The sequence below is a fragment of the Bufo bufo genome, chromosome 1, assembly GCF_905171765.1.
Source record: "Bufo bufo chromosome 1, aBufBuf1.1, whole genome shotgun sequence".
In the NCBI taxonomy this organism is placed as follows: Eukaryota; Metazoa; Chordata; class Amphibia; order Anura; family Bufonidae; genus Bufo; species Bufo bufo.
The window spans coordinates 50,317,664-50,389,752 of record NC_053389.1 but is presented as its reverse complement, the minus strand read 5'-3'; the positions used below and the strand labels follow the sequence as shown (position 1 = coordinate 50,389,752).

Sequence of the window (72,089 nt, the reverse complement as noted above, 5' to 3'; positions counted from 1 at the left end):
AATATGCTTGATAAGTGTTTAAGTGGGTCTGCTGTAGATCCCATTCCCCTGGCTGAGACTGAAAATGTGCAAACAGTAGGGGTGACCCAGAGTGAAACCGAGAATTTTCCCTTAGCAGTGCTTGCAGGTGATACTGATGATGTCCCGGAAATTGGTCTCCCTGACTTGCCAGTCTCCAATGATAACTTTGGGACAGCTCAACTCAGGGACCCTACATTAATCCACGCATGGCAAAATGTGAAAGTGGTCAATGGGGTACCTCAAGATACTGGGGTAGAGAAAATATTTCCCCATTTTTCTATAGAGAATGAACTCTTATATCGAGTGGATGAGCTGATTGATAGGCTTGGTAATGCTAGGTTCTTTACCACATTAGATCTTACAAAAGGTTACTGGCAAGTACCGTTGACTGAGGGGGCCAAAGAAAAAACTGCTTTTAGTGTCCCTGATGGCCATTTTCAGTATGTAGTCCTTCCCTTTGGTTTGCATGGGGCCCCGGCCACATTTCAGAGGATGATGGACAAAATTTTAAGACCACATTGTAGATACGCAGCTGCCTATTTAGACGATGTGATAATCCATAGCACGGATTGGGAAAGTCATCTACCCAGGGTAGAAGCCGTCCTGAATTCTATTAGGGAAGCAGGGTTGACAGCGAATCCCAAAAAATGTGCCATTGGGCAAGAAGAGGCAAAGTACTTGGGGTACATGATTGGGCGAGGAGTTATAAAACCTCAAATAAACAAAGTGGAAGCCATCCAGAGCTGGCCAAGGCCTTTGAACAAAAAACAAGTCAGAGCATTCCTAGGTTTAACTGGTTATTATAGGCGTTTTATTGAAAATTTTGCCAGCATTGCGAGCCCTTTAACAGACCTTCAAAAGGGAAGGATTCAACCATGGTCAAATGGACCACGGAAGCGGAACAGGCCTTTCAGAACCTGAAGCAGGCTCTATGTGCCCACCCAGTGTTAGTCACACCAGATTTTAAAAAGGAGTTCATTGTGCAAACAGATGCCTCGGATGTTGGTATAGGGGCTGTGTTGTCGCAAGTAAGGGCTGGGGAAGAGCATCCTGTAGTGTACTTGAGTAAAAAGTTAAATGAACATGAAAAGAAATTCTCCATTGTAGAAAAGGAGTGTTTGGCAGTTAAGTGGGCGATAGAAGCTCTCAGGTATTATTTGGTAGGGAGAACATTCAAACTGGTAACTGACCATGCCCCCCTTAAATGGATGTGCCAAAACCGTGAGAAAAACAGGCGAGTGACCCGATGGTTCATGTCTCTTCAAGATTATAGTTTTACAGTTGAACATAGGCCCGGGCGTCAGCTTGGAAACGCTGATGCCCTGTCCAGGATGTACTTGTTAAGGGCACAGAGTGTTCCTACCCCAAGGTCGAAACAGGGGGGGAGGATATGTGACAGGACCAGGGGGAAAGTGGTAGAAGGAGTCTACATTTCACCTAGGTTCCTGTCCTATACGTTCTAAAAAAGCAGCCAGGGAATTGACAGCAAGGAAAACTAGGTTTTCTCTTTGCAAGGGTTTTGTTATAAAACCTGGTTAGAAGGGCCTGGCTGCTTGGAGCAGGGAGAGTTGGGTGGGTCCCTGCTCCAATTAGCCACTCCAGGTATTCAGGGTAACTGTGGCTAATCACCTTGGAACCTGAGTGTGCTATAAAAGGGCAAACAGCTCACTAGCTGATCTCTCTGCTCCTGGGAAGAACCCTGCTGGGTGAGTGAAAAACTACAGTGTGTTTTGTTGATGGAGCTGGGCACAAGGCTCAGTTTCATGTAGTTAGGGACTACTACCTGTCTAGAAGTAGTGGCCAGACGGCCAGGTATTTCATTTGTTTTGAACTGTTTTGTTTAATTCTTTTTCTGCAAAAATCAATAAAACTGGCAGAGGCCAGTTGCACCATACTTGCTTGGACTGGACTGTGTTTTATGTGCCTATAGCGCCCGTCTATCCCAGGAGACGGCGGTCCTGTGAGCTAATCCCGCTACACCACAATAACAGCGACATCTACAGTACCCCGCCCCTTCAACGGTGACCTCCACAGCGGCCTGCCCCCTTAACAGTAACATACACAGCGCCCTCCCCTTTAACAGTGACCTCCCCAGCAGCCACCCCTTTATTAGTGACCTCCACAGTACCCCGTCTCGTTAACAGTGGTTTCCACATTAACCCGCCCCCTTAACAGTGATCTCTATAGAGCTCTGTTCCCTTAAAATGTGACCTCCACAGCACCCCGCCCCCTTAACAGTGAACCTCCATAGAGGACTGCCCCCTTAACTGTGACCTCCACAGTTCCCTGTCCCCTTAACAGAGACCTCCAACGCGCTCGCCCCTTTAACAGTTACCTTCACAGCATCCCACCCCCTTATCAGTGACCTCCACAGCATCCTGCCCCCTTAACAGTGATCTTCACAGCAGCCCACCCCTTTAACAGTGACCACCACAAAGGCCGCCCCTTTATTAGTGAACTCCACAGTACCCCATTCCCTTAACAGTGGCCTCTACAGCAATCTGCCCCTTAACACTGACCTCCATAGCTGACCTTCTCCTTAACTGTGACCTCCACAGCAGCCTGCCCCTAGGGTGGCCAGAGGTCCGGTTTTAGGCAGGACAGTCCAGCTTTTAGACTCCCTATCCACCGTCCGGCGCAGGACCTGGACGGACACAGGGATGTTCTTTTGAACAGCTCACTCTTAGGCCTCATGCACATGACCGTTGTGTGCATCAGCGGCCGTTGTTCCGTTTTCCGTTTTTTTTTTCGCAGACCCATTGACTTTCAATAGGTCCATGGAAAAATCGGAAAATGCACCGTTTTGCATCCGCATCCGTGATCCGTGTTTCCTGTCCGTCAAAAAATACGACCTGTCCTATTTTTTTGACGGACAACGGTTCACGGACCCATTCAAGGGAAAGTGAAAAAACACGGATGCACACAAGATTGCCATCCGCGTCCGTCATCCTTGTCCGTAGGCTACTTTCACACAGACGGATCCGCTGATCCGTCTGCATAAAAGCTTTTTAGATCTGATTTTTCACTTCGTGAAAACTCAGATCCGACAGTATATTCTAACACAGAGGCGTTCCCATGGTGATGGGGACGCTTCAGGTTAGAATATACTAAAAGAACTGTGTACATGACTGCCCCCTGCTGCCTCGCAGGTGCTGCCAGGCAGCAGGGGGCAGACCCCCCCCCCCCCCCCCCCCCCTGTATTTAACTCATTGGTGGCCAGTGCGGCCCCCCCTCCCTCCCCTGTATTTAACTTATTGGTGGCCAGTGCGGCCGGCCCCCCCTCCCTCCCTTGTATTTAACACATTGGTGGCCAGTGCGGCCGCCCCCCTTCCCCCTAATTAAATTGACCGACCCCCCATCATTGGTGGCAGCAGAGAGTTCCGATCGGAGTCCCAGTTTAATCGCTGGGGGTCCGATCGGTTACCATGGCAGCCAAGACGCTACTGCAGTCCTGGCTGCCATGGTTACTTAGCAATTTTAGAAGCATTATACTTACCTGCGATGTCTGTGACCGGCCGGGCGCTCCTCCTACTGGTAAGTGAAAGGTCTGTGCGGCGCATTGCTTATCATGTACACAGTCATGTACACAGTTCTTTTAGTATATTCTAACCTGAAGCGTCCCCATCACCATTCTTTGTTAGAATATACTGTCGGATCTGAGTTTCACGATCTAACTCAAATCCAATGGTATATTCTAACATAGAGGCGTTCCCATGGTGATGGGGACGCTTCAAGTTAAAATATACCATCGGATTGGAGAAAACTCCGATCTGATGGTATATTAATAGGGACTCCTGACTTTACATTGAAAGTCAATGGGGGACGGATCCGTTTGCAATTGCACCATATTGTGTCAACGTCAAACGGATCCGTCCCCATTGACTTGCATTGTAAGTCAGGACGGATCCGTTTGGCTCCGCACGGCCAGACGGACACCAAAACGACTTTTTTTTCATGTCAGTGGATCCTCCAAAAATCAAGGAAGACCCACGGAAGAAAAAACGGTCACGGATCACGGAACAACGGAAATCCGTTTTGCGGACCGCAAAATAAAATGGTCGTGTCCATGAGGCCTTAGACAGACGCACTGTGCTTTGTGAGCGTGAGCTGCAGGGAGAAAGTCACCCTCCCCCTCACCGATGCAGCTGACAGAAGTTGATTTTTACCTTAATTTGTTCAATCCCCGTCGGCTGCGGTGTGGGAGGGGGCGTGGCTTATGTGCTGTTCTTTTCAAATTTAATTCCTGCACTGCATTATTATCTCCTTTTACCATGTTGTTTCAATGTATTGTTCTCTGCTGCCATCTGCTGGCCGGAATTCGTATGCTGCACGCCTTGTTCTTTGTTAAATAAAGTTTTTCTCTCTGGGTGTGGTTTTAGCAGCCTTGGTCCTTGTCACTTCCTGTAGCCATTTTTCAGTGCTGCATTCCTTTGTGACTGGAGACACACACCTCGGCTTGTGAAGGCATCAGTTTTTGACCAGCAGTTAGCCTCAGGAAAGACATCCACATCACAGCATCTACTCTGCTACTGCATCACCGTATGTCACTGCTCTGGATCAAATAAACCCACGTTTGATTGCATCCTCATGTCTACATCTGGATCCATCTAACCTGAGCATCTGCCGGTCCGGTCTGCTCCACTGCTTGGATACGAAGGTAGGACAGTCACAAAGTTATTATCAGTTAGGGCCCTTTCACACTTGCGTTATTTTCTTCCGGCATAGAGTTCCGTCGTCGGGGCTCTATGCCGGAAGAATCCTGATCAGTTTTATCCTAATGCATTCTGAATGGAGAGAAATCCGTTCAGGATGCATCAGGATGTCTTCAGTTCCGGACCGGAACGTTTTTTGGCCGGAGAAAATACCGCAGCATGCTGCGCTTTTTGCTCCGGCCAAAAATCCTGAAGACTTGCCGCAAGGCCGGATCCGGAATTAATGCCCATTGAAAGGCATTAATCAGGTTCCGGCCTTAAGCTAAACGCCGTTTCGGCGCATTGCCGGATCCGACGTTTAGCTTTTTCTGAATGGTTACCTTGGCTGCCAAGACGCTAAAGTCCTGGCAGCCATGGTAAAGTGTAGTGGGGAGCGGGGGAGCAGTATACTTACCGTCCATGCGGCTCCCCGGGCGCTTCAGAGTGACGTCAGGGAGCCCCACACGCATGGATGACGTGATCGCATGGATCATGTGATCCATGCTCATGGGGCGCTCTGACGTCATTCTGGAGCGCCCCGGGAGCCGCACGGACTGTAAGTATACTGCTCCCCCCGCTCCCCACTACTACTATGGCAGCCAGGACTTTAATAGCGTCCTGGGTGCCATAGTAGCACTGAACGCATTTTGAAGACGGATCCGTCTTCAAATGCTTTCAGTTCACTTGCGTTTTTCCGGATCCGGCGGGCACCTCCGGCAAATGGAGTACACGCCGGATCCGGACAACGCAAGTGTGAAAGAGGCCTTACACCTTCATTCGCATTCATGTGGGGACAGAACAGTCAAAAACTGCCTTAAAGCCTTATACCCAGTCAATATCCGTCTGAATGTCCTATGCCGGCTACAGATTCCCTCAGAGCCCAGTACCACACTCAGGAACCTCCCCTGCAACAGGCCCACTCGCAGCAAATCTGCCCGGCAACAGTGCACGTCCCACAAGCCCAAGGGGAAGCACGGCGTGTCCGCAGTAGATATACTCTCGCCTGGAAGTCCTCCACTACTCGCCAAGCCACATTCTACATCCTATATTAACCCTTGCTCGCGTGGTATAAGAACTGTTCACGCACGCGGGGCCTCCCTTAAACCAAACCCCCCGCAATTCACTAAAAGACTTTAGGAACCTCATCGGGGTGCCTCATCCGAGCCGCACTGCAATTTTTAACCCCCAATTCAAAAGTTCGATTTCTTAAAGAGACAGCGCACCTTAAATCAAAATGGCCGAAAAGGACCTCGTACAGTTCCCCAGTGATGAAACAAAGCAAATGCAACCTGATATTGATCATTATGAAGAGCTGAAGGTAGAACCCACACTTCCAGCAGACCAAGTCACGCGACCAAGGCGCTCTCTCAAACCAACTATAAAGGTCACGGAAAACTATCACACCAGGAAAGATGAGATATGTGACAACCTGGAAGATCTATGGGAGCGAGTTTCCTCCCTCATATCAGGACTTAAGTCCTCCTCAGGCGATGCCACCAGTTTACAAGTTGCCGTCGGGCGGCTGAACGCAGCCCATGAAAGATACAAGAGACTGTCCACAAGGTATATAACCTTTCTAAAAGACTCTAATATTGAAGAAGCCCCGTCAGAATTGTGCAAGGCAGAATCAATAGACAGACAAAGACGCCATGGTGCTGGAAGCTAAAGATAAAGTGGAACTCCGCATCTCTCATTTGCAAGAAACTAGATCACACAGATCGCATTCATCCAAACATTCCTCGCGGTCCTACAGATCATCATGCTCTAGAACAGTGATGGTAAACCTGTTAGAGACCGGGTGCCCAAACTGCAGCCCAAAACCCACTTATTTATCGCAAAGTGCAGTGAATGTCCCATTCATAAAAAACCACACTCACTGAACAAATGCAGCGGATTTAGATCCAAAACCATACAGGAGCGCAAGAAGGTCCTCACCGAGCTTTGGGTGCGCTTCATTGGAGCACATGGCTAAGGACTGTAAATCCATGATCAAGTGTGAAGAGTGTCATAGTGAAAGACATGCCTCAGCTATGCACCCAACTCCACTCACAAGGGATTTACCGGCTGCTGTCACCCCCAGTCCTGCTCAAAGTCATGGCGGGGAGCCCCAGAACCACGTTAACACAGCCACTGCTGTTTCCTGCTCATGCTTGGACGTATGTGGGGAGGGCCAGAGTGAGAAATGTTGTGCCCGCATATGCCTAATCAAGGTCTACCCGGAGGGGCTACCAGAAAAGGCAGTAAAAATGTATGCCATCATTGACGACCAAAGCAACCGCTCCCTAGCAGGACCTAAATTCTTTGAAGCCTTTGGAATAAAGGGACCGTCAGAACCCTACATCTTAAACACCTGCTCGGGTCGCCTAGAGACTAGCGGCAGGAGGGCACAAGGATTCATTGCTTGTTCCGTCAGTGGAAATACGGAAATACCTCTACCGACGCTGATCGAATGCGATCAAATACCGAACCATAGGGATGAAATTCCTACCCCGGAAGCTGCATTTCACCATCCACACCTAAGGCACCTAGCCAACTTTATCCCACCTATGGACAACAACGCCGAGATTCTACTCCTGCTTGGCAGAGACAATCTAAGGGTACACAAGGTGCGTCAACAATGTAATGGTCTCGACTATGCACCATACGCCCAGAGACTGGACTTGGGATGAGTAGTCATAGGAAATGTATGCTTGGATCAACCAAAAATCCGCTCATTCAAAACGTACGTGCGTGGAGATGGATGCACAACTTGCATTAAGCCTTGCCCTCATCACTATGAGGTGAAAGAGAAGCCTCCAGACCTCATACAACCACCTGACGACATTCCTCCCTTTGCCGACAACTTGGGAAGATTAGTCTTTCATACCAGCAAGGACGATGATAAAGTAGCTTTGTCAGTAGAGGACAGAGAATTTATCAAGATAATGGACAAGGAGTTCCTTAAAGACGAAACCAATCACTGGGTTTCTCCATTACCCTTCCGAGCTACCAGGGTAAGACTCCCGAACAATACGGAACAAGCTCTGTCTAGATTTAACTCTCTTCAGCGTACCATGAACAGTAAGCCTGAGATGAGAGAACACATCGTTGCCTTTATCGACAAAATATTCCGCAACAACCATGCAGAACCAGCTCCATCCTTAGGGAAGAACGACGAGTGCTGGTACTTGCCTTCATTTGGAGTGTATCACCCACGGAAACCTAATCAAATTAGGGTTGTTTTCGACTCAAGCGCCAAACATCGAGGTGTATCTCTTGTATGATGTCCTTCTCACAGGTCCTAATCTGACGAATAATCTAGTTGGAGTGCTGATGAGGTTCAGAAAAGAGCTCGTTGCCATCACCGCCGACATTGAACAGATGTTCCACTGTTTCGTAGGGTTTTTAAGTCTGCAATGAGCAGGACACTGGGTCAGTGGGAATGCTATGCAGTGGGTCAGTTTATATGTGTATAAGTTCGTGACGCCAGTTGCAGCTTGCGCAGGGACTGTAGCGGGGCACTTTAAGATGTTATAACTCACGTACCAGGTGAGGAATGCCAGAGTGGTATAGTGTCTCTGTGTAGCAGTAGTAATAGTGTCAACGGTGTCTCCTACCTTGGTATGGCTGGACTCCGGGATCCTGGCTCACTTGCAATAAAATGAGTGTTGTTAGTAGGAGTAATTGAGGAATCATGGGATTCCACACAGATAATAGGGTCCAACTTGTCTTTACTTGGTGGTATGCAGCTTTGATCCATACAGTGTACAGCAATGGTCTAGGGTCCCAGCAGGTTTTGGCAATATGTGGCAGGAATTTATAAGTATTCTGCATCTGATCATATGCCTAGAGAATCTGGCAGGTATCTATCTTCTGCTCTGTCTTTAGTCTGCTTAGTTTGGGTCTGACTAGCTGGTGAGGTAATTATCTTTTCTTTGTCTTAGGATCTTTACTTACAGGACTGCTCGCAGGGAATGGTGGTGGCTTCCTGGAGATCTGGAGATCTGATAGTTCTGTAAAGGGCTGCTTTCTCTGTCCACCATCTGAGGTAAGGGACTCAGGCTGGGAAGGTTGATCTTGGGCCTCAGCCGAGGCTTGGATCCTTGGTTGGGGTCCCTGTTTCTGGGAGCTCCTACTAACACAGCCTACCCCAGCAGGGGGGTGGCTCACTCTGCCTAGAACTTTCCTTTCTCCCCCTGAAGTAGGATGTGGGAACATTCCACTCCTCCTCAGATAGGGGGAAGCTAGCCTGGAATGGTCTATTCCAGTCTAGATCTATTCACTAACCATGGTCTGCTTACATATTAATGCACAGTTATTTTACACTAGCTGACAATACATTCACACTTAACATTATTGTAGCAGGGTGACAGTTTTAGTGACATACTCTGGGATGTTACAAGTCCATCTTTTGAGGGTGGCCTGAATGACCACCCTACCTGCCCCTGAACTGTGACCTCCACAGCACTCCGCTCCCTTAACAGTGTCATCCACAGCACCCTGTCCCTTTAAAGCTGACCTGCAACAGTGAAGAAAAATGGCTGGGTTGTTATGGAAACCTGGTGTAAAACTGTGTGTATGTGGAGAGTAAGGGCCTGCGAGCTTCTATTGGCTGATAAGGGTCATGTGACCAGGCTTGTATTGGCTAATGCAGGTATTTTTTTTTTTTTAAATATCTCAGGAACGGTACATCCCAGAGAGCTGAGACCCCCACAAGATTTCCTTCCAGGTAGCAAGGGACGTGTATACAAAGTTTAGTTGAAATCGATGGTTGAGTGATGGCGGAACATACATACATACACACATACATATATACGTCCTTCTTTATATATATATATAGATTAAAGCGCCATTCATTCCATAGCGCTGTACATATGATAAGGGGGTATACATAATAATACAGACAAATGCAATAAGCATGAACAAGATGAGTTGCAAACTGATACAGAAGGAGACAGGACACAAATGTGCCCAATGTGTTACAGATGTTTGCGCAGCATGTGTCCAGTGTGTTACAGATGTGTGTGCAGCATGTGTCCAGTGTGTTAGTGATGTGTGCGCAGCATGTGTCCAGTGTGTTACAGGTGTGTGTGCAGCATGTGTCCAGTGTGTTACAGATGTATGTGCAGCATATGTCCAATGTGTTACAGGTGTGTGTGTGCAGCATATGTCCAGTGTGTTACAGATGTGTGTGCAGCATGTGTCCAGTGTGTTACAGATGTGTGTGCAGCATGTGTCCAGTGTGTTAGTGATGTGTGCGCAGCATGTGTCCAGTGTGTTACAGATGTGTGCGCAGCATGTGTCCAGTGTGTTACAGGTGTGTGCGCAGCATGTGTCCAGTGTGTTACAGGTGTGTGCGCAGCATGTGTCCAGTGTGTTACAGATGTATGTGCAGCATATGTCCAATGTGTTACAGGTGTGTGTGTGCAGCATGTGTCCAGTGTGTTACAGATGTGTGTGTGCAGCATGTGTCCAGTGTGTTACAGATGTGTGTGCAGCATGTGTCCAGTGTGTTACAGGTGTGTGTGCAGCATGTGTACAGTGTGTTACAGGTGTGTGTGCAGCATGTGTCCAGTGTGTTACAGATGTGTGCGCAGCATGTGTCCAATGTGTTAGTGATGTGTGCGCAGCATGTGTCCAGTGTGTTACAGGTGTGTGTGCAGCATGTGTCCAATGTGTTACAGATGTGTGTGCAGCATGTGTCCAATGTGTTACAGATGTGTGTGCAGCATGCGCCCAATGTGTTACAGATGTGTGTGCAGCATGCGTCCGGTGTGTTACAGATGTGTGTGCAGCATGAGTCCAGTGTGTTACAGATGTGTGTGCAGCATGTGTCCAGTGTGTTACAGGTGTGTGTGCAGCATGCGCCCAGTGTGTTACAGATGTGTGTGCAGCATGTGTCCAGTGTGTTACAGATGTGTGTGCAGCATGTGTCCAATGTGTTACAGATGTGTGTGCAGCATGTGTCCAGTGTGTTAGATGTGTGTAGCATGTGTCTAGTGTGTTAGTGATGCGTGTCAGTAGGTAGAGGATACAGAGCAATGTTTTGCAGATCGCTAGAGAGTCCAGTGGTGCAATAATCTGCAGATTTCTTCTCTCAGGTGATAAGATCTTGGATGCTGTTTGCTCCTGGTGTTGCTGTCATGTAGCAGAGCTCTTTCTTGCGTGGCTGTTGCTTCATTGTGTGCTTTGTTGTCACCTCACTTTTATTAAATGTTGTCACAACACAGGGACTTATTGCCAAAACAGCCGGGTAGGGGTGGGGATCAGGGGCAGGTAAGCCGAGGGGTGGTTGTTGTGTTTGAGAAGATTTAACGTTAATTGCCTCCATTGTCTGCGGATGCTCGGATAATGACAGCAATTAATCGTATATCTGCGGTTTCCACCCGGAGACGGGTTTCTGAAACTGCTCAGTGCGGTCGTCATCCGTGCGAGGCCCGAGAAGATTCATAGAGTAAGGAGTCAACCATAGGACTAAATAACAGAGACCTCCACCAAAATTGTCCTAGACCTCCCAAAAAATAATATACCAAGTACCCCAGAATAATGTGGGGGGACATTGCACCATAGTCTACTCCCAGACTAAGGGCTCATGCACACAACCGTTGTTTTTTTGCGGACCGCAAAACACAGATCCACATAAAAACCCGGATGACATCCGTGTGAGGTCCATGCCACATCCGTTTTTATGCGGATCTAGTGTATTAATGCCTGTCCTTGTCTGCAAAATGGACAAAAATAGGACATGTTCTATTTTCTTTGTGGAAAGGACTTGCGGGCACACACAGTCATTTTCATTTTTTTTTGTTGCCCCATTAAAACTAACGGTTCTGCATAGGGGCCGCAAAAAAACGGACATGGACAAAAAATAAGTTTGTGTGCATGAGCCCTAATGCGGAAGGTCAGCTCCGCCAATCTACGGCAAGAAGAACGTGTAAGGTCAGTAACCAGAATATCACAGAGGGGCACTTATCCCCAAACTGTCCTTCTCTGCTCATCTACCCCATGCCCACAGTCCTGGCTCTGCCAGTGCACCCCTTTATCTCCCTGGTGCACCCTCCTGCTCCTGGGATGAAGGTGACTGAGCTGGAATTCTCGCCTAGGGCCGGTTCTGCTTGACTTCTCAAGGACATTGTAATATTGTGTATAAACCTGGGAGGAGGAAGGGGAGGGGGGGGCACAGGGTTGAAGGCAGGTAGGTAGTGCCAGTCCCAGGAGGAGGAGGAGGCACCTGTAGAGAAGAACAGGATCCTGCAGTCCCTCAGAGGGCTGCGCCTTTCATCACCTGGACAGACCCGTGTGCCCGGTGAGTGCTGAGAATGTACCAACTGAGATAACAAGTGATGGGCTGTGATATCACCAGGCAGGAGTCTGGGAAAGCTGGGTGGTAACTTGTGTAAGAGCAATGATGGCGGCTATATGGGTGTAGAGAGGCTACAGATCATCGGTCATTGTTCACATGGAGCTGGAAGCAGATAGATAGTTTTCAGTCCATCATCAGACGTGAGGACTGCAGCTTTGGATGTGACTGGAGAATAAGACGTAACGATAAGCACGCTATTCTACTCAGCGTACAGCAGGGGGAGCCATGCCTCCTTCTTCACTGGAGGGGCAGATATTTGTGTCCATGTCTGAAGGTTCCTCTCTGGAAGTGTTTCCTCATTGGTCCTCGTTCCGTTATCGGAGTTCAGTGAATATTTATAGCAGCGAGAGAGGAACATGTCAGATTAATCGCAGAGCGGTGATAAAACAGGCGATGACGGAGAGCAGATCAGATACACAGACAGTGACACAAAGTCTGAGCCAGGCACCAAAGTGACCTTCACAAGTCACTGCATGTCCCACAGCTATTCCCAGCCTGTATATATGGACACTGCACAGTACCACTTCTCCTGTATACTGGGTGTAATCCTTAGTATCTGCTCTTATTCTGTATACAGTTGTGGCCAAAAGTTTTGAGAATTACATAAATATTGGAAATTGGAAAAGTTGCTGCTTAAGTTTTTATAATAGCAATTTGCATATACTCCAGAATGTTATGAAGAGTGATCAGATGAATTGCATTGTTCTTCTTTGCCATGAAAATGAACTTAATCCCCAAAAAAACTTTCCACTGCATTTCATTGCTGTCATTAAAGGACCGGCTGAGATCATTTCAGTAATCGTCTTGTTAACTCAGGTGAGAATGTTGACGAGCACAAGGCTGGAGATCATTATGTCAGGCTGATTGGGTTAAAATGGCAGACTTGACATGTTAAAAGGAGGACGATGCTTGAAATCATTGTTCTTCCATTGTTAACCATGGTGACCTGCAAAGAAACGCGTGCAGCCATTATTGCGTTGCATAAAAATGGCTTCACAGGCAAGGATATTGGGGCTACTAAGATTGCACCTCAATCAACAATTTATAGGATCATCAGGAACTTCAAGGAAAGAGGTTCAATTCTTGTTAAGAAGGCTTCAGGGCGTCCAAGAAAGTCCAGCAAGCGCCAGGATCGTCTCCTAAAGAGGATTCAGCTGCGGGATCGGAGTGCCACCAGTGCAGAGCTTGCTCAGGAATGGCAGCAGGCAGGTGTGAGCGCATCTGCACGCACAGTGAGGCGAAGACTTTTGGAAGATGGCCTGGTGTCAAGAAGGGCAGCAAAGAAGCCACTTCTCTCCAAAAAAAACATCAGGGACAGATTGATCTTCTGCAGAAAGTATGGTGAATGGACTGCTGAGGACTGGGGCAAAGTCATATTCTCCGATGAAGCCTCTTTCCGATTGTTTGGGGCATCTGGAAAAAGGCTTCACCGGAGAAGAAAAGGTGAGCGCTACCATCAGTCCTGTGTCATGCCAACAGTAAAGCATCCTGAGACCATTCATGTGTGGGGTTGCTTCTCATCCAAGGGAGTGGGCTCACTCACAATTTTGCCCAAAAACACAGCCATGAATAAAGAATGGTACCAAAACACCCTCCAACAGCAACTTCTTCCAACAATCCAACAACAGTTTGGTGAAGAACAATGTATTTTCCAGCACGATGGAGCACCGTGCCATAAGGCAAAAGTGATAACTAAGTGGCTCAGGGACCAAAACGTTGACATTTTGGGTCGATGGCCTGGAAACTCCCCAGATCTTAATCCCATTGAGAACTTGTGGTCAATCCTCAAGAGGCGGGTGGACAAACAAAAACCCACTAATTCTGACAAACTCCAAGAAGTGATTATGAAAGAATGGGTTGCTATCAGTCAGGAATTGGCACAGAAGTTGATTGAGAGCATGCCCAGTCGGATTGCAGAGGTCCTGAAAAAGAAGGGCCAACACTGCAAATACTGACTCTTTGCATAAATGTCATGTAATTGTCGATAAAAGCCTTTGAAACGTATGAAGTGCGTGTAATTATATTTCACTACATCACAGAAACAACTGAAACAAAGATCTAAAAGCAGTTTAGCAGCAAACTTTGTGAAAACTAATATTTGTGTCATTCTCAAAACTTTTGGCCACGACTGTACATACATTACTTCTCCTGTCCTGTATACTGGGTGTAATCCTCTGTAACTGCTCTTATTCTGTATATATATACACTGCACAGTACCACTTCTCCCGTCCTGTATACTGGGTGTAATCCTCAGTATCTGCTCTTATCCTGTATATATGGACACTGCACAGTACCACTTCTCCCGTCCTGTATACTGGGTGTAATCCTCAGTATCTGCTCTTATTCTGTATATATATACACTGCACAGTACCACTTCTCCCGTCCTGTATACTGGGAGTCTATGGCCTGCATAATGGATCCGTCCCGTTTCTGTTATGCAGGCCATAGACTTCTATTATGACAGAATGAATAACAGAATGCCTCTAAAGGTATTCCGTTATGTATTCCGTCATAGAATTGCGTTATGGTCCGTGGTAACGGAATCCATAACGAAATTCTGCTTTTACCACCAAACGAAGCGCAAACGAATTTCAAAATATGAAATTCGCTCACCTCTAATTCCCAGTATCATCCTCTTTTCTGCATGCCTGGATATTGTACAGTAATACCACTTCTGTGTAACATCTGTCCAAATGCAGCTCTTATTCTATACATTAGGTTGATGGTGGGAGATTTTGTTGTGTGTCTCCACCTGGTGTAGATATTAGTTATTACAGCTTCCATATTTTGATCTCTGCTGCAAGTAAATTTCTGTTGCTCCTGGATCTTGGCTGCAATGTAAACAATAGATTAAATTCTATTATATTAAATGAATGTATTTATTATGTAATGGTGTAAATCATGTTATACTACGTATATTGCCCTAATTGCAGTGATTAGCTGAATGTGAGGGGACATTATGGCTGTTGCCCCGTTTGCTCAGTTAATTTATTATTACTGCAATCATCCAAGTTATAAACAGGAAACAAGCTCCTGATCCAAAGAGCTGACAATTTACTATCAGGCGGACCCATCCTGTAACATTACACTGCATTATCTTGCTGCTGAGTCTCTTTTCTCATGTATTAGACACTCCTCTTCCACCCTGTGGCCCCTGGAAGCCTTTTGCAGGAGCCAGAACTATGGAGGGCCTGGTCATTGAACAGGGCGAAGCAGGGGATAGAATGCTGGCGCAGAAGGATGTCCTCAGGCCGTTCCCCAGAACGCGGAAGACGATGAAAGGTAGGGTAAAATGTTGGGTGATGACCACCAGGGGGCAGCGTGCTGTTATGACCTCTACATACACTTTGGTGGAAAGACCCTGAATTGGATGGGGGGGAGAACTCAGTGAAGGATCTTAAGTGGAGAGTTCCCCCTAACAAGCTATTCCTATTTTTTTGCAGCGTTCCTCCTGGGATTGAAAAGAATCCTTTTCCGTGTCGGTGATGACTGGTATTTCCTCTTTGCTCTTGGGGTCATCATGGCTCTGATCAGCTTCACCATGGACTTCACCGTCTCCAGAATGCTGAATGGTAAACATTTTATTACATAATGGTGGATGGCAGAGGAGTGCCCCTTTAAATTTCTCTCACCTTTCTTGTCTCCCCACAGCTCATCGGTGGCTCCAGCAGGAACTGGGGGACAACACTCTGCTCAGATACCTGTCCTGGATTGTCTACCCCATCGCCCTGATCGCCTTCTCCACCGGCTTTGCTCAGAGTATCACCCCACACTCTGGAGGTAAGATCGTAGGGCTGGCTCCATTACTCCACTCTCGGGGCAGGTTACTGGACTCTCCTCAGGGATAGATCCTTGAGATTATGAGGTCTAGGTGTAAATGATAGTTAATAGTTTTTGTTCGTGACGCCAATTGCAGCGTGCACAGGGTACAGTCTCAGGGCCCTTTAAGGTGTTGCAACTCACGTACCAGGTTAGGAATGCCAGAGTGGTGTAATTTCTCTGTATGGTAGTGGTAATAGTGTCAACGGTGTCTCCTACCAGGGTACGGCTGAACTCCTGGATCCTGGCTCACTTGCAATAAATGTGTTGCTAGTAGGAGTAATTGAGGAACTTGGTAGCAATGAATGAGATCCAGACTTGGAATATAATTCAAACTGGTCTTTACTGGATGCAGCATTAATCCATATGATATACAGCAATAGTCTGAAGTCCCAGCAGGTATTGGCAATGTATGGCAGGAATCTATCTTCTGCTTCTATCATGTGCCTGGAGCTCTCTTGCAGGATTAGTCGTCTGCTTGTGGCTCTGAAATGTGGCAGGAATTACTATCTTCTGCTCTGTCTATCTTCTGCTGTGTATGGGACTGACTAGCTGAGAGGAATTTGGCTTCTCCTGGTCTCTGGATGCTCACAGGGTATGGTTCTTCTTGGAGTTCTGGAGGTGCTGCTTGCTTTCCACAAGCTGAGGCTGAAGGGCTCAGACTGGGAATAATGATCTTTGGTCTCACCCGAAACACGATCCTGGGTTGGGATCCCTATAACTGGGAGCTCCTACCAGCACAGCCTTCCCCAAGCAGGGGTGGCTGGCACACTAACTCTAACTTCCTTTCCTCCCCATGAGGCAGGATGTGAGAACATTCCACACCTCCTCAAAGAGGGGGGAGCTAAACTGGAATGTACTATTCCAGTCTAGATATGCTAAACTGAACTAAGTCTCTGCTAAACACATTGCTGCCACCTGCTGGTGTACATGAAAATTACAGCAATTTACATTTAACAAGGGTTTCAATGCACATTAGTGAGGATGTGACGTTAAATTACACAGGATGACAATGCAGATACCCTTAACAGGTTGTAGCGGGGTAAAAGAGTTTCGTAACATAACTCTGGGATGTTACATTCCCCCTTACTTCGAGTTAAGCCGCCCTCTGCTTATGCTTAGGAGGGAGAGGAATCAGCTCTGGGGTACCCAATAAAGTACAAAGTGCTGCATGTATTACACATATGACATACATAGACAAACATAAAACGGCTATCCATAGGTTCCTTCCCACATGAGTAGGGTGTCCAACACACAGTTTCCCTCTCTCGGTATAACCAGTGAACCAAATACTGCACTAAGCAAACATTACTGACTGACTTTGAAATGTTCTGGCCCTAAAACACCAAAGAAAGCAGGGGGGTGTCTTTACTCTGTAGTCCCGCCATTATGTAATTGAATGCCCGCAAATGAAAGGGTGGCTTTATCCTGTATTCCCTTTCCTGCACCAAAGCCTGAGTAATTTGGCTTATAGCATGATCACTATGGTGACTAAGGGTAGCTAAATTGTGGCTCTAAGGTTTGAGGGCCCGTACCTTAGGCAAAGGCTCAGAAGGGGAGGTATTTAGCATCTCCATGCACTTCTGGCAATGTCACAGTAAGAGGACATAGTGATCCTATGGAACTCCTGGAAATAAAACACCTCAGGATGGGAGCAATCCTGAACATAAAACAAGCGGGAAGGAGGGGTACCTTATTCCCCTAGCCATTCCCAAAGCAGCAGGGTTACCCGTGTAGTTACTGGACCTGCCGGGACTTACCACTTGGTCCTACCCTGGGTACCCGGGATATATGAATCCAGGTGTAGGCCATTAGTATTAAGTGTCCGCATAAAGGCAGTCCGTATAAAGGAATGAGAGAACATGAGCTGTCAAATAAGGCATACAAGAGTAAGTTGCTACATTTTAGGTTAAGTGCAATTGTCACAAATAGTGCAGGAAGGTCACATTGCGGCACCTAGGAGAGAATACACACAATGGGCATGTTACTTGAATGTTGCATAACATGTAAACTGGTACAATTAGTGCAAAAATATTATGCAAATATCAGTGCAATAATACGCTCAAATATGGCTTGAGTCTTTTTCCTTGAAGTGCTTGACTGTGGACAGGAACAATAAGTCCATAAGTCACTTGTAATCCACAGGAAATAAACAAAAGTCACTTGTAATCCAATGGGCAACAATAGAGTTAATTGTAATCCACACAAGGTAGTGGGTAATTGCTACAGTGGGTAGTTTTCCTCACAGGAAAGTCTGGAAAACATCCTCCTGGATCCCATATTTGAGGACGCAAAAGTTCTTTAAACTGTATGCTCTCAGCAGCTGTAACTCTAGCAGGAACTTCATCTGTGATCTCCTGGTGGCTTTCTGTGGCAGAACTTGGAATTGCAGGATCATCTTTCTCAGGAAAATCCTCTGTAAGCCTTGGCTTTTTCCTTGTAGGTGACAGGTTTTCTGGACAGCAATAAAGGACGAACTCTTGGTCTTTCATAGCAAAGATCTCCGGATTCGGTGCTGGTTCTGATAGTCATATCAGGTGTGCTGTCTTTAGCAGGCGGCTGAAAAGAAGACTTGGAGGCTTCATCACTAAACATCCTCTGTATCTTTTTCCGTTCTTCCGTTCTTTTTAGAAAGTCCTGTAATTTACTCCACCTGCGGGCTTTCCATTGGGCAAGGTTATCATGCCAGGTGACCTCTTCATCACTGCCGGAACTGTTGAGGAACACAAGAGGGCGCTCCTGCATCTTGTAGTTCAAGCTGGCTGCTGTGATGGAGCTGCACTGACCTCTTGTGGAGGTTCCTGGTACTGTCTGGGTAGTGAGGCTGGTCAAAGCTACGGTGAGCTGCTGTACATCGGGAACTCCGGCCGGGGCAGAAGGACTCAGAACTCCTGGCTGTAGTGGCTTTGGCAACAGTATCGCCAGTGGTGGTGATGGCAGGGAAGGAGCGCTCTCTCTGGGCAGCGGAGTGGGAGCTTTGGCCGCCTCTGCCGTGCCAACCGGCGTGATGAGGGACACCTTACGGACCTCTCTGGGTAAGACGTGCCCTTGTACTCTGAGATTGAAAGTCATTACTAAGTTATTTATTTGCCCCACCTGTAGATTTGAGGCCGCAGGGAGTTTAGGGATCACTGTGAGGACCTCCGGGTTCAAGCGTCCCGCTCTCGCGGTATTGGTTCTGGGCGGCGGAGTGGAAGGACCAGTAGGTGTCCTTGGCGGAGCAGGCCTAGGCCTGTTTGGGGTATCGGGACCCTCAGGGAGCAGTGCAGGGGCAGGTACGGACCAAGCCTGGGCCTCAGGGAGCGCGGCTGCTCCTACCTGATGTCGCGGCCGGGCGAAAGGTTCCGGTGCCTCCTGGTGGTCATCGCGGGGTCCAATCGCCGTCTGCGGTGCAGGCTGGTCCGAAAAACCTGGGCAGCTACGCCAGTGGCATCCTCCGCGGGAGCAGGCTTAGCGTCGGCGGCCATCTTGGGGAACGTCTTGTCTTTGACGCTGGCAGCAGTAGTGGCGGAGGGATCCACTGCCTCCTAGGTCTGGACTGGAGTCGCGTCTTCTTCCGCAGGAGTGGCAACAGCGGCCCCCTCAGCTGGGCCAGCGGCGGGTGTCTCTTACCTGATTGCGGCAGGCGCTGGCTCTGGGGACACTCCAAATGTGCAGGGGCCCACCTTCTTGATAAGCTGCGAGACCCGGATCTCAGGTACGGTGGTCTCATATACAAGCTCTCCCTGGATCGCCATCTGATCCCATTTTGGAGGAGGGAGCGCCATCTTCCTTGGCTCCACTGTATGGGGTGCTTTCAGGAAGTGAGGGTGGAGCCCAGAGGGAGGAGTCTGCACTCCCCTGGCTCACAATGCAAAGTTCTTGGTGGGCAGGCTTTAGATTTCCCTCTTCTAGGGGGGCGTATTCGGCATCTTCGCGCTCTTGAGAGGGCGTTCTTGAGTTTTCCCGCTTCTGGGCATGAAGAAGCAGCGCCATTTTGCGAATATGGCGAATTAACCCTTTGAGTGCTGGAGCGCACGTTTTAGCGCTTTCTGGCACAGCAACAAGGCAATAAAGTCAATTTTCAGGGTTTTTGTACAATTCTTAGAACTTGCAGTACTGTGAAACATGCAATTGGATCCGGTTCTGTTGGCACACAGCTCGATCCTGTTCGTGACGCCAAAATATGCAGTAAGCCGGATTGGGGTTATGCACACTGACGCTATAATATGCAATGACTGGGTCAGGTGTAAATGATAGTTAATAGTTTTTGTTCGTGACGCCAATTGCAGCGTGCGCAGGGTACAGTCTCAGGGCCCTTTAAGGTGTTGCAACTCACATACCAGGTTAGGAATGCCAGAGTGGTGTAATGTCTCTGTGTAGTAGTGGGTATCGTGTCAGCGGTGTCTCCTACCTGGGTATGGCTGGACTCCTGGATCCTGGCTTACTTGCAATAAATGAGTATGTTGCTAGTAGGAGTAATTGAGGAACTTGGTAGCAATGAATGAGATCCAGACTTGGAATATAATTCAAACTGGTCTTTACTGGATACAGCATTAATCCATATGAGATACAGCAATAGTCTGAAGTCCCAGCAGGTATTGGCAATGTATGGCAGGAATCTATCTTCTGCTTCTATCATGTGCCTGGAGCTCTCTTGCAGGATAAGTCGTCTGCTTGTGGCTCTGAAATGTGTCAGGAATTACTATCTTCTGCTCTATCTTCTGCTGTGTATGGGACTGACTAGCTGAAGAGGAATTTGGCTTCTCCTGGTCTCTGGATGCTCACAGGGTATGGTTCTTCCTGGAGTTCTGGAGGTGGCTGCTTGCTTTCCACCAGCTGAGGCTGAAGGCTCAGACTGGGAATGATGATCTTTGGTCTCAGCCGAGACACGATCCTGGGTTGGGATCCCTAGAACTGGGAGCTCCTACCAGCACAGCCTTCCCCAAGCAGGGGTGGCTGGCACACTAACTCTAACTTCCTTTCCTCCCCATGAGGCAGGATGTAAGAACATTCCACACCTCCTCAAAAAGGAGGGAGCTAAACTGGAATGTACTATTCCAGTCTAGATATGCTAAACTGAACTAAGTCTCTGCTAAACACATTGCTGCCACCTGCTGATGTACATAAAAATTACAGCAATTTACATTTAAAGGGAATCTGTCACCTGCTTTTACCATTTTAAGCTGTCACCATCGCCATGTTCACTAAAGTACCTTATTTCCTGCAGTCTTCTTCTTACTTTATTTCGTTTTGTCCTTTTGATAAAAAAAACCCTTTTTATGATATGCTAATGAAGCTCCAAGGTGCCCAGAGGGGCATTTTTTTCCTCTCTGGAGCCCAGTGACGCCCCCCTGCAGTGCCCAGCCCGCCTTAATTTGAATCCCAAGAACGCCTCCTGATCCTCAAATAACCTCCCACAGCCCCGGCAAACGGTTCCGCCCCCTCCCCACGTCATCGTCTACCTTCTAGAAATGCCCCGTCCTTCTTCCTGTCGGCGGCCATAAATCTTGCGCAGGCGTAGTACTGCCTGCGGGCTGCGCCTGCGCGATCATCAAGCTCCTGAGGGCAACAGCCTCAAAAGTCTCACTGGGCATGCGCCGAGCCCAGTGACTTAATCTGAGCGCTGTTGCCCTGAGGAGGTTGATGATCGTGCAGGCCACAGGCGGTACTGCGCCTGCGTGAGATTTCTGGCCGCCGACAGGAAGAAGGACGGGGCATTTTGTGACGGTGACAGCTTAAAATGGTAAAAGCAGGTGACAGATTCCCTTTAACAAGGGTTTCAATGCACATTAGTGAGGATGTGACGTTACATTACACAGGATGACAATGCAGATACACCTAACAGGTTGTAGCGGGGTAAAAGAGTTTCGTAACATAACTCTGGGATGTTACAACTTGCCTTAAAGGACTCCTCCAGCTACCACATAAAGTCACACTGAAGCATTCCTCTGGAGGAAAGCAGTGAAAACCAGGCAGGAAAACTGTATAAATCCCTTACTATTTATTACAATTCTCTCACCTGATGCTTCACTTCCTGCGGCCATTTTATAACTCCTTCTTCTGAGGGGTGGAGCTTATTTATCACATGACTGTGCCCATGGTGTAGGGGGGAAAGCAAATGACATAAGTGGGAGGAGTCTAAATTCTGATTCAAAACTGTAACCGTGGCAACAAGATTTTATAATAGAGGGGGGGGGGGGGGAATAATCATATATGACCCATGCTATAGGATCCATGCTTGGATCACTAAACAGGTGCTCCTCCACCCTGGAGGTGGGTTGTCATATAGGAGGAGGATTTGGTTCCGTAGTTGTCCTCAGTCTAGTGCAGCCATGTTCCTCTCAGCCCCCTGAATATTCCATGTCTCGTCCATATCTCCCTTTTTCCGCAGGCTCAGGAATCCCGGAACTGAAGACGATCCTCACGGGCGTCATCCTGGAGGAATATCTAACCATCAAGAACTTTGGGGCCAAGGTGGTGGGTCTGACCTGTACCCTGTCCGCTGGCAGCACCATGTTCCTGGGCAAAGTGGTGAGTGCTTTGGTCCATGGTGCAGGAATGATATAGGGTTAATGACAGCATCTGTGATATCTGTTGTCCTGTATGGGGTAGTTCCACCATGAAGGACATGCCGTACCAGACCGACCTGAGATGGTCACCTCCTGTTGTTACAGGGTCCTTTTGTCCATTTGTCCAGCATGATCGCAGCCTACCTGGGGCGGATGAGGACCTCTGTCACCGGACACTACGAGGTCTGTATTACACAATTAACGGGGTCACTATAGAATAAATGGACCACCCCTGGAGGTCATTGTTCACCTTGACCCCAAAAACAATTATCTCCACAGAACAAGCATAAGGAACATGAGATGCTGGTGGCGGCCGCTGCTGTTGGTGTCTCCACTGTGTTTGGTGCACCGATTAGCGGTAGGTGATTGCGCCTCTTTTCGTAAATATTTATCAAAATTTTTGTTGATTTCTTGTTCCATGAAGAATAGTGACAAATAATGTGTGATCTCCACAGGGGTGCTCTTCAGCGTGGAGGTGATGTCATCACATTTCGCCGTGCGGAATTACTGGCGCGGATTCTTCGCTGCCACTTGTGGAGCGTTTATGTTCCGTCTTTTGGCTGTGTTCAACAGCGAGCAGGGTAAAACCAAGGCTGATCTCTTATTCTGTATAAGTATATGGATGTTGAGGCCAATGTGGTGGGTCAAAACTGATATAATGTACAGGCTAGAGTGTGGGGTTAGTGGAGGCTGAGAGTAGAGCATGGGGTTATTGGAGGCTGGGAGTAGAGTTTGGGGTTAGTGGAGGCTGGGTGTAGAGTCTAGAGTTAGTGGAGGCTGGGAGTAGAGTTTGGGGTTAGTGGAGGCTGGGTGTAGAGTCTAGAGTTAGTGGAGGCTGGGAGTAGAGTGTAGGGTCATTGGAGGCTGGGAGTAGAGTGTACGGTTAGTGGAGGCTGTGAATAGAGTGTAGGGTTAGAGGAAGCTGGGAGTAGAGTGTACGGTTAGTGGAGGCTGAGAGTAGAGAGTAGAATAGGGTCATTGGTGGCTGAGAGTAGAGTCTAGGTTTAGTGGAGGCTGAGAGTAGAGAGTAGGGTCATTGGTGGCTGACAGTAGAGTCTAGATTTAGTGGAGGCTGTGAGTAGAGTGTACAGTTAGTGGAGGCTGTGAGTACAGTGTAGGGTTAGTGGAGGCTGGGAGTAGAGTCTAGGATGATTGAAGGCTAAGAGTAGACTGCACGGTTAGTGGAGGCTGGGAGTAGAGTCTAGGTTTAGTGGAGGCTGTGAGTAGAGTCTAGGGTTAGTGGAGTCTGTGAATAGAGTGTACGGTTAGTGGAGGCTGTGAGTACAGTGTACGGTTAGTGGAGGCAGGGAGTAGAGTCTAGGGTTAGTGGAGTCTGTGAATAGAGTGTACGGTTAGTGGAGGCTGTGAGTACAGTGTACGGTTAGTGGAGGCAGGGAGTAGAGTCTAGGGTTAGTGGAGTCTGTGATTAGAGTGTACGGTTAGTGGAGGCAGGGAGTAGAGTCTAGGGTTAGTGGAGTCTGTGAATAGAGTGTACGGTTAGTGGAGGCAGGGAGTAGAGTCTAGGGTTAGTGGAGGCAGGGAGTAGAGTGTGATGTGTGTATTTCTTATCTCCTAGAGACAATCTCAGCCATCTTCAAAACCAACTTTAAGATCACCTTCCCCTTTGACCTCCCAGAGACGTTTTTCTACATGATCCTGGGGTGAGAACAAACATTGTCTCTGTTCTATCCAACAGAGGAGCAACATGAAGGACAGTGCAGTCATTGGACACAAAATAATTGCAAAACTTTCTACTCCCTCCTCCCATTGCTAGAACCCAACTACTAAGGAATCAGTCAATTAGTGTAGAAATCACAATGTTTCCATTAACTGTATTAGAAATCCACCTGACGCTGGACTACTGATGGGGTGACTGAAATGCGCCAGTCAGGGGCAGGACATAGAAATACTCCATACAACATAGTGACGAGGTGACTGAAATGCGCCAGTCAGGGGCAGGACATAGAAATACTCCATACAACAGAGTGATGAGGTGACTGAGAAGGGCGTGAATACTTTTTAAGGGGGATTACCAATCTCTGCTTATGCCACAGGGTGATCTGCGGGGTGATAAGCTGTGCCTACCTGTTCTGCCAGCGCTGGCTCCTGGGATACGTAAAAAGAAATCCTTTTACCACCAAGTTACTGGCGAATGAGTAAGTGTCAGCTGTGTACAGTGACTGCCTTGTATCCTGTAACCCTAGTATGTGATGTCTTATTCTCCAGTCACATCAAGAGCTGCATTCACTATAACCCTAGTATGTGATGTCTTATTCTCCAGATGTGACGTCATGTAAGTTGCATGTTTTGAGCTGAAATGTTCCCTTTTTACCTTATTCTAGTAAACCCGTGTACTCGGCACTGTTGGCGCTCCTCATTGCAACTATAACGTTTCCAGAATTCCTTGGACAGTACCTGGCATCACGGGTCAGTCTTAACTGTAGTTCTGGTATTCTGTTCATGAATTAGAAAGCTCAGGATGAACAGTTATAAGCTCCTCCCATAGAGTGCAGAACAGGGAATTGTGATCTCTGTACCTCCGGGTGAAGAGGGTCATAATCTGTAGAGAGAGTGGGGATTATCATCTCTGGGGGGTCCAGTGGAGGGTTGTTATGGGGTGGGGGTCCTGAGGAGAGGGGTTATGTTCTATGTGGGTCCTGGGGGTTGTTATGATTTATAGGGGCCCTGGGGGTGGTGGGGCGCTATGATTTATGGACGTCCTTGGGATTTATGATCTACGGGGGTCCAGAGGAGGGTTGTCTTATGGGGTAGGGGTTGTAAGGAGAGGGGCTATGTTCTATGTGGGTCCTTTTTTTTTTTTTATAATGTATGGGGTCCTGGGGGCTGAGGTGCTATGATTTATGGACGCCCTTGGATTTTTCATCTATAGGGGTCTTGGGGGTGTTGGGGTGCTATGATTTATGGCCGCCCTTGGGATTTATGATTTATGGGTGTCCTAGGGATGTTGGGGTGCTATGATTTATGGGCTATCTTGGGTTTTATGATCTATGGGGGTCCTGGGGGGGGGGGGGCGCTATGATTTATAGACGCCCTTAGGATTTATGATCTATGGGGGTCTACTTGTCTTCCTGACATTAACCCTTTACACCCAGGGATGCTCAGATCTATTTCTTGCCATTTTACGTAATTTCCGTTTATGTCGCCATTCGCAGCTCACCATGAAGGAGCTTCTCGTCTCCCTCTTTGATAACCGCACGTGGTGGACACTTGCCCAGAACATGTCAGAACTGCGCCCCACAGAAGTGGACCCCAAAAATCTGTGGATGGAATGGACGAACCCACAGATCTCCATCTTCGGCACTCTGGCGTTTTTCATCATCATGAAGGTTCGTGCGTCATGTGACACGATGTCACAGCTCGGTGATGTCACCCGAGGAGATGGCGGCTTTACGGTTCTGTTCTTCCTCTTTTTCTTCCAGTTCTGGATGTTCACCCTCGCCACCACCTTGCCCTTACCCGCCGGGTACTTTATGCCCGTCTTCATATACGGTAAGCAGAATGATAGAATGATACGGTAAAGTAACCGGAAATTATCCCCATCATCCCTCTGTCTGCAATCATCATCCGCAGGAGCCGCCATTGGGCGACTGGTGGGAGAGACCGTGGCGTATATATTCCCAGATGGTATTACCTCTGATGGCGTAGTTAACCCCATCATTCCTGGAGGATATGCTCTGGCAGGTGAGTCAATATTTATGTTATATATCTATATTCCGCCATATAGTAACCGGACCTCAACGCAAGGCACGGTTTCTTACGGATTTATTATTCTTCTACTATACTCACATCCAGAGCTGCAGTCTCAGTTGTGTCTTCTAGTCTCCCCTTTCGCTGCAGTACATCTCACTGCTGCCCCCTGCTGGATCTATCTGTACAGAAAATTATATACCCAGCCCTGTGCAGAGGTCTAGAAAAAGCCACATCTCCCAAAGTGCAGTAAGACAGAAATGATTGCATTATGGGATGTCCACACCCTTAAAAGCTGCAGCTTTGGATGTAACTGGAGTACGATGTGATTTATATGAGCATTAGGGCTCGTTCACACGAACTGTTTTTGCGTTCCGTATACGTGCCGTATTTGGCGTTCCTTATACGGAACCATTCATTTCAATGGGTCCGCAAAAGATGCGGACAGCACTCCATGTGCTGTCCGCATCCGTTGCTCCTTTCCGTGGCCCTGCAAAAAATTATGAGTCGTGTCCTATTCTTGTCTGTTCTGCGGACAAGAATAGGCATTTGTATAATGGGCCGCCCGTTCTGTTACGCAAATTGCGGAAGGCACACGGGCGACATCAGTTTTTTGCAGATCCGAAATTTGCGTACCGCAAAAAATGGAGATGGAGATTATACCGCCCTATCATGTCTGATTCTCCTGTCACCCGGGGTCTCTATTATTAGGGGCAGCGGCCTATTCGGGGGCAGTGACGCACACCCTTTCTACGGCGCTGCTCGCCTTTGAAGCCACGGGTCAGATAGCGCACATCCTTCCGGTGATCCTGTCGGTGCTGATCGCCAACGCCATTGCCCAGAAATTCCAGCCGTCCTTCTACGATGGCACCATCATCGTGAAGAAGCTGCCGTACCTGCCGCGGATCCGCAGCCGCCAGATAAAGTAAGGCGGGGTTCCTGCCCTCGGTGGCGGAAGGGCGATGGCGCCGCATTGTAACGTCTCGCTTCGCCCTGCAGCTCCTACAAGGTGAACGCCAAGGAGTTCATGAAGACGGACATCGAGGTGCTCCCACGCGACGCCAGCTTCGACCATGTTCTCCAGATCATTACGTCCTCGGACGACAAGGAGTTCCCAGTGGTGGACAACGCAGGTACGTGAGTGGATGTCCTGTGTCATCCTGAGCTTCCTGGTTCGTGAATAGAATGCAAGAACTACAGTGAAGACTGACACAGTCAGAGCCGGGGATTTCTATCTGGTGTAGACGGCCTCTATATTACGAGTCCAGACCTCACCATGCGATGGATGCTTTTTCCTCCTGCAGACGCTCGGGTCTTGGTCGGCTCGGTGAAGAGAAGTCAACTGATCAGTTTCCTGGAGACGCACGAGTCCAACCGGCAGCCGACGAGCCCGGAGCATAAGGTTAGTGGACCTGGTATCCTACCAACTATGCTCTGTACCAGCAGGGTGCAGCAATGAGATGGAAGTACTCGTGAAACTTGCAGTATTGTGGATGCAGCTTTGAATGTAACTAGAGTATCATTGAAATGAAGTGAGTGTTGCTGTGTCTGCATTGTAGGCTCTGTGCGATGGAACCCTTAGTGACGAATGCAGCTTCGATCCGGTCACGTTCCAGCTGTCGTCGTCGACGTCCTTACATGAGGTGAGGATTCCTCCAAAGCTGGAGAGACGACCGCAGGTAGTTGTGAGTATAACTCTCATCATCTCTCCACCTCAGGCTCATCACCTGTTTGAGCTCCTCAATCTTCAGCAAGCCTTTGTGACAGAATTTGGGAAGATTGTCGGCTCTGTCACCCGGAATGAGGTACGTCCCCCTATTCACTTGTGTGGGCCCCCCCCCCCCCATTTCTTATTTGAAGGCTACTTTGGTTATAGGGGAGTCCTGCGCACCCTGGATGCTGAGCGGGACGCCCCTTATGGATTCCCTGTCGTATATTTATGTTTTATTACAGATGAGGAAAGCGATTGAGAACCTTGCAAACCCAAAATGAAGCAGATGGAGGTCAGAAAAAGGACGCCCCCAAAAACCGGAAGCATCCAGAGCGCGGATCCTGATGGAAAATCGGATAAACGGACGCTGGTGGTCACTATAACACGGATGGATATCATGACTCCCAACGGGCTCTCCGGTCTCACGGAAATACACAGACTGAAAAGTTCTGCAACTTTCTAACAGACTTTTGTGCTACAATTCATCATCATGTGCATGCCCGCTGCTTGCTGTCAGTGAATAGGGATATTCTTGTTCCATCCAGAGGCTGACCCAGGCTTGCTCACAGCTGAGGGGTTTGTTACAATGTATCCGTTTAGACCATACCCTCCGGGAGGTAAATATATCGGCAGCGCAAATCTGTCGTGATTGTTTGCGACAATGTATCAGCGCAGGTAAAATGTATCAGTCTGAAGTCTGTGTATATCACTGGGTACAACTGAGAAGTATTAGGACAGCTTCTGGATGAAACATAAATCCTCCCATTCACTTACAGAAAGCAGAGATATTACAAACGAGGAACTGAAACTTAATGCATATTAGAAAGTTGCAGAATTTTCCATTGTACCATGACTGAGCTGTAATACTCCAGGCAGGCTCACATCCGCTGCTCATGGGACTCATGGACGCCGGTCCCCCCAGTTTCATCCTCCCCCATGCACTGCATCTTCCTGGAAATGGAGGACTGAAGTTCACAGCTCCCTGACAACCAACGTCAGGGAATGGCACTGGGGATGACAACGGTTAAAGGGGTTTTCAGGAGTATCGAAGCATGGCTGCTTTCCCCAGGAGCAGCGCCACCACTGTCCACAGGTTGTTTGTGGTATTACAGTTCCATCCCATTCGCTTCAGTGTGAAGGTGAGCTGTTATACCAGACACAACCTCTGGAGAAAAGCAGCCATGTTTTTCTAATCCTGGATAACCCCTTTAGGCCTCATGCACACGACCGTTGTTGGGTACCGTGTCCGTTGTTCTGTTTTCCGTGATTTTCTGCGGACCCATTGACAACACGGAAAATGCACCGTTTGTCATCTGCGTCCGTGATCCGTGTTTCCAGTCCGTCCAAAAAATATGACCTGTCCTATTTTTTTCAAAGACAACGGTTCGCAGACCCATTCAAGTCAATGGGTCCGTGAAAAAACACGGAGGCACACAAGATTGTCATCCGCGTCCGTGATCCGTGTCTGTTTTTTTCCTATCATTTTCAAGGCAAACTTGACTTAGATTTTTTTTTCACTTTTCATGTCTGGTGATCCTCCAAAAGTCAAGGAAGACACACGAAAAAAAAAACGGACACGGATCACAGAACAACGGAATCCTGTTTTGCGGACCGCGAAAAAATACTGTTGTGTGCATGAGGCCTTACAGTAGGGCTGCGAGCAATTTTGGGCGCTACACGTGTCTCGCCAAAAGTATCGCAGTGTCGCAGGACAGTCATAGGAATGAATAGGGTTGCAGTGCGATCTGAGAGTCTGCTGCGACCGCAACACGCGAATCGCAAAAAATCCAACTCTGTGACTGCATTCATTCCTACGGCTGCTCTGCTAAACTGCAATGCTTGGGCACAACACGTGTCGCACCCACTGTGTCGCCGTACCCTAAACATCTGATCTTGGCGCTGATTTCAGGAAGACCTCGAATGGTGCAGTGGGTCCGTCACACACCCTGTGATTAGACAGCTTCAAAATCTAAACCTTTTTATATATTAAGCAGCCTGCAGTATAAAGCATGGAGGTTTTTTTTTTCATTTTGGTTGCCATGTCTGTATATACTGATAACAATCCATGTTTTCTTCTTGTCTATAATAGACACACTAATGATATATTTTTAAAAAACACAATTACACTAGACCACGACAACCAAAATAATAAGAAAACCTCCATGCTTTAAACTGCAGGCTGCATCCAGAAAAATAAAGTTTATAAGACAGAGTGATGTCTTGTCTTTAAACTGCACCGGATTTCTATCATTTCCTATGGCCAACGTGTCGCCGCGTCATAGCAACGGCCTGATCCGACCGTGTCCTATGTTCCCACGCTGGGTATTGATAAACCCCAGTCACCTGTAATCAGAGTCATTACATTTCACGCTGATTGATGCACCTGGGAGAGATTAAAGTTTTTGCATTATTTCCTGGTGTGTGGTGTGGGTTGTCACAGTGCGGGGATGACTGCATTACGGCAGCGTTGCTGCTGGCGACAGCTCTGTGTTACATGAGGTCCCTGTCTCGGGTAATTATAGGTGACAAGTTATTATCAAACGGCACAGAATGCAATTCCTTTCTTTGTCACTGATCATTTACTATGGAGAACAACGGTGAGCTAGTGACAGGTGCAAGCGTCCTATTACCGCATGCAGTACCTGCTGCACCCACAAGATGTCGCTAGTTCCCTGCACAGATCTCTAACGTCCCCAGTAGCATTATTTTCTATGGCTACCTGCACACGAAACAGAACATTTGTTGGGTTTGATGCAAATTGTCCACAGATCTCAGCCTTGTATTGAAAAAGGTGAAATATGCATTAAAAAAAAAAAAAAACTAAGAATTGACAAAATCCGCACGGCAAGTCAATTTCCACACGGAAAAAAAAAATTGCAAAGTGTACGTGACATTCGTCTAATCTCATACACTTTGCTGGTGCCGTGGTTGATCCACGTGAGAATCAGCTCTGACAAACCGCGCATAATACACAACGTGTGCAGGGAGCCTCAGTTCTTCATTGTGTTCAACACATCTGCTTACTGTCAGTGAATGGGAACATTACATTAATTGTTGGTTCAACACAAGTCTTTTTTTCAACCATATTAACTATATAAGCTGAAAACTAGTATTGGACTAGCATACCTCCAACCATCTCAGATCCAGGGGGACAGTCCTAGATTTTGTCTGTCCCACAGTCAAGGGAGGGCTGAGACATGTCCCAGTTTAAACTGCATCTGCGTCCTCCGTGGAATGCAATGGTCAAGCAGGAGCCATCAGCTAACTCCTCCATCATTCCCCGTCCTGTGCTCTGCCCAGCAGCAGTCACGGTGCAGTGACATCATCACACCTGCTGAACTGTGCAAAAGAGAGATCAGGATCATTCCCCGGCCTGTGCTCTGCCCAGCAGCAGTCACGGTGCAGTGACATCATCACACCTGCTGAACTGTGCAAAAGAGAGATCAGGATCATTCCCCGACCTGTGCTCTGCCCAGCAGCAGTCACGGTGCAGTGACATCATCACACCTGCTGAACTGTGCAAAAGAGAGATCAGGATCATTCCCCGGCCTGTGCTCTGCCCAGCAGCAGTCACGGTGCAGTGACATCATCACACCTGCTGAACTGTGCAAAAGAGAGATCAGGATCATTCCCCGGCCTGTGCTCTCTCCTGCTCAGCCCAGCTTGATGACGTTACTGCACCATGCCTGCTGCTGGGGAGAGCATGATGTGCCCGAGTATCAGGGGACTAGGGCTAGGTGAGAATTCATTTTTTTTTTAATTAAGGCTAAAGGCACACGACCGTTGTGTGTTTTGCGGTCCGCAAAACACGGATGGTGTCCGTGTGCGTTCCGCAATTTGCGGAACGGCACGGACAGCCTTTAATATAACTGCCTATTCTTGTCTGAAAAACGGACAAGAATAGGACAGGTTATATTTTTTTTTGCGGACCACGGAACGGAGCAACGTATGCGGACAGCACACGGAGTGCTGTCCGCATCTTTTGTGGCCCCATTGAAACGAATGGGCTCGGATGCGGACCAAAACAACGTTCGTGTGCATGAGGCCTAACACTAAGGAGGAACATTATTGTAAGGAGGGCATTCTACTGTGAGGGGGCATAACTACTGCCTGGGACATTAAGGGGGTTAAAAAGTGTGTGGGGACCCTAGGAGGCATAACAATTGTGAGGGGGCTCTAAGGGGGCATAACTATTGTGAGGAGGCTCTAAGGGGGCATAACTACTGTGTGGGGGCTCTAAGGGGGCATAACTATTGTGAGGAGGCTCTAAGGGGGCATAACTACTGTGTGGGGGCTCTTACGGGGCATAACTACTGTGTGTGGGCTCTTACGGAGCATAACTGCTGTGTGGAGGCACTAAGGGGACATAACTATTGTGAGGGGGCTCTAAAGGGGCATAACGGCTGCTGGAGGCACTAATAGAGCATAACTACTATGTCAGTGAATTTAGGGGGCATAACTATTGTGAGGGGGCTCTAAGGGAGCATAACTGTGGTGAGGGCACTCTAAGGGGTCATAACTGTGGCGGTGCCAACAGGGCATTCTTACTGTGTGGGGCACAAAGGGGACTGGGCAGTGTATCCAGATGGCACAATCTATTGGGACTGGAGATTTGTGCTGCTACTGTTGCGTTTGGCTCACAGGGGACTGTCTAAAATGATACACTGTGCCAAACCCTCAGATGAGTTTTAGGTCTCTGCATATAGACAACCAATGTTTCCATTCACTGACAGGAATTGGAGCTCCAGCACTTTCATTCTGCAGTGATGGCGCTTTATGTACTGAGGACTATGGCGCAGTCTATAGGTGCAGGGGTCCTGTGATCATCGTGTATATTAGTGCATCAGATGTAACAGAAAAGGCCAATATATTCACATGACACACATGACAGAAACGGACGACACACAGCGCCGGCACCCGGTGACCAACGTGGAACCACGAAACACGTTCCTGTGAAATAAGGCTCGAGGCCGGACCCTGGAAGAGCTCCAGACCCCTCATATTGACAAACATATTGCTGATAGAAGAGTTCTAGACCAGGTTCTGCTCCTCAACTGACCAGCTATGTCCACCTCTAACCTAGAGACCCCAGGGGGCACAGGTCCTGGGCTTTGTGGATTACCCCTGGGATCCATAGACAAAGTCTCCTCTGAAATAAGGGGCGTCCACCCACTGGCACTCCCCAGTCCACTGTGGTAGAGTAGTCGCTGACCAGTGAGGCTCCGGTCTCCAGTTCAGTTGTAGAATACCTCATCCTCCGATAACGAGCTGCTGTCCACATAGTGGAGAGAACTGTTGAGTCGGGGTTTGCAGGTTTCGGGGGCGTTCTCACCCTCTGCCGGCACCGCCGCTTTGGAGTTGTCAGAGCTGCTGCTTCTGCCGCCATTGAGTAAGGGGCTGGGGAATATGGACTGGTGAGATCGGGGCTCGCTCACGTCCCATCTCTCCACGGGCAGAACTTGTTGGGAAGCTGCAGCCAAGGACATGGCGGAAGAATAGGACAGGCCGGGGAGGCTGCCCCCCAGGTCGGAGCCGCAGGTCCCCTGCGCGTAGCTCAGCAGCCGGCTCTGCAGGTAGAGACTTTCCAGATCTGTGAGAAAAAGAGAGGGGGCGCTGATGAAAGCAGTACTAAGAGCCACAAGGGGGCGCCGTGGGCAGCGTTATTTATTATCAGGGTGAAAAGCAAACACCACCACTCTCATCATTACAACCACTACTTCACAAAGCCTCTACTTGTACAGATCTTGCTACATCTTAGACAACAATCACCCCCAGAGCTGCAGCTGCAATTCATCTGTTATGTCATGTCCAATAATCCAGCCACACCAAGAGCTGCATCCACAATTATAATATTACTTCATATCTTATATTCCAGTTTCCCCCGGAGCTGTTATTTCATTTCTGCTGTTATATCATGTCCTATACTCCATTCATACCCTGAGCAGCATTCACAATTCTGTTGTTACATCATATACTGTACTCCAGCCACACCGAGAGCTGCATTTTCAATCCTACCGTTATATCATATCTTATATTCCAGTCATACCCAGGGATGCATCCACACTTCTGCTCTTACATTTTATCTTAGATTCCAGTTACCCCCAGAGCTGCATCCACACTTCTGCTCTTACATCATATCTTATATTCCAGTTACCCCCAGAGCTGCATCCACATATCAGCTCTTACATCATAACCTATATTCCAGTTGCCCCAAGAACTGCAGTTACAATTGTTCTGTTACATCATGCCATATACTCTGGTATCACCAAAGCTGCATCCATAGCTCTACTGTTACATAACATTTTAAAATCAAATCACACACATAGCTGTATCTATAATTCTACCATTGCATCATCTCTAATATTCTAGTCGTACCCTGAGCTGCAACCACAACTCTTCTGTTACATCATATCCTACACTCCAATCACACCCAAAGCTGCAGCTGCAATTCTGCTGTCATATCACATCATATACTCCAGTTATACCGGAGCTGCATCAACAATTCTACTGCTACGTCTTGCCTTATATTTCAGTTATACCTGAAGCTACATCTACAGTTCTGCTGTTATATAAATGCCCTATACTCCACTCACATTCAGAGCTGCATCCAAAGCTTTGCTGCTACATCACAGCTTAAACTCCAGTCACCTCCAGAGCTGCATCCACAATTTTGCAGGTTGCAGACTATTATTGTATGGTGTACGTCCCACACATCCCGCATTGCAGTCCTCGGCAGTCAGTGTTGAGAAGCGAGGTCCTGTAGCCTGAGAACTTACAGAAAGCTAGCAGAATACCGATTGCAGCTCTGGAGTGACTGAGGAACTCTCATCACTTCTCAGTTCCACAGATCACATGTCTTTACATAAATGCGGTGGACCATTCCCTCCAATCTAAACCAGTGCTGGTCGGCGGTGGAGCAAGGGTTAAGGAAGTTGGGGGGTTCATGAGACCCCTTAGTGAGCAACTGGGGGGGGGGGGGGGGCGTCCCAGATTGTTGAAGTGACCCAGATAACGTAGCCAGTGCTTGGCGTCACGCATGAACTGGGTCGTTTCCATTAATCAACGCTGCAGACCCAGAAATAGAAGCCACTCAGCCGGCTGGAGGCAGCGAGATCGGGGCCCTGGGGAGATCCGCGCAGCAGATGGGGCCCCGTCATTAACCTCTGCACTAGAAGACATCCCAGTGTATAACCTGACGAGGGCGAGGGGACACGACAAGACCAGACAGTCACCGACATATCACCCTCTCCATAAGTTTTGACATTTTCCTGACAATGCTTGCTGTCAGTGAATAGGACCATGTCCTGCCTACACTGCTGCTATCGTTGTTACAATGTATCAGTGCAGCCCGGAGTCTAGAAGAGGAGAGAGATTTGGGGCAGAAGGGATCAGCAAGCTCTGGTGTGGTAAAACTACAACTCCCCTTTGTTTGGCTGTAGAAGCACATGGAGCATGCTGGGAGTTGTAGTCATGTAACAGATGTTGTGGCGGAGTTTGCTGACCCCTGGGGAAGGAATATTGTGCGGCATTCAGGACTTCCTTTCTAGCTGTCCACACCATCGTTAGCCGTCAGCCTAACGTTCTTCTGGTTACTGTCCCTGAATGTGTACAGGGTCCTATATAGGAGGCAGTGGTTTCTGGCTTCTCTTATGGGATTACCTTGAAGCTGTCGGACGTCTTGGGAGCCGAGCCCATAATGCATCTCTTCGTCATCCAAAGAGGACCATGTGCTGAGAGTGGCTTCAGTGATGGCGAACTGCTCGGCAACCCCTGAGGAGCAGACAACATGGAGGGTCAGAGAAGCGGCGTCAGACCCCCCCGCCCCACCCCCAGCCTAAATCCACACTACGACCTCTAATAATGGCTCCCGTGATGTAGACAAACCAACACTTAAAGAGATGGAGATTCTTTGGTCTTCCTCACCTTATGCACACAGCAGTAGTTTTGGTCCACATTTTTTGCGGATCAGATGCGGACCCATTCATCTCAATGGGGCCACCTGTGCGCATCTGTAAGTCCATTCCCTGGCCCCGCAAAAAAATAGAACATGTCCTATTCTTGTCCGTTTTGAAAAAAAAAATGGCGGCATGCACTCGGCCGGTATTAGTGATTTGCAGATCCGCAAAACGGATAGAGACCTAACCGAAGGCGGACATAGACCTTACCTGCTGCAAATCGTGCCTCCTTCAGCTCGTCTGTCAGGTCTGAGTAGTGTTCCTCATCGGTCAGGGAGGGGTCCCAGCCGGATTGGGAGGCGCTCCAGCCTTTCCACTCGATCAGATGGGCCACCCGGCCACGGGCCATGGCGGTGGGCTTGGTGATGTGGTCTTTAATGGTTTGCACCAGACCTAGAGATGGAGGCAGAGCTCATGGGGAGCAGTCATGGAAGGTTTTGGATGGAATGTGCACCAGAATGTGACTGCTATGGGTCCCCTCACTGTTGAGTGATAGCCCTTGAGGGTCTTCTCTGGTCGTATACTTCTGGGGGAGGGGGGATCCATGCAGGGGCGTAGCTAAAGGCTCATGGGCCCTGGTCCAAGGGTTCAGCTTGGGCCCCGTTCCCTCAGTGTTTTGTAGCTAGGGAAGCACATAGACTTCATGCTGCCTGCGGCAAAAAATTGAAACAGTAGACCCATGCCAAATTCTTGACCTAACCCCTTCCCTCCAGCCAGAGCTATAACTTGACCAGCATGCACTTTCTATAATACTGGTATCTTCTTATGTGGCACAAGGGTCTTTGGGCCCCTCAGGCTCCTGGGCCCGGTAGCGACTGCTACCTCTGCACCCCCTATAGCTACGCCCCTGGATCCATGATATCTGCACTGTGACTGGAGTCTACCTGGAATTGTCCTGGTGAATGTTCTCAGAAGAGTCAGATCCATGAGGTTTCCACAGTAACGCTCATCTCGCTAATCTCAAGATCACAGTAATTACTGCCGGAGAACCTGAACCACCGCACACCGCACCACGACCGGAGCAGATGGGGTCACCGCAGCGGAGTGATGGTGGGGGTGGGGGCATGTCACACAAGCAAAGGAAATGAGGGGGCCCTGGGCAACACGTAAACAGGGTTAAAAGCCATCTGTGAGCGCACTGCTTGCTATTTATGCAACTTTAACCCACATTATACCCCCATATAGTGTTAACGTAACACTGCCAGACATAGCCCACATAATAATGCCTCTATATAATAACCAAATCATACTGCTAGACACGGCCTATATGCTATAATACCTACATATATTTCCAAAATAATACTACCATAGACGAGAAAATATAACCACTATATAATGACCAAATAATACTGCCAGACACAGCCCACATAACTGCCATGTAATAAACAAATAATACTGCTAGACACAGCCCACGTAATACTGCCATATGACGACCAAATAATACTGCCAGACACAGCCCACGTAATACTGCTATATGACAACCAAATAATGCTGCCAGACACAGCCCACATAACACTGCCATGTAATAAACAAATAATACTGCTAGACACAGCCCACGTAATACTGCCATATGACAACCAAATAATACTGCCAGACACAGCCCACGTAATACTGCCATATGACAACCAAATAATACTGCCAGGCATAGCCCACATAATACTTCCATATAATGATCAAATAATACTACCAGACACAACCCACATAAAAGCGCCATATAGTGCCAAAACCATCTGCAGTATCCTAATATTCCCTTAAAGAGCCCACATATTATTGGCAAACAATTTCCTACCAACACCACCATACTCCGCTGAACAATACTGGGCGGTTTTAGTTTTCACAAGGTTCCTGTCTTCGAGGCCTCTTAGAAAACCAGAGTCCTGGGTAATTGCCAATGTTACTACACCCCAGTGATTGTCACCCCTGAAGGTGAAGAAATGACTCTGATAATTCCAGATCTGCTACTTACCAATCAGTGAGGAGGTCGCCAGCTCTGTGATGTCATAGCTCACTGAATTCGCTTTGGATTCGCACATGTAGCCATTGGGTGTCTTAAAACATTTCTGTGGGGACAGATTATGGCGGAGAAAGCGCAAGGTTAAATGGGGATGCTGTTCCTTTAAATAAAGTCAGCCCCTTTCTACTCCCAGTGACTCACCTGCCCCAGTACATCATTCTCCTCCTTCTCATCATCATCATCATCATCATCATCATCCTCAGGGCTGTCGGTGGGTGCAGTGCCCTCTGCTGGTGGTGGTATTTCAGCAGATAGTGCTGGGGGGCTGCTCGGCTTTGTGTTGTTGTAGGAGAAGTGAAATTCTTTGTGTCCACTGAAGAAAAACTCTGCAAGAAACAAAAGATGGAGACTTCTGAAACAAAGGCCCCCAAATCCCCAAAAGTAAGGAGTGCACCTCAGAAGTCCACAGCTCACTGCCACTTACCATATTGATGACCACAAGGTGTCACTTACTGGTCAAACTGGTCGTAATTTGTACATCACACCAGTCAGAAATTAGGTAGACTGTGATGGAGTATTATACACTGCACTATTATATACTGTACTATTATATTATACCATTATTATAGACTGTGCTAGTGTATTATATGCTGCACTATTATATACTGTACTATTATATTATACCATTATTATAGACTGTGCTGGTGTATTATATGCTTCACTACTATATACTGTACTATTATATACTGTACTATTATATTATACCATTATTATAGACTGTGCTAGTGTATTATATGCTGTACTATTATATCCAGTACTATTATATTATACCATTATTATAGACCATACTGGTGTATTATATGCTGCACTATTATATACTGTACTATTATATATTATACCATTATCATAGACCGTACTGGTGTATTATATGCTGCACTATTATATAATACCATTTTTATAGCCCGTACTGGTGTAATATATACTGTACTATTATATTATACCATTATTATATACTGTGCTGGTGTATTATATGCTGCACTATTATATACTGTACTATTATATATGATACCATTATTATAGACTGTGCTGGTGTATTATATGCCACACTATTATATACTGTACATTTATTATATTCTGTAATGGTAAAATATTTTTTAGAAAAGTTTTTATTGCAACACCTAAACCTAAAGGGCAAATTAGGAGCTTTGAATATTACTTGACCACTATAATTTCTCAATAGTGTAGTACTATATATACTGTACATATATGTTCTGTATAGTTATTATATGACGTTATATTGTGTTATGATCTTTGATTCAGGATCCTGGCAGCTCTCCGATGCTATACATTATATAGTATTCTCTATATCAGGTTGTCCACATGATTTCAGCAGACTCTCGCAGGTTACTTTTGCTCCTGAGCACAGTACATGGAGGAGACGTCAGGGACGGAGACCGGGGGTTTCCATGACAACAAAGACACGCACGATGCAGAAAAACACATCAACTACACAAACAACCTCACATGACGAGACCCCCGCACACGTCACCAGGGTGATATCCACTGCATGGACTCATCCTGAAATAACCCCCACCATACATCATACTCCATACATGATATATTACACCATACATCATACTCCATACATGATATATTACACCGTACATCATACTCCATACATGATATATTACACCGTACATCATACTCCATACATGATATATTACACCATACATCATACTCCATACATGATATATTACACCGCACATCATACTCCATACATGATATATTACACCGTACATCATACTCCATACATGATATATTACACCGTACATCATACTCCATACATGATATATTACACCGTACATCATACTCCATACATGATATATTACACTGTACATCATACTCCATACATGATATATTACACCGCACATCATACTCCATACATGATATATTACACCGTACATCATACTCCATACATGATATATTACACCGTACATCATACTCCATACATGATATATTACACCATACATCATACTCCATACATGATATATTACACCGTACATCATACTCCATACATGATATATTACACTGTACATCATACTCCATACATGATATATTACACCATACATCATACTCCATACATGATATATTACACCGTACATCATACTCCATACATGATATATTACACTGTACATCATACTCCATACATTATATATTACACCGTACATCATACTCCATACATGATATATTACACCGTACATCATACTCCATACATGATATATTACACCATACATCATACTCCATACATGATATATTACACCGTACATCATACTCCATACATGATATATTACACCGTACATCATACTCCATATATGATATATTACACCATACATCATACTCCATACATGATATATTACACCATACATCATACTCCATACATGATATATTACACCATACATCATACTCCATACATGATATATTACACCGTACATCATACTCTATACATGATATATTACACCGTACATCATACTCCATACATGATATATTACACCATACATCATACTCCATACATGATATATTACACCGTACATCATACTCCATACATGATATATTACACCATACATCATACTCCATACATGATATATTACACCGTACATCATACTCCATACATGATATATTACACCATACATCATACTCCATACATGATATATTACACCGTACATCATACTCCATATATGATATATTACACCATACATCATACTCCATACATGATATATTATACCGTACATCATACTCCATACATGATATATTACACCGTACATCATACTCCATACATGATATATTACACCGTACATCATACTCCATACATGATATATTACACCGTACATCATACTCCATACATGATATATTACACCGTACATCCGACTCCATACATGATATATTACACCGTACATCATACTCCATACATGATATATTACACCGTACATCATACTCCATACATGATATATTACACCGTACATCATACTCCATACATGATATATTACACCGTACATCATACTCCATACATGATATATTACACTGTACATCCGACTCCATACATGATATATTACACCGTACATCATACTCCATACATGATATATTACACCGTACATCATACTCCATACATGATATATTACACTGTACATCATACTCCATACATGATATATTACACTGTACATCATACTCCATACATGATATATTACACCGTACATCATACTTCATACATGATATATTACACCATACATCCTACTCCATACATGATATATATTACACCGTACATCATACTCCATACATGATATATTACACCGTACATCATACTCCATACATGATATATTACACTGTACATCATACTCCATACATGATATATTACACTGTACATCATACTCCATACATGATATATTACACCGTACATCATACTTCATACATGATATATTACACCGTACATCATACTCCATACATGATATATTACACCGTACATCATACTCCATACATGATATATTACACCGTACATCATACTCCATACATGATATATTACACCGTACATCATACTCCATACATGATATATTACACCATACATCATACTCCATACATGATATATTACACCGTACATCATACTCCATAGATGATATATTACACCATACATCATACTCCATACATGATATATTACACTGTATATCATACTCCATACATGATATATTACACCATACATCATACTCCATACATGATATATTACACCATACATCATGCTCCATACATGATATATTACACTGTATATCATACTCCATACATGATATATTACACCATACATCATACTCCATACATGATATATTACACCGTACATCATACTCCATACATGATATATTACACTGTACATCATACTCCATACATGATATATTACACCATACATCATACTCCATACATGATATATTACACCATACATCATACATGATATATTACACCATACATCATACTCTATACATGATATATTACACCATACATCATACTCCATACATGATTTATTACAGCATACATCATGCTCCATACATGATATATTACACTGTATATCATACTCCATACATGATATATTACACTGTACATCATACTCCATACATGATATATTACACCATACATCATACTCCATACATGATATATTACACCGTACATCATACTCCATACTTGATATATTACACCATACATCATACTCCATACTTGATATATTACACCATACATCATACTCCATACATGATATATTACACCATACATCATACTCCATACATGATATATTACACCATACATCATGCTCCATACATGATATATTACACTGTACATCATACTCCATACATGATATATTACACTGTATATCATACTCCATACATGATATATTACACCATACATCATACTCCATACATGATATATTACAGCATACATCATGCTCCATACATGATATATTACACTGTATATCATACTCCATACATGATATATTACACCATACATCATACTCCATACATGATATATTACACTGTACATCATACTCCATACATGATATATTACACCATACATCATACTCCATACATGATATATTACACCATACATCATACTCCATACATGATATATTACACCGTACATTATACACCATCCTGTACATTATATATCACACGATACATTATACACTATACTGTACATTGTATTCTACATAACTCTGTACTGTACACTATACAACATGCCATACATTATAAACCACATATTATACACTACACTTTTTATACCACATCATACATGATATATTACAGCATACTGCATAAACCACAATATATATTATACTCTATAATCAGGTGCAATATATATCACCCTGTATATTATATATTACACCATATATTATATATCATACTTTATGTTATATACTATACTTCATACACCACACTGTACATTATGGTGCACAATATCTTATACACCAGACTGTACTTTATAGCCTACACCATACATTATACAACATGCCATACAGCACACAGTACATTATACATGTCATACATTATATACCACACCGTACATACTGCACATGATACTCTACACCACTCTGTTCTATACATTATACACCACATAATACATTATATAGCACACTGTACTTTATACCCTATACTGCACAAACACTGTACAAACAGCACACTGTACATTCGACAACATGCCATACAACATACACCACACTGTATATCATACATTACTCCATACATTACACACTATACTTTATTTTATACCCTACACCTACACCACTTTGTACTATACATTATACATCACGCCATACATTATACACACCATATAGAATACATTATACAGCACACTGTACATTATGTAAAATATCAAACATCATACAGCACAATGTACTGATTGGAGGGTTGCTTAGTCGCACACTGCTTACTATGTTGTTTAGATTTCTAGGAGTCGGGTTCCCACCCCATCAAATAATATATAGAAAAACTCCAGAGATATCACGATTCGTCGTTTCTTATTGAATCTGCAGCTGAATCTAGTTACGTTTCTGCGCGATTTGGCCTTTATCAAACTGGTGCCGCTGTTAGGGAGAATGGAAGATGATCAGCGCTCAAGAAGACAGGCGTGCGTCCGCACTGCGATGTGTATGCGCCCCCCGCGCCCAATATTCATTAAGAAACAGCACACTGTACATTATACATGTCATCCATCATACAGCACACTGTACATAATACATGTCATCCATCATACAGCACACCATACATTATACATGTCATCCATCATACAGCACACTGTACACTATACATGTCATCCATCATACAGCACACTGTACACTATACATGTCATCCATCATACCGCACACTGTACACTATACATGTCATCCATCATACAGCACACCATACATTATACATGTCATCCATCATACAGCACACTGTACATGTCATCCATCATACAGCACACTGTACATTATACATGTCATCCATCATACAGCACACCATACATTATACATGTCATCCATCATACAGCACACTGTACATTATACATGTCATCCATCATACAGCACACTGTTCACTATACATGTCATCCATCATACAGCACACCATACATTATACATGTCATCCATCATACAGCACACTGTACACTATACATGTCACCCATCATACAGCACACCCTACATTATACATGTCATCCATCATACAGCACACTGTACATTATACATGTCATCCATCATACAGCACACTGTTCACTATACATGTCATCCATCATACAGCACACCATACATTATACATGTCATCCATCATACAGCACACTGTACACTATACATGTCATCCATCATACAGCACACCCTACATTATACATGTCATCCATCATACAGCACACTGTACCAGGGGCGTTGCTAGGGTCTCAAAAGATCTGGGGCCCAAGCCCCAATGCATATGGCCCAATTCTCTAAGTTGACAACAGAAGACATTTTGCTGTACTTGCTATACAGCAGCACTTACCTCTCACATCCAGGGCCTCCAGGTGACGTCTCTTCTGATGTAGATCTTCTCTGTCATCATCTTCTCCATTCAGTCCGGACACTTCTCTCAGCCGCCTCGTCTCTGCAGAGTGTGACACACAGACATCTTAGCTTTCTCACTTTTCTGTACTCCCAAATACTATCCTGAAGAAAAATTAGTGCCATACAGATAATCTTCCCCATAGTAATAGTGCTCCTCATAGTCCCACCAATAGTAATTCCCTTCTAGAATATCCTCATTAGTAATACTGCCCCCTACAGTGCCCCCCAACAGTGATAGTGCTCCCCAAGAGTGTGCCCATTAGTAGAAGAGTCCCCAGTAGTAATAAGGCCCCCTATTGCTCCCCCAGTGGTAATAAAGCTCTATGCAGACCCGCTCAGTAGTAATAAGGCCCCCATAGTGCTCTTATAAGGCCCCCCATAATGCGGATCTATAAGTCCCTCCTACAGAGCCCCCAGTAGTAATAAGAACGCCTAATGCCACCTGGATTTAAAATGCCCCCACAGTGCCCCCAGTATATATAATGCCCCCTACTGTTATAATGCTCGCCCTGAAGTGCCCCAGTATTTATATTCCTCAGTTTAGTGTCCTCAGAAATTATAATTCCTCACCCCTCCACCATACAGTTCCATGTAAATAACATTATTTCCCTCCCTCCGCCATAGAGTCCCTCTCCCTTCACTTACCTCTCCTCATGTAGCAGACCTCACCACAGCTTCTTCCCAGGACTTCTCTTCACTGCTGAGCCTCCTGTCCTGCACTAGTCACATGATGGTGACATCACTGCAGGTCCTTTTCAGCTACTGCATTAAAGGGAACCTGTCACCAGGATTTTGTGCATAGAGCTGGGGACATGGGCTGCTAGATGGCCGCTAGCACATCCGCAATACCCAGTCCCCATAGCTCTCTGCGCTTTTATTGTGTTAAAAAACCTTTTTGATCAATATGCAAATGACCTGATATGAGTCCTGTATCCGGAGATGAGTCCAGCGGAAAGGAGCCCAGCACCGCCCGCGTCCTCCGAATCTCCTCCTTGCTGGCTGACGTCACAGAGCTGGAGCGCCAAAATCTTGCGATGCGCGAGCTAGCGCATGCGCAGTGTCGGCATCATGTTCATTCCCTGTGCTGGCATCAGCACAGGGAACGAACTACGCATGCGCTAGCTCGCACATCGCAAGATTTCGGCGCTCCAGCTCTGTGACGTCAGCCGGCAAGGAGGAGATTCGGAGGGCGCGGGGCGGTGCTGGGCTCCTTTCCGCTTGACTCCTCTCCGGACACAGGACTCATATCAGGTCATTTGCATATTGATCAAAAAGGTTTTTTAACACAATAAAAGCACACAGAGCTGTGGGGACTGGGTATTGCGGATGTGCTAGCGGCCATCTAGCAGTCCCTGTCCCCAGCTCTATGCACAAAATCCTGGTGACAGGTTCCCTTTAAGAACTGATCACATGGACTGTGATGTCATCACAGGTCCTTCAGCTCTTGCAGGGCATTAGATTCAATTGTATTGCCGTCCTGAGGATGGCAATACAGTTATATAGTTATATCTAGCAGGCAGGCAGTACATTCGGGGCCTGGGACAAAACATCAGGGGCCCAGGCCCCGAATGTTTTAACCTAGCAACGCCCCTGCACGATACATTATACACTATATCATACATTACGCCCCACACAGCATATTATTCACTATACCATGCGGTACACTTGGATATCATTGCTCTTTTTTATGTAATTGTTATTAATTGTAAGTTATTGGATTTGAGTCATACAACTAATGGACTCCGTGGTAGGCTCGTCACTGACAGGTCACGTGTGTCAGTGAAAACTGCTGTTATTGCGATTTGAGTTAAATGTTGGAATTCTTTATATTTCTGTCCCTAATGGTATTGTATGGATGCAGTGGGTCCCCCGGACACCATTGAGTTGTCACCACGTGGAAGGAATGGTACAGCGTGATGCACCCCAATGGGAAATAAGTCCAGAGAGTCGGGGTCTGCAGTAACCAGGGTGCTTCTTTACTGGAGAAACTCAAGTGCAAAATAATACAGGCAATGCACTGAGCTGGCTTCTGCAGTCTCCTCCCTGGCAGAAGAAGGTTCTGTGCTGAGGAAAGGCCTGAGCTAGCTGTCCCTCTCTCTGTCTCAGAAGGCTGGTGGCCCAGGGTCTGTGGCTCAGTCGTCTGGCTAGAGTCCTGGTCAACGGACTGGTAAGGCCACTTTCACATCTGCGCTGTTAATTCCGGTTTTGAGCTCTCAAAACCAGAATTAAACGGATCCATGCCATTTAATACATCCGGATGCAACGGTTTTGGCCAGATCTGGTTGCATTAAATCCAAACGCAGCAAACTGGATCCGGTATGAAAATCAACGTAAGTCAATGGGTGCCAGATCTGTTTCTTTTCTCTAGCAAAAAACAGATCCAGCACCATTGACTTACACAGATTTTCATTCCGGATCGGTTTGTTCTGTTTCGGCAAACCAAACACAAACCCAAAGCGGTTTTGTGTGCGGTGCCAAAATGCACAAAACGTAATGGATGCATCCTGATGACTTTTCTCCCCATTGACAATGAAATGGGACAAAACTGAACTGTTTAATTCTGCAATTGAAAATGCAGAATAACCTAACCCGGGATCTGTGGCTTAGTATCCCCGTATCAGCATCTTCAATTTGTCATTCGTACAGTCGGGCAGAGTCTCTTCTACTAAACACTGGTCCCCAGCAGACATCTAGGAGCTCTAACTGCTCTCCTTATATACAGTTTCTTACTGAACTAGTACCTTCTGATGGGAGGGTTGGAGTGGAGAAGCACAGCCTAAACAAAAACAATGTTGCAATTTCAGTCCGTCATAAAGTTTCAATACAAGTCTATGGGAATGACTGAGCGTTTTTTCTTCACAAAAACAAGTCTTCAGAAATAAACAAAAGAGCAATGGCAGTCAAAAGGTCAATGTCTCTGTTTCCTTCCAAAACTATGCAGAGTCATTTATAGTAACTCTGGAAGATTTCTAACTTCACAGTGAATAGATAGACTTCTCAGTATTAGCTGGCTGCATTAAAGGGAGTCTGTCATCAACATTTCTCCTTTGTAACCCTTCCCATAGCTTTCTAGCAGCCTTACAGTTAATAAAAACGTTACCTTTATAAGCAATTCTGGACTTACAAAACCGGCAAAAAACATCTTTGTAGCATATGCAAATGAGGTCTCGCAAGTGCCCAGGGGCGGCGGTACCCTCGTAGGTGCCTAGCTAGCTCAGCCTTATCGTCGCTTCCCCCCGCCCCTTCCTTCTCTCTGCCCGCCCATCCTTTCCCTCTGACCGCCCATCTACTAACTTCTTGTGTCGCCGAGATCCCGCGCCTGCGCACTCAGTTCGTCGGCCGGCGCATGCGCCGATGGACCGCCTCCTTTGTTGTGTTTTCGCGCCGCTAGCCTGCTGGTGCGCATTAATTACTGTGATGCCGTACAAGGAATGGGCATCGCAGTGCGCATGCGTGGAATCTCGGCGAAACAAGAAGTTAGTAGATGGGCGGTCAGAGGGAAAGGATGGGAGGGCAGAGGGAAGGAAGGGGCGGGGGGAAGCGACGATAAGGCTGAGCTAGCAGGGCACCTACGAGGGTAACGCCGCCCCTGGGCACTTGCGAGCCCTCATTTGCATATGCTACAAAGATGTTTTTTGCCGGTTTTATAAGTCCAGGATTGCTCATAAAGGTAACGTTTTTTTAACTGTAAGGCTACTAGAAAGCTATGGGAAGGGTTACAAAGGTGAAATGTTGATGACAGACTCCCTTTAACCCTTTCCATGGCACAGTGCAAATGAACAGGATATAGTACAATAAACATACAGTATAAAATACAGTTGAACAATATAAAACAGTATAAGTGTAAACAGCTGCATAAATCATAGTGCAGGTTAACCCTTCATAGTGCAATAAAGTAGGGAGTTGATGGCTTTGTGTAGTAGCAGTAGGGGCAAATGTCCACAAACATCCATACTCCAAAGTAGCCTTTCTGCAGGGTACTACAAGCTGGGGTGCCAGAAGATGGACCTGAGACTGATCCCTGGTTAGTCAGTCTAGCTCTGCCCGAGGAACAGTGAAGAGCTACACATGCAAGCTCCTCAGAGCTGGGCCCGAGCTCGGAGAACCAAAATCTCTGAGACTTATACAGCCAAGGAAGCTACTTTATTATCAAAAGCGCTACAGAGAGAATTAAAGTAGAAGATCCAGAATCTACAAGGCCATGCATTTGGAGTCAGTCAGTAAGGCATTATGCACATTTATGGAAAGAGAACTTCCTCTGTGAGAGGGAACATTGCTAATGCACCCTTCCACATTTGGAGACATTTGTATCTCATATCTGTACCTGAGGGCTCAGGAATTTGCAGATCATTGATACTAAATGGCCTGGAGACTTGACCATTTGCCAGCCAAGACACCTGCTGTCCTGCCCAGACCAACACCTAACATCAAGGGCACCCCAACTATCACCGGGCAGAAGCCCCAACATCAGGGCGTGACCAGAGAGAAGAAAGGGTGTGTCCTCCAGTCACTGCAGCCCCAGGGAATGACAGGAGAGACTGCCACCCTGAACTATGATTACTATTACCACCCTAAGGGCTACAACTACCACTTCCATCCTCCTCTCCTCTGGGTCACCACATCTGTATACTGAGAAGTCATGCCATAAGCCAATTCATTGTATGCTGCTGCCAAGAGAAGCCCAGGAGCTACATTCGGACACGGATCAATGTCGCCATGGGAACAGCATTATTGAGGCTGTGACCATGGGAACAATGTTATTGAAGTTATTACAGGTCTGTCACAGGCAGAGCATTCCACAAACTACAGGGGTGCAGCTACGAATTTTAATCCAGCCACCGAGAACATGACAGCCTTACCCGAGACATCTGGAAAACTGAGCCACGCCAGTGTATCCAATCCTATCATGTGTGATACTGTCTGCTTAGATGCTGTATCCAATCCCATCACGTGTGATACTGTCTGCTGAGATGCTGTATCCAATCCTATCATGTGTGATACTGTCTGCTTAGATGCTGTATCCAATCCCATTACGTGTGATACTGTCTGCTGAGATGCTGCATCCAGTCCTGTCATGTGTGATACTGTCTGCTTAGATACTGTATCCCATCTTATCTTGCATGATTCTGTCTGCTAAGCAACTGCATCCAGTCCTGTTATGTGTTATACTGTCTACTGTATCTAATCCAATCATGTGTGATACTGTCTGCTGAGATGCTGTATCTAATCATATCATGTGTGATACTGTCTGCTGAGATGCTGTATCCAATCGTGTCTGCCGAGATGCTGTATCCAATCCTATCATGTGTGATACTGTCTGCAGAGCTGCTGTATCTAATCCTATCATGTGGGATACTGTCTGCAGAGCTGCTGTATCTAATCCTATCATGTGTGATACTGTCTGCTGAGATGCTGTATCTAATCATATCATGTGTGATACTGTCTGCCGAGATGCTGTATCCAATCCTATCATGTGTGATACTGTCTGCTGAGCTGCTGTATCTAATCCTATCATGTGTGATACTGTCTGCTGAGATGCTGTATCTAATCATATCATGTGTGATACTGTCTGCCGAGATGCTGTATCCAATCCTATCATGTGTGATACTGTCTGCTGAGCTGCTGTATCTAATCCTATCATGTGTGATACTGTCTGCTGAGATGCTGTATCTAATCATATCATGTGTGATACTGTCTGCCGAGATGCTGTATCCAATCCTATCATGTGTGATACTGTCTGCAGAGCTTCTATATCTAATCCTATCATATGTGATACTGTCTGCTGAGCCGCTGTATCCAGATGCATGATACTGTCTGCACCCCAGTTTTATGGTTGTGGCCCTGTGATGGCTGCAGGGAAATTTCCCAGTGGGCCAATGCCTAGGAGGGCCACTCAGGCCCTCCTCACGGCCGCCACCCAGGTACATAATGATCGGATTCTCTCCTACTCACCTGGCCAGTAGCCCTCCTGAATTCAACTGTATCGACATCCTCAGGACAGCGATACAGTTGAATACTGTTGGACAGGTAGCAGTATTTTGTGCTGCACTGTGGTATTTGGTTCAGCAGGGGAGGTATATTGCTCTGCCCTGTGGTATTGCTGGCTCTCCTACTTCTGTTGTCGCTGCCTAATTATGTTGCCATCTTTCAGTTTGGACCCGCCTACAACATGGGGCTACTTTTAGTTTTTTCCAGGGCCACTTTTAGTTCCCAGTCCTCCCCTGGATGGGCGGTATTAGAATCCCTCAGGTGCAGGCCTCTCTGTTATGATGTTAGGTGGTGGCCGCCATCTTCCTTGGCTTCATTACTCTTCAGTCACTTTCTTTGGGTTCCTTGCAAGTATGTATCATGTGGAAACCTTAGAGACCCCATTATAGACAATGGGGTCTGTAACGAAACGGAAACACGGGCACAGATGTGAACCCCTATTATTAAGATAGGGGCTACACAGGACTTTGGCCTTACATCACTGTGTGCCGCTGCAGCATCACAACTAGAGAAAGTGAATGGGGTTCTACTACGACCTGCAAGCTGCTGCAGCCATGACCCAAGAGTCGCAAAATATACAAATTAACTTGCAAGTCGCAACATGATCCCATTCACTTTCACGAGGCTGTGCTCTTTGGTCATGCGATGTGCTGTGCGGTCAGAGTTGCTGTGTAGCCCGAGCATTTTCCACTCCAATGGGATTGAAAGTGCGTCTGCTCTGTCCAATCGTCCAGACATCCGTTTTGCGTCTGCTCTCTAGAGTCCGTGGAGACAGATTCATTCCAAAGCAATTATCATCTTCTGCGCTCACTCGCTGTTTATCATCATCGTCAAAACAGCAGCTGTCACTCAGCGGCCCGGAGCGTGGGAGGCGCTGCAGCTGTCATACAAGCGCACACGAGTGGACAAGTGACATCTCTTTACATTCCCGCTCCAATCATGACATCCCACAATAATTTCACATAAATAGAAATGATGCAGATGATGTAGTAGATGTCACCTGCAGTCCTATGTAACACCACAGATAACACAGCGATAGCTTTCAGAGTACAGATAATGTCGTAGATGTCACATGCAGTCCTATGTAACACCACAGATTATTATTATTATTTATTATTAAAGTGCCATTCATTCCAAAGGGGTAAACATACATAATACAGAAAATTGCACTAAGCATAAACAAGACGAGTTACAGACTGGTACAGAAGGAGAGAGGGCCCTGCCCCTGAGGGCTTACAATCTACATGGTATGGGAGAAGGACACAGTAGGTGCGGGTGACGTTGATCATGGCGGTATAGAGGCAGCAGGGTCACTGGTTGTAGGCTTGTCTGAAGAGGTGGGTTTTCAGGTTTCTTTTAAAGGATTCCACTGTAGGTGAGAGTCTGATATGTTGGGGTAGCGAGTTCCAGAGTGTGGGGGCTGCACGGGAGAAATCTTGGAGGCGATTGTGGGAAGAGGTGATAAGAGGAGAGGAGAGAAGGAGGTCTTGTGAGGATCGGAGAGTGCGTGTGGGGATGTATCGGGAAAGTAGCTCAGAGATGTAGGGAGGGGACAGGTTATGGACGGCCTTGTATGTATTTGTTAGTACTTTGAAGTGAATTCGCTGGGCAATGGGGAGCCAGTGAAGGGATTGGCAGAGGGGAGAGGCAGAGGAGTAACAGGTCGAGAGGTGAATTAGTCGGGCAGCAGAGTTGAGGATAGATTGGAGGGGTGCAAGAGTGCTAGATGGAAGGCCACAGAGGAGAGTGTTGCAGTAGTCTAGGCGGGAGATGATGAGGGCATGTACAAGCATTTTTGCAGCTAACACAGTGATTACTGTCCGAGTACAGATAATGTAGTAGATGTCACCTGCAGTCCTATGTAACTCCATAGATAACTCAGTGATAATTCTGAGTACAGATAATGTACATGTCACCTGCAGTCCTATGTAACACCACAGATAAAACAGTGATAACTCTGAGTACAGATAATGCAGTAGATGTCACCTGCAGTCCTATGTAACACCACAGATAACAAAGTGATAACTCTCTGAGTACAGATAATGTAGTAGATGTCACCTGCAGTCCTATGTAACACCACAGATAACAAAGTGATAACTCTCTGAGTACAGATAATGTAGTAGATGTCACCTGCAGTCCTATGTAACACCTCAGATAACAAAGTGATAACTCTCTGAGTACAGATAATGTAGTAGATGTCACCTGCAGTCCTATGTAACACCACAGATAACACAGTCAGAACTCCCAGAATACAGAGAATGTAGTAGATGTGACCTGCAGTCCTGTGTAACCCTACAGATAACACAGTGATAACTCCCAGAATACATATCATGTAGTAGATGTCACCTGCAGCCCTATGTAACACCATAGAAAACAGTGATAACTCCCAGAGTACAGATAATGTAGTTGATGTGACCTGCAGTCCTGTGTAAACCCACAGATAACACAATGAGAACTCCCACAGTACAGATAATGTAGTAGATGTGACCTGCAGTCCTATGTAACACAACAGATGACACAGCGATAGCTCTCTGAGTACAGATAATGTAGTAGTTGTCACCTGCAGTCCTATGTAACACCATAGATAACTCAGTGGTAACACTCTGAGTACAGATAATGTAGTAGATAGTACCTGCAGTCCTATGTAACACCACAGATAATACAATGGTATACCTCTGAGTGCAGATAATCTAGTAGATGTCACCTGCAGTCCTATGTAACACCACAGATAACTCAGTGATGACTATGAATACAAATAATGCAGTGAGTGATACCTGCAGTCCTATGTAACTTAGTGTGCTACCACCACTCAGCTCTGCTATATCTGTCAGCAGATATTCGTGTCCTCCATACAACAGGTTGTGTTCTCACTTTCCTGCTTCCTTGCTCCATCTGTGCTTTCCTTACGCTCCGTCTTCCTCATCCTTGACATCAAGGTTACAGTCACTTTGACTTTCTCTCTCATTCAACCTCACCCCCCCCCCCCCCCAAATCTCTAGCCGTGAAAGTGTTAACCTTTCCATGACATTGCATTAACCCGTGGCTCCTCTAACCTACCTTTAGAGATACAGGAGCCCATGATGGTGACTTGCGTGCCATGAAACCCTTGGATGATGAGAGTCAGCTCCGTGGACTCACTTTCCCCACCAAAGATCCAAATCTCATTGTGAATGGAAAAAGAGATTCCAGAGGTTATTGAAATCCCGGGCTCTCCTCCACGCAGCTGGGGATCTGGGACCTTTCACCTGGTTAATCCAGCGTTGTCTCTGGGTTGGAGTTGGCAGGGGGTCAGTTTGGTGGGGCTGATAGACATGGCAGTGCCAGGAAGAGGGAGCCTCTGTCTGCATACGCCTCTATGTGTACAGATTACACTGGGAATAACGAGCAAGGAATGAGCGTCACGTTGAGGAGCGCTGTTGCTCGGCTGCAGATTCCGCCCCTCTCTCCTCTTTGGGAGGGTTTGTCGTGTAACTGGGGACAGGAAGGATCTGGCTTCATCTTTTATCTGTGGAGGTGACAGTGGCCGATGCTCCTCCAGGGATTAACGCTACGTCGGCCGGAGAGAAGCTTTGTTGCACACGGCAGCAACAGGCGAAAAGCTTCCATTGCTGGTGACACCGGGTCGTCGTGTGGCAAGATACCAGACCTCACCTGATGCATCTGACAATAGAGCCTCCTCCTGTTCTGTAATCACACCCGAGCGGCCTCATGGATGACTGTGTCAAGAGAGATGTCATGTAATAATGAATCATTACTGAGATGTCAGGGGATCATACAGATCTACAGCAAAAAGTCTGGTCTAAATCACAAATCACCGCTCCCTTAAAATCAAGGGACACCCAGTAGTCCTGGAGGCATTAATGAATTCATATCCAGGAGCCCCTGAGTTATATCAGTGATTCTAAAACTGGGGATGGAGCCACAACCAACTTTCCAGGGCTGTCAAAAGTTAGACAGAAATGAATTTATCACAATATAAGGGTCCATTCACACGTCCGCAGTGTTTTGCGGATCCGCAAAACACCGGGCCGGAACCCCAATAGAAATGTCTATTATTGTCCGCAGCTCCTAAAATTCCTAGGTCCTTTTCCATGTCAGTGTTACCCAGTGTTTTACCATTTAGTATGTACGGGTGACTTGCATTATTCCTTCCTATGTGCATAACCTTACATTTATCAGTGTTAAACCTCATCTGCCACTTATCTGCCCAAGCCTCCAATCTATCCAGATCCCTCTGTAGCAGCATACAGTCCTCTGTAGTATATAAAATCAGTGCCTTGAAAAAGTATTCATATCTCTTGAACTTTTCCACATTTTTTCATGTTCTACCCATTAACATAAATGTATTTTATTGTGATTTTATGTGATAGACCAACACAGAGTAGCAAGTATGTGTGAAGTGAAAAGAAAATGACGCATGGTTTTATAATAATTTATTATTATAAATAAAAATCTGAAAAGTGTGGCGTGCATTTGTAGTCAGCCCCCTGTACTCTGATACCCCTAAATAAAATCCAGTGTGACCAATTGCATTCAGAAGTCACCTAATTAGTAAGTCCACTTGTGTGTAATGTATTCTCAGTATAACTACAGCAGTTCTGTGAAGGTTTCAGAGGTTGGTTAATGAACATTATTGATCAAACAGCCTCATGAAAACCAAGGAACACACAAGACAGGTCAGGGATAAGGGTGTGGAAAAGTGTAAAGTAGGGTTAGGTTAAAAAGAAAATATCCCAAGCTCTGAACATCTCACGGTGCACTGTTCAATCCATCATCCAAAAATAGAAGGAGTATGGCAAAACGTCAAACCTACCAAGACATGGCTGTCCACCTAACCTGACAGCCCAGGCAAGGAGAGCACTAATTAGAGAAGCAGCCAAGAGGCCCATGGTCACTCTGGAGGAGCTACAGAGATCCACAGCTCTGACGGAAGAATCTCTTCCCAGGACAGCTATTAGTCGTGTACTCGACAAATCTGGCCTTTATGGAAGAGTGGCAAGAAGAAAGCCATTTTTGAAAGCAAGCCATAAGAAGTCCCATTTGCAGTTAGCCACAAGCCATGTAGGGGACACAGCAAACATGTGGAAGAAGGTGCTCTGGTCAGATGAGACCAAAGTTAAACATTTTGTCCTAAATGCAAAACGCTGTGTGTGGAGGAAAACTAAGACTGCACATCACCCTGAACACAACATCCCCACCGTGAAACATGGTTTTGGAAGCATCCTGCTGTGGGAATGCTTTTCTCTAACAGGGACAGGGAAGCTGGTTAGAGTTGATGGGAAGGTGGATGGAGCTAAATACAGGGCAATCCTGGAGGAAAACCTGGTAGCAGACATCCCAACCTGCAAAAACTCATTTCAGGGAGGTTTTCTTTTCTTTTCTTTCACAAACTTTTTATTACATTTTCCAAACATATGCAGTATCTGCACACTTTGCTCTATGGTGTGGAGGACTGGGCTCATTACCCTGCTCCAAATTATCATATTTATGTATATGATTAAAGGGATTCTGTCACCACCTATAAGCCCTGTGAGCTAAACATCTGCTCATGTCCAGGGCAGCATTCTGATTTCTAACGTGGCCTTATAAAAGCTATTTGTGGCTTTATTCTGCGGAAAAACAGGGTTTACTAACCTGTCAATCATTGAATTAAGGTGCCCAAGCAGGGGAGGTCTGTGGATGCATGGTGCCCGGCTGCACGCATCGCCGTTCGTGCCCAGCGCCGCCTTCTACTCCTCAGTGCCGCCTCTCCCTCCCTCCTCCCGCTTTGAGATCCTGCGCGTGCGCACAGGCTCAGCCTGATGCGACGTTGCGGACTGCTGCCATCGGCTTCTTCTTGCACTGTGCGCACCCGCCGAGAAGGGGACATTGCTACAGGTTGCCGGAAAGGTTTACTGCGAGTAAACTAGAGATGGGAAGTTCGGATCTTTCACATGAATCGGTTCATTTGAATCAGTTCATTCAAATGAACCGATTCATGAATCGAATCTTCGGTTCATTCGCTGAGCTGACAAGAAGCAAGTGAACCGAAGCTTAGGTTGCGCACTGTGCGGATGCTTCGATTCACTTGCTGACTCGCTGAGTCGGCTCTTGGTCTGAGTCAGGAAGTTTATTCTTTAAAACCCTGTGTGTAATTATCTACCCCACTGTAGGAAAAAAACAAGCATCCAGGGGGGGTGAATTTAACACTGGGGTAAATAATATAATTAAAATGGAGGGTTAAATGTGTAAATGTATTAAAAAAAAATACATCTCTCTCAATAGTTATATAGCTACTGAATGAGACAGAAGAAGGGATGCCTTTAACATATATATCTCCTTGAGAAGCCAATTTGACCCTAAAGGGTTAATTCAACCTGTAATCTAAACTCTGTCCTGTCACTTCTCTTATCTCTCTGCTCTGCTATCAGTAAACCTTTGGGTCATGGAGCCAATAGCGGGAGACTCCTTGAACCTGCGGGAGACTTGAGATCCCTGTGGTAGAGGCTGCAAAAGACTTGATACTGGGGCAGAGGTTCACCTTCCAGTAGGGCAACGACCCTAAACATCTATCCAGTGCTACAATTGAAGGGTTTAGATCAAAGCATATTCATGTGTTAGAATGGTCCAGTTAAAGTCCAGACCTAAATCCCATTAAGAATCTGAGGCAAGACTGGGAAATTGCTGTTCACAGACGCTCTCCATCCAGTCTGACTGAGCTTGAGCAAAGAAGAATGGACAAAATGTGAGCCTCTCGATGTAGAAATCTGGTAGATACATACTCCAAAAGACTTGCAGCTGTAATTGCAGCAAAAGGTAGTCCTACAAAGTATTAAGTCGGAAGGGGTGTGGGGGGAGGGGGGGCTGAATACAAATGCAAGCCATAGTTTCCAGATTTTTATAAAAATAAAAAAAAGAGAAAAAAATGTATAATTTTCTTTTCACTTCACACATACTTGCTACTTTGTGTTGGTCTATCACATAAAATCCCCAAAAATACATTTACGTTTGTGGGTGTAATGTGAAAAAATTTGGAAAAGTTCAAGAGGTATGAATACTTTTTAATGGCACTGTCTATACAGAATACTGTCCTCTGTAGTATATATACAGTATACTGTCCTCTGTAGTATACATACAGTATACTGTCCTCTGTAGTATACATACAGTATACTGTCCTCTGTAGTATACATACAGTATACTGTCCTCTGTAGTATACATACAGTATACTGTCCTCTGTAGTATACATACAGTATACTGTCCTCTTTAATATATTAATATATCATTAATATATTGAACAGAATAGCCCACTAGTGACAGTCACCCAATCTGAGTAGGTACCATTAATACCCACTTTCTGTTTTCTATTACTGAGCCATGATGTTCTATTGAATGTACTCAGGGCCGGTGCAAGGATTTTTGCCGCCCTAGGCAAGATAAAAAATGCCGCCCACCCCCCCCCCCCCCTTATCAGATGATCTGCCCATATGACATCACATATGTTCCACCCCTTTTTCAGCATTTAAATTAAAAGAACTGCTATGTTTCCCTTAGGGTTAATCAAGCTTCTTGTAGCTGTCTCCCTGACAGCCGCTAGAGGTGCTTCCGCGATTCTCACTGTGAAAATTACAGTGGGAAGACGCGGAACAAAGTTTTGAATGCGTGCACATGTGCATTCGCAGCTGAGAGGAGGATCGGGGAAAAGAGTTTCCAGTGCCGACGCTGGAGAAAGGTATGTGGCTGAAGGGGTTTTAACCCCTTCAGCCCAGTGGGAGGGGGACACGAGGGTGCCCCACTCCTAACAACTATACAGGTTCTTCTCAAAAAATTAGCATATTGTGATAAAGTTCATTATTTTCTGTAATGTACTGATAAACATTAGACTTTCATATATTTTAGATTCATTACACACAACTGAAGTAGTTCAAGCCTTTTCTTGTTTTAATATTGATGATTTTGGCATACAGCTCATGAAAACCCCAAATTCCTATCTCAAAAAATTAGCATATCATGAAAAGGTTCTCTAAACGAGCTATTAACCTAATCATCTGAATCAACTAATTAACTCTAAACACCTGCAAAAGATTCCTGAGGCTTTTAAAACTCCCAGCCTGGTTCATTACTCAAAACCGCAATCATGGGTAAGACTGCCGACCTGACTGCTGTCCAGAAGGCCATCATTGACACCCTCAAGCAAGAGGGTAAGACACAGAAATAAATTTCTGAACGAATAGGCTGTTCCCAGAGTGCTGTATCAAGGCACCTCAGTGGGAAGTCTGTGGGAAGGAAAAAGTGTGGCAGAAAACGCTGCACAACGAGAAGAGGTGACCGGACCCTGAGGAAGATTGTGGAGAAGGACCGATTCCAGACCTTGGGGGACCTGCGGAAGCAGTGGACTGAGTCTGGAGTAGAAACATCCAGAGCCACCGTGTACAGGCGTGTGCAGGAAATGGGCTACAGGTGCCGCATTCCCCAGGTCAAGCCACTTTTGAACCAGAAACAGCGGCAGAAGCGCCTGACCTGGGCTACAGAGAAGCAGCACTGGACTGTTGCTCAGTGGTCCAAAGTACTTTTTTCGGATGAAAGCAAATTTTGCATGTCATTCGGAAATCAAGGTGCCAGAGTCTGGAGGAAGACTGGGGAGAGGGAAATGCCAAAATGCCTGAAGTCCAGTGTCAAGTACCCACAGTCAGTGATGGTCTGGGGTGCCATGTTAGCTGCTGGTGTTGGTCCACTGTGTTTTATCAAGGGCAGGGTCAATGCAGCTAGCTATGAGGAGATTTTGGAGCACTTCATGCTTCCATCTGCTGAAAAGCTTTATGGAGATGAAGATTTCATTTTTCAGCACGACCTGGCACCTGCTCACAGTGCCAAAACCACTGGTAAATGGTTTACTGACCATGGTATTACTGTGCTCGATTGGCCTGCCAACTCTCCTGACCTGAACCCCATAGAGAATCTGTGGGATATTGGGAAGAGAAAGTTGAGAGACGCAAGACCCAACATTCTGGATGAGCTTAAGGCCGCTATCGAAGCATCCTGGGCCTCCATAACACCTCAGCAGTGCCACAGGCTGATTGCCTCCATGCCACGCCGCATTGAAGCAGTCATTTCTGCAAAAGGATTCCCGACCAAGTATTGAGTGCATAACTGAACTTAATTATTTGAAGGTTGACTTTTTTTGTATTAAAAACACTTTTCTTTTATTGGTCGGATGAAATATGCTAATTATTTGAGATAGGAATTTGGGGTTTTCATGAGCTGTATGCCAAAATCATCAATATTAAAACAAGAAAAGGCTTGAACTACTTCAGTTGTGTGTAATGAATCTAAAATATATGAAAGTCTAATGTTTATCAGTACATTACAGAAAATAATGAACTTTATCCCAATATGCTAATTTTTTGAGAAGAACCTGTATAGTGCCAGGGAAATGAGTTTGTTTTCCTGGCACTATAGTGCTCCTTTAACACCAGTACTGCACAGTGTCTGTTCTCTGCAGGAACAGGCTATAGACACCAGTACCACTACATTAAACTGTACTGGTTCTGGGACTATAGTGTCCTTTTAGGCTCCATTCACACGTTCGCAATTTCGTTCTGCATTTTGCGGAACGGAATTGCGGACCCATTCATTCCTATGGATCCGCACTTCCGGGTTACATGTCCTATTCTTGTCCGCAATTGCGGACAAGAACAGGCATATTCTATTAGTGCCGGCAATGTGCGGTCCGCAAAATGCGGAACGCACATTGACGCTTTCCGTGTTTTGCGGATCCGCAGCTCCGTGTATCCGCAAAACACGTTGCGGACGTGTGAATGGAGCCTTAATGTGAGGTAAATTTGTTTCCAATGTAGTATTAATAACTAAACAATTAAATAATAAACATATTGTATTGTCTACTTACCACCAGGACAATAAGATGATCTGGTCTCTGGCTGCAGTCTGGCTCTGGGGACTCCCTTGTCACTCTCTTCTCCCCCCCTCCCTTGTCACTCTCTTCTCCCCCCCTTCCTTGTCACTCTCTTCTCCCCCCCTCCCTTGTCACTCTCTTCTCCCCCCCCCCCTCCCTTGTCACTCTCTTCTCCCCCCTCCCTTGTCACTCTCTTCTCCCCCCCCTTGTCACTCTCTTCTCCCCCCTCCCTTGTCACTCTGTCCCCCCCTCCCTTGTCACTCTCTTCTCCCCCCTCCCTTGTCACTCTCATTCCCCCCCTCCCTTGTCACTCTTATTTACTCCCCCCTCCCTTGTCACTCTCATTTACTCCCCCCTCCCTTGTCACTCTCATTTACTCCCCTCTCCCTTGTCATTTTCTTCTCCCCCCCTCCCTTGTCACTCTCTTCTCCCCCCTCCCTTGTCACTCTCTTCTCCTCCCCTCCCTTGTCATTCTCTTCTCCCCCCCTCCCTTGTCACTCTGTTCTCCCCCCTCCCTTGTCACTCTCTTCTCCTCCCCTCCCTTGTCATTCTCTTCTCCCCCCCTCCCTTGTCACTCTGTTCTCCCCCCTCCCTTGTCACTCTCTTCTCCCCCCTCCCTTGTCACTCTCATTTCCCCCCTCCCTTGTCACTCTCATTTACTCCCCCCTCCCTTGTCACTCTCATTTACTCCCCCCCCTCCCTTGTCACTCTCATTTACTCCCCCCTCCCTTGTCACTCTCATTTACTCCCCCCTCCCTTGTCACTCTCATTTACTCCCCCCTCCCTTGTCATTCTCTTCTCCCCCCCTCCCTTGTCACTCTGTTCTCCCCCCTCCCTTGTCACTCTCTTCTCCCCCCTCCCTTGTCACTCTCATTTCCCCCCTCCCTGGTCACTCTCATTTACTCCCCCCCTTTCTTGTCACTCTCATTTACTCCCCCCCCTCCCTTGTCACTCTCATTTACTCCCCCCCTCCCTTGTCACTCTCATTCCCCCCCACTCCCTTGTTACTCTCATTTCCCCCCCCCACTCCCTTGTCACTCTCATTCCCCCCCACCTCTAATGTAGCGTGGCCGAGCTCTGTTCGATCCGCGGTACAGGAGCATTTGTTTCCTGTACCCGGCCGGACTGAAAGGAAGTGCACACAAAAGATCCTGTACCGCGGACCGAACAGAGCTCGGTCACGCTACATTAGAGGCGCTTCCCTCCTGTCAGTCCCTTTATTCAGGCTGTGCCCGGGTGGTGCACAATCATAGACTCACCAGCCCGGGCAGTGCGGCAGCCGCCCGGTGCGGGGGAGGGCCCGCCGCCGTACTTAAACCAAAAAACTTGCGGCATTGTTTTTTTTTTAAAACCGCACAGGGCCGGCGCCCCCTGCTAAATTGCGCCCTAGGCGGCTGCCTAGGTCGCCTTACAGGTGGCGCCGGCCCTGTACTAACCTTTTATGTGGCACAGTATGAAATGCTTGGAGAAGTCAAGATATATGACATTCATTGACTCACTTTGGTCAAGTCTAGAACTTACCTCTTCATAGAAACTGATTAGATGAGTTTGACAGGACTGATCCCTCGTAAATCCGTGCTGATACGGCATTATGAGCTTGTTTTCATTGAGGTACTCCAGGTACTCAAACACTTTAGCCACGACAGATGTTAGACTTCTCGGCCTATCGTTTCTGGGCTCTGTTTTTGTCCCCATTTTGAATATTGGCCTCACATTTGCTGAGCGCCAATCCTGTGGAACAGACCCTGTCATTATAGAGTCCATAAATATCCGAAATAAGGGTCTGTCTGTTACATTACGTAACTCACTTAGGATATGGGGGTGTATACCATCTGGACCTGGTGATTTGTCTATTTTAATCTTTTTTAAGACACTACTGCCAGTTTTTTCTGGGTCAGACAGGCCACATTTATTACTTTGAAACGTCAGCTTTTCATCTGACATTTAATATAGCTCAGTAAACACAGTGGCAAAAAATATTTAATAAATTAGCTTTTTCCCTTATCCTCACTCCTTAAAGGCAAACACTCAAATTGAATAATTTTACCATTTATATACTGTATATCTGAAAAACATTTTATAGTTATACTCTATACCATGGGTACTCAAGTACTTTTTGTAAAGGTCCACATACCTGAGTCTGCTGTAGGATGAAGTTCCGAGCTGCAGGAGGGACAACACTATTGGTGTGTAGCACTGCATTTTTTTTTTTTTTACAATAATCCCCACCTCCAAGCCTACCTAATTTCCTTTCTGCTGACCAAACAGTAAGAATGTCCTTTCAGTGCCTCCTAACAATAATGATGACCCTTTAATGCCCCTCAGACAGTATGATATCTCTTTAGTGCTCCACAGAGTATGATACACCTAAGTCCACCTTCACAGCAGGGTGATCCCTTGCTGCCCCCACATATTATGATGCTCTTTAGTGCCCCTGACACATTGTGATGCCTCCTTAGTTTCTCCCTACAGAGTATGAATACCCTAAGTGCCCCCTGACAGTAGTAATGCCCTATCTGTGCCCCTTCACAGCTGTAATGCCCTCACTGTGCCCAGGGGCGTAGCTAAAGGCTCATGGGCCCTGGTGCAAGAGTTCAGCTTGGGCCCCCCTTCCCTCAGTGCTCTGTGGCCAGGGGTAGGGGAGCACAGAGCCTTCCTGCTGCCTGAGGCAAAAATTGAAACGGCACCCCCCCCCCCCATTCTAAATTCTCGACCTAACCCCTTCCCTCCAGCTAGAGATGTGACGCTCAAGCACTTTCTATAATACTGGTGTCTTCTTATGTGACACAAGGGTCTTTGGGCCCCCTTAGGCTCCTGGGCCCGGTAGCGACTGCTACCTCTGCACCCCCTATGAAGAAGGCACAATGGGGATTATTACTGTGAAGGGGGCATAGTAAGCCCTTACCTGTGCCTGTGCCGCAAGCCGGTCTGAAAACAAATGCGGTCACCGGGAGTAGGCAGTTCCGAGAACAGCCACCGGGGGCCTTCATCGGGCTGTTCTCGGAAGTGCCTGCTCCCGGTGACCGCATTTGTTTTCAGACCGGCTCGCGGCACAGGCACAGGTAAGGGTTTACCTGTGCCTTGCTGGACTTGTGAAAAAAGAGGGCAGCCCGCATATGTTCACGGGCGAACAATGCGAACTGGCCATCGCTGTTCATCAGTCCCTCTGAGAGCTGAAGACAACACACCACTTGACGATCCCGGTCTTTGTGACAGATTGCCCTGCCTATACCCCTAATGTACGAGTCTCCCACTCCCAGCACCTGTCTGACCTGCACTTCTGGAGCTTGCTGGAGCTGACATTCCCCTGACTGGCAGAGTGTCTGGCTGTAGCAGTGACATCCCTGGACTGACATCCACCTCATCTGCCAACTTGCCAAACTTTTTGGATTGTGTCCGATGAGGGCTAGCCTTCTTGACACACTCTTTCTTCTATCCCGCCTTCCATTACCCAGCTACCTACCTCACTTTCCTGCACCTCCATACTGCCACTCTGCCCAGGGGCAGAGTGGGAAAAAAACTAAAAGTGGCCCCAATGTTGTAGGTAGGTCCAAATTGACAGAAGGTGGGGCCAATACCAGTTTGCAGGGTCAGCAATACCATAGTGCAGCCCAGAATACCTTCCCAAATAACCAAACACCACAATGAAGCACAAAATAGCTCCGCAAAAGCTTGTCCCTCTATGGTGGCCATCAATAGCTACCTCGTTCTGTCCTCCTCCTCTAATTGTCTCTAATTAAGATATGGACCAAGGGGCTTAGAAGGTGAGATGTGGGCCATGACACCAAGCTATCCCTACCTTCAGCATGATGCCTGGACTTCCTCTAATAATGACCCCAATAGTGACCCTAGTAGTATGTACCCAACTAGCGGCAGTGAGGAGGGTTCAGGTGGCCCCATAGGCATCGGCCCACCGGGAAAATTCCCTATAGGGTCTGTGGCCAGTTTGCCCCCGACCCTCCCCCACATCTACCCCAAAAAGAGTCTGCTCAATGTGCAGCAAACTCCTTGCCATATTATCATGGAATCGCAGTGTTGGAATTTGCTTAGATCCAGGATCTAGATTTCCATTCACTCACATTTTGGACAACAACATGAACCCTCAAACAGCTGCTCAAGGACTGCGCACATTGCACAAGATATACACTTGTCAACCATAGAGCACATATTTGCTAATGGGGATTACACCAGGGAAACAAATCAAGGTAAGTGACACAATGCAATGAAAGTGATAAACAAGCTAATGAATGAAGTTTTCTTGTAAAGTCACAGAAACTAAAGTCACTTAATCTCTCATCAAACGTTTAAAGGGGTTCTCTAAGAGTATAAAATGTCCCCTCATGTGCCGGGCACCCCAAATGGAATATACATAGCCCGCTCCCTGTGCCGCTCTTGGTCCCCGCACTGACGCTGCTGCTTCTCCATGCACACAGATGAAAACATCCGGTGTCGGGGGGAGCAGCCAATGGCAGGCGGGGACTGGTACGAGCCTTCCTAGCGTCACCAGCTATGCTAGGGAGGCTTGTCCCGATCCCCGCCTGCCATTGGCTGCTCCCCCTTCCCCCCCCCCGACACCGGATGTTATTATTAGTGTGCAGGGAGAAGCAGCAGCGGCGGTGCGGGGACCAGGAGCGGCACAGGGAGCGGGGACCAGGGTAAGTATATTCCATGTGGGGTGCCCGTCACAGCTGGGGACATTTTATACTCTTGGAGAACCCCTTTAAGACAAAACATACTTTAGATGAAAACACACTTGCTAACTCACTTTTCAGTCTGCTTATAATGCTATCATTCTGCAAACAGTCTGCAGAATTTTCCTCTGGATTCATTGCACAAGAATATAACTACTATAATACTGCTCCTATGTACAGGAATATAACTACTATAATACTACCTCCTATGTACAAGAATATAACTACTATAATACTGCCTCCTATGTACAAGAATATAACTAATATAATACTGCTCCTATGTACAAGAATATAACTACTATAATACTGCTCCTATGTACAAGAATATAACTACTATAATACTGCCTCCTATGTACAAGAATATCACTACTATAATACTGCTCCTATGTATAAGAATATAACTACTATAATACTGCTCCTATGTATAAGAATATCACTACTATAATACTGCCTCCTATGTACAAGAATATAACTACTATAATACTGCCTCCTATGTACAAGAATATAACTAATATAATACTGCCTCCTATGTACAAAAATAAAACTACTATAATACTGTCCCTATGTACAAGAATATAACTACTTTAATACTGCTCCTATGTACAAGAATATAACTACTATAATACTGCTCATATGTACAAGAATATAACTACTATAATACTACCTCCTATGTACAAGAATATAACTACTATAATACTGCCCCTATGTACAAGAATATAACTACTATAATACTGCTCCGATGTACAAGAATATAACTACTATAATACTGCTCCTATGTACAAGAATATAACTACTATAATACTGCTCATATGTACAAGAATATAACTACTATAATAATGCCCCTATGTAGAAGAATATAACTACTATAATACTGCCCCTATGTACAAGAATATAACTACTATAATACTGCTCCTATGTACAAGAATATAACTACTATAATACTGCTCCTATGTACAAGAATATAACTACTATAATACTGCCTCCTATGTACAAGAATATAACTAATATAATACTGCCTCCTATGTACAAAAATAAAACTACTATAATACTGTCCCTATGTACAAGAATATAACTACTTTAATACTGCTCCTATGTACAAGAATATAACTACTATAATACTGCTCATATGTACAAGAATATAACTACTATAATACTACCTCCTATGTACAAGAATATAACTACTATAATACTGCCCCTATGTACAAGAATATAACTACTATAATACTGCTCCTATGTACAAGAATATAACTACTATAATACTGCTCCTATGTACAAGAATATAACTACTATAATACTGCTCATATGTACAAGAATATAACTACTATAATAATGCCCCTATGTAGAAGAATATAACTACTATAATACTGCCCCTATGTACAAGAATATAACTACTATAATACTGCTCCTATGTACAAGAATATAACTACTATAATACTGCTCCTATGTACAAGAATATAACTACTATAATACTGCTCATATGTACAAGAATATAACTACTATAATAATGCCCCTATGTAGAAGAATATAACTACTATAATACTGCTCATATGTACAAGAATAAAACTACTATAATACTGCTCCTATGTACAAGAGTATAACTACTATAATACTGCTCCTATGTACAAGAGAATAACTACTATAATACTGCTCCTATGTACAAGAATATAACTGCTATAATACTGCTCCTATGTACAAGAGTATAACTACTATAATACTGCTCCTATGTACAAGAATATAACTACTATAATACTGCTCCTATGTACAATAATATAACTACTATAATACTGCTCTTACGTATGTATGTCTGTCTATTAGCTGGAGAACAGTGCTTTGTTGAGTGTTTCCGCTCCTTCGTTCGTGGGTTCAGCACCCAGAACGTAATTGAAATTAATGGGACCCTTTATTAGCCGTATTAACCCATCTCCCAGCTTTCGAGAATGCATAATGCTGATAATACTCCTCTACTGTTCTGTGCAGTTCAGTTTCCTAATACATTAGTACACAGCTCTAAATGCCTGACGTCACCACTAGGAGGCGCTCCCTGCATGAGTAGTGACAGCTTCCAATGAACTCAATAAGAGCTGCATCTCTCCTAATAATTGCCCCCTAGTGGAATTTGCTGGCAGCCATAATTCCATGATTTCTGGACTCTAGCAGTATGGCTGCTCCTCTTGTGGGTGAGCTTGCATCTATCAGACATCTGTGATATATCCATCTCTGGGACCCATTCATCCTAGCTGCAGTGGCCATAATCCAGTGATCGGGTCGAGGGACGGTGCCTGTCCCAGACGTAGGGGCCACAGCTGTCGGACACGTAGGGAATATCCTGTGGATACGACAAGCGAGCGGCCCCTGAAACCGAGGGATTACTTGTGGCGAACGTGTAACGCAAAGGCTAGGCTTAGATACACAGTTTCAGCAGACTGTATCACACATGATAGGATTAGATACACCAGCTCAGCAGACAGTATCACACATAAAAGGCTTAGATACCAAGGCATGAAACCACTAGTCATTTACTAGTGGAGGATGTTTAACACAAAGGCTAGGCTTAGATACAACAACTCAGCAGACAGTATCGCACATGATTGGATTAGATACAACAGACAGTACCACGTATGACAGGATTAGATACAGCAGCTATCATCCCGCCCAGGAGTAGATATTACTGTAGATACAGTGGTCCAGTATCACACATGACAGGATTAGATACATCAGTTCAGCACACAGTATCACACATGATAGGATTAGATACATCAGTTCAGCAGACAGTATCACACATGATAGGATTAGATACATCAGTTCAGCACACAGTATCACACATGATAGGCTTAGTTACAGCAGCTCGTCACACAGTGTCACACATGACAGGATTAGATACAGCATGTCAGTATCACACATGATGGGATTAGATACAGCATATCGGGAGACAGTATCCCACCCAGGAGTAGATGTTAGATAGAGTGGTCCAGTATCACACATGACAGGATTAGATACATCAGTTCAGCGGCAGGCCACAATCCATGTAGTCAGATGTGGAGCTTCCCTGCAGGGGTTAATCCCTCGCGGTCACATGCACTCATTTCTTCTCAGCACGCGCCGGTGACAGCACCATCACGGAATCTTCAGGGAAGCGAACCCTGCGTCCTTGGGCAAAGTCATCTCAGCCGTACGTGTGTCAGATGCCAATTACCCACACAGAACATGGCCACCGCGGTGTGAACGCCGCCCTGCCGTGCCCGCACTGACAGTCCATGTACATCTTCACATCCACAACTGTCATTGTCCTGATAAATCTAAACTGAAAAATAAAGCAACTTTGCAATAATTAAAAAATGTCTTATCGTTTCCTTCCTACAGCTCCTGTGTGGGCTATGGGTCTCCATGGTAACAGACAACAAATCCATTCTGCGCGGTCTAGTCCCGTGTTCTATCACGGGACTACACCGTGACTTCTGGTGACGCGGCCGCACCGGACATGACAAAAATCAGCTGAAGGAGAGGGTGTGCGCCTCAGCGCAAGCGCACTACCACGGGTGCGCAAGCGCACTACCACGGGTGCGCAAGCGCACTACCACAGGTAAGGTAAAATTACAGTGAGCGCTGCGGGAGAAGTCCATGAGTTGGGCTGTGCTGGCTGGCTCCACGCGTGCGCACTGAGAGGTAGGGAGTTCAGATGGTGGTTCGCTGTGCGAGCAATCCCTGGCCGATGGAGCGCACAGTGTAATCCCGACGTTTGTGGCCGACGGGAGTACATCGCGGCTTGCACCCCCCTCCTACCGCAGCTAAGGCTCCATGCGCAGACGCAGTGTCTCCCGGAGCCTAGCTGTTGGTGGTCGCTGTGGTGAAAATAACCTCGCCACTGGGTTTTGGAGGGGCCTGTTTGCCAGCCTCTTGCCTCAGGATTATGGCCCATATACTAACTTTAAAGGAGAAGGTAGACCGGCCGCACAGCCTTAGGCTACATGCACACGACCGTATGTGTTTTGCGGTCCGCAAATTGTGGATCCGCAAAAAAAGGATGACGATCCGTATGGCATACGTTTTGTTTGCGGATCCATTGTAATAATGCCTATCCTTGTCTGCAAACTAGAAAAAAATAGGACATGCACTATTTTTTGGGCGGAGCAACGGAACGGACATACTGATGCGGACAGCACACAGTGTGCTGTCCGCGTTTTTTGCGGACCCATTGAAATGACCCGCAAAAAAAACGGATCGGACACGGAAACAAAATACGGTCATGTGCATGAGGCCTTAATCTGTGAAGCTGTTTTGGGCAGGAAAGCCATGCTTGCGGTCGGCCAAATGTGACTTCCATGGAATTCGGGAACCCCTGCTCGGATCTGGGTGATTTTTGGATATGTTGTTCACCCAGATCAGAGCTATCAATGGATGAATAAATTATGGGGATATGTGGGGTTTTGAGGTGTTTTCTGTGTTTTGGGGAAAAATTGGTGTTTTCTGCCTGTGAGTGATTAAGTTAGCCCATTATGTTTGGTAATTGTATCACAGGCAGAGCCTATTGTGTTTTGGTAATTGTATTTTGTTGATTGCGTCAAAGACAATGCCTATTCTGTTATTGAGTGCGTCACAGGCAATGGCATTGTGTTTGTTGAATGTATAGTTTTTGTGTTAAAACTGTAAAGGATTGGCTGCTATGTTATGTCCTCAGTTTCCAACCAGGTCCACTGGGGTGGTACCCTTGTTGGAAAATGTGTATATAAGTCAATGCTTGTGTGTTCAATAAAGAGTTCCTGTTTTACCCTTCAGCATGTTGAGGCTGGTGTTTGGGTAACTGATCGACACTGGGGATTGCTATACGCTGAAGATTTGCTATACTCCCCTGGCTATAACTACTAGCTCTTGTAAGAGCTGTTCCTGTTCCTTGTTCCTGTGGTGGTTACGGTGTCGAGTGGAGTGCTTGGAGTCCTCGGGAAGCGCTAGAAGCATCCATCAACGGAGGTACCAGGAGATCCGTTACAGTCGCGCATGCGCATTTGGTGGCCGCTTCTCCCGCAGTACTCCCTGTAATTTTACCTTACCCGTGGTAGTGCGCTTGCGCACCCGTGGTAGTGCGCTTGCGCTGAGGCGCACACCACTTCCTCCAGCTGATCTTCGTCATGTCCGGTGCGGCCGCGTCACCGGAAGTCACAAGGGGAAAGGGATTTTCATGGGGTAAGGTTTTTTGATAGAGCACTCATACTTTCTTTAGTCTCATACTTTCTTCCATTTCTTCCCTACTTTATGCTGACGTACAATGGGTAGGTGAGCCAGAGGCAAATGTCAGATAGACGGAAATAAGACGGCAGGATCAAGCTATGCTGTTGCTCTGTTGTCTGTTACCATGGAAACACATAGGAGGTCATTTACTATCAGATATACGCAGTTTTAACAGTTTTCTGTCGCAGATTATTTGTGCCACAATCTGCGACTTTTCTCCGCTCACGCAAGGTCTAAGAAAACGGGCATGGCGTGGTTATCAAAGAATTCATATTATGGCGTAAACTCCGGATAGGCCATCATTATCACAGTGGCGGGGTCCGAATCTCTGCACCACCAATGATCAAGGGAAGCTCTGGTGAGTGTGGCAGGCTCCTGGCAGCTTACCAAGCACGGCGCCATACATTGTATAGTGGCTGTGCATGGTATTGCAGCTTAGCCCTATTGACTTGAATGGGGCTGAGCTGCACCTAGGCCATTTGACAGATGTAGGGTGGCGTCACATGGCCTAGGAAGAGGCCGCGGCGATCACAGAGTAGAACCTCCACTGATCTGATATTGATTACCTATCCTAGGGATAGGTCAACAATATACATTTCTGGATAACCACTTTAAAGAAGTTCTTTGGGCTACAGATACTGATGACCTACACCACCAGGATGGGTCATTTTCAGATTGGTGGGGATCCTGCAGCGGGAACCCCCACTGATCAGCTGTTTCGGGGCTACCGTGGCGCTGGTAACTATACCAGCTGAAGCTGGAGGCAGACAGCGCCGTACACTGTGTAGTGGCCATGCAGGGTATTACAGCTCAGCTCCCGAGCTTCAGTATGCCAGTGCTGGAAACTGCAGAGCATACAGAGCCTTCGGCGCTGCAGCAGCCAAAACCGCGATCAGTAGAGGTTCCAGCTGTTGGATCCCCACCAATCTGATGTTGATGACCTATGGTGAGGGTAGGTCATCATGATCTGTAGACCGGAGAACCACTTTAAGGTTAAAGGTACACATATATTTATATAAGTATAAAGTATAAACTCAGTACTTGGTTGAAAAATCCAGAGGGTAGTGACTTGGGTGAGTTTTCAGAGTTTTGGGGTGCGCAACCATGATACAAACCAAATCACTGGGTTCCGACAGGTCCCCATTTATGGTGAGATTACAGCACTACAACCCTGCTATGAAGTCTTTTCAGGCTCTATAGCTTTTACATTGTAATACATCACTGTTCTTTAGTATATAAGATCTGGGTGACCCAGTGAGCTATCAGGCACAGCTGGGGCCCCTGACTTCTAGTACCTGGGCAGAGGGGGCTCTTCCATTAGGCCACTTAGACTGCCGCCTAAGGCCTCTCGCTGGTGGGGGCCTCGCTCTGGCTCCCACCCAACACCGCTGCAAGTACAATTATTGGCTTTCGTGGCCGGCGGGTGGCCTAAGTGGACTAATGCCGCTCTGAGCCCCTCTCTGCCTCTTCAAGAGAGCAGTGGCTGCTGGGGCTCGGAGCGTGCCGCCGCACAGGCACGTCTTCTGAACGTTGCCAGCCCTGCCCCAGAGCGCTGCGCAGCCACGCAGGGGAGAAGAAGAAAGAGCCAGGGCCCTCACCTCAGTCCGTGTCTGGCTGCCGCCCACAGACAGACAGTGGTGCCCGAAGCCCAAGGTGTGTGTGTGTGTCTCACTGCTGCTGCCCTGCTCAGTGCCCACTCCTGGTCCGGCTACACCAGCAGCCAGCAGTCAAAAACAGCGCAGCAGGCAGGCAGCCTGTTTCCTGCTATGTACCCCCCCCCCCCCCCCCCCCACACACACAGGTGGAGAAATGTGCCATTGGGGGGTAAGATGTGCTGCTGCCAGGCCCATGGAGGGGGAGAAATGTGCAATTTGGGGGGGGGGGGGGGGGGGTGGAGTCCTACCATGCTACCATGGAGGGGGGAAGAAATATGACACGAAGGGGGTGATGTGACATG

At 46.3% G+C, this 72,089-nt stretch overlaps 2 protein-coding genes across 3 annotated transcripts; one reads left to right on the top strand and one right to left on the bottom strand.

The window, feature by feature from the left end:
* Positions 1 to 11,877: 11,877 nt before the first annotated feature.
* Positions 11,878 to 28,154, top strand: CLCNKA (chloride voltage-gated channel Ka). Of its 2 annotated transcripts, none has more exons than XM_040423273.1 (20): positions 11,878 to 11,997; positions 15,184 to 15,336; positions 15,498 to 15,626; positions 15,706 to 15,834; positions 22,247 to 22,386; positions 22,530 to 22,607; positions 22,704 to 22,782; positions 22,880 to 23,005; positions 24,001 to 24,085; positions 24,479 to 24,580; positions 24,767 to 24,851; positions 25,598 to 25,771; positions 25,865 to 25,934; positions 26,016 to 26,126; positions 26,844 to 27,057; positions 27,132 to 27,265; positions 27,437 to 27,534; positions 27,692 to 27,775; positions 27,851 to 27,937; positions 28,086 to 28,154. In XM_040423273.1, exons 2-20 carry the CDS (start codon positions 15,237 to 15,239, stop codon positions 28,122 to 28,124), a joined length of 2,064 nt encoding a protein of 687 aa, XP_040279207.1. In that variant the 5' UTR covers positions 11,878 to 11,997; positions 15,184 to 15,236; the 3' UTR covers positions 28,125 to 28,154. The 2 variants fall into 2 exon arrangements, with proteins under 2 accessions (XP_040279207.1, XP_040279214.1); XM_040423280.1 differs by lacking the exon at positions 11,878 to 11,997 and adding an exon at positions 12,071 to 12,087.
* A 4,198-nt stretch (positions 28,155 to 32,352) lies between these two features.
* On the bottom strand, positions 32,353 to 54,004 carry FAM131C (family with sequence similarity 131 member C). The gene is made up of 6 exons (XM_040415528.1): positions 53,387 to 54,004; positions 37,954 to 38,138; positions 37,765 to 37,858; positions 36,009 to 36,191; positions 35,503 to 35,613; positions 32,353 to 33,433 (listed from the first exon to the last, which is right to left on the bottom strand). The coding sequence occupies exons 1-6, from the start codon at positions 53,406 to 53,408 to the stop codon at positions 33,078 to 33,080; spliced, it is 951 nt and encodes a 316-aa protein (XP_040271462.1). The 5' UTR covers positions 53,409 to 54,004; the 3' UTR covers positions 32,353 to 33,077.
* Positions 54,005 to 72,089: the final 18,085 nt, after the last annotated feature.

Bases quoted from the DNA above. Each gene is read 5' to 3' on its own strand.
- CLCNKA (XM_040423273.1), top strand. From the start codon at position 15,237: ATGGAGGGCCTGGTCATTGAACAGGGCGAAGCAGGGGATAGAATGCTG. The intron at 22,608-22,703 runs GTCTGTATTACA...TTATCTCCACAG, and splicing joins CTGTCACCGGACACTACGAG to AACAAGCATAAGGAACATGA. The intron at 26,127-26,843 runs GTGAGTCAATAT...CTCTATTATTAG, and splicing joins TGGAGGATATGCTCTGGCAG to GGGCAGCGGCCTATTCGGGG.
- FAM131C (XM_040415528.1), bottom strand. From the start codon at position 53,408: ATGGGCTCCTGTATCTCTAAAG. The intron at 36,192-37,764 runs GTAAGTAGCAGA...CTCCATCTCTAG, and splicing joins GGCGACCTCCTCACTGATTG to GTCTGGTGCAAACCATTAAA. The intron at 35,614-36,008 runs GTAAGGTCTATG...TCTGCTCCTCAG, and splicing joins GGAGGCACGATTTGCAGCAG to GGGTTGCCGAGCAGTTCGCC.